The sequence below is a fragment of the Coregonus lavaretus genome, assembly GCF_964263955.1.
Source record: "Coregonus lavaretus genome assembly, chromosome: 29".
NCBI lineage: Eukaryota > Metazoa > Chordata > Actinopteri > Salmoniformes > Salmonidae > Coregonus > Coregonus lavaretus.
This window is the reverse complement of record NC_140016.1, coordinates 3,636,885-3,708,973: the sequence shown is the minus strand read 5'-3', so window position 1 is coordinate 3,708,973 and position 72,089 is coordinate 3,636,885. Positions and strand designations below refer to the sequence as shown.

General features: G+C 45.5%; 3 protein-coding genes across 5 annotated transcripts; 1 reads left to right on the top strand and 2 right to left on the bottom strand.

The window, feature by feature from the left end:
* The first annotated feature begins 28,185 nt into the window (after positions 1-28,185).
* Positions 28,186-33,269, top strand: LOC311104895 (complexin-2-like). Of its 3 annotated transcripts, none has more exons than XM_084146863.1 (3): positions 28,186-28,224; positions 28,682-28,869; positions 33,034-33,269. In XM_084146863.1, exons 2-3 carry the CDS (start codon positions 28,696-28,698, stop codon positions 33,229-33,231), a joined length of 372 nt encoding a protein of 123 aa, XP_084002989.1. In that variant the 5' UTR covers positions 28,186-28,224; positions 28,682-28,695; the 3' UTR covers positions 33,232-33,269. The 3 variants fall into 3 exon arrangements, with proteins under 3 accessions (XP_084002989.1, XP_084002988.1, XP_084002987.1); XM_084146862.1 differs by lacking the exon at positions 28,186-28,224 and adding an exon at positions 28,364-28,420; XM_084146861.1 differs by lacking the exon at positions 28,186-28,224 and adding an exon at positions 28,434-28,533.
* Positions 33,270-46,483: 13,214 nt separating this feature from the next.
* LOC311105168 (THO complex subunit 3-like) lies at positions 46,484-49,573 on the bottom strand. The gene is made up of 6 exons (XM_084147223.1): positions 49,363-49,573; positions 48,835-48,991; positions 48,419-48,623; positions 47,952-48,113; positions 47,641-47,741; positions 46,484-47,236 (listed from the first exon to the last, which is right to left on the bottom strand). Exons 1-6 carry the CDS (start codon positions 49,540-49,542, stop codon positions 47,073-47,075), a joined length of 969 nt encoding a protein of 322 aa, XP_084003349.1. The 5' UTR covers positions 49,543-49,573; the 3' UTR covers positions 46,484-47,072.
* Positions 49,574-52,740: 3,167 nt separating this feature from the next.
* Positions 52,741-70,998, bottom strand: LOC311104933 (shootin-1-like). The gene is made up of 15 exons (XM_084146918.1): positions 70,904-70,998; positions 70,461-70,623; positions 69,313-69,410; positions 66,093-66,174; positions 65,357-65,451; positions 58,982-59,128; positions 56,143-56,296; positions 55,796-55,955; positions 55,614-55,687; positions 55,334-55,446; positions 55,176-55,190; positions 54,602-54,667; positions 54,317-54,452; positions 53,336-53,651; positions 52,741-52,936 (listed from the first exon to the last, which is right to left on the bottom strand). The coding sequence occupies exons 1-15, from the start codon at positions 70,988-70,990 to the stop codon at positions 52,762-52,764; spliced, it is 1,881 nt and encodes a 626-aa protein (XP_084003044.1). The 5' UTR covers positions 70,991-70,998; the 3' UTR covers positions 52,741-52,761.
* Between the last annotated feature and the right edge of the window lie 1,091 nt (positions 70,999-72,089).

Sequence of the window (72,089 nt, the reverse complement as noted above, 5' to 3'; positions counted from 1 at the left end):
GTTTTAGATTCCGTCTCTCACAGTTGAAGTGTACCTATGATAAAAATTACAGACCTCTACATGCTTTGTAAGTAGGAAAACCTGCAAAATCGGCAGTGTATCAAATACTTGTTCTCCCCACTGTATATAGGTTCTATCATGCTTTGGATAAAAGTGTCTGCTAAATGGCATATTATTATTATTATTATTATTATTATGGTATGCTGATGGTCCCTAAGAACTTCATGTATATAGGTTCTAATCTATAGCTGAAATGGTATGCTGATGGTCCCTGAGTACTTCATGTATATAGGTTCTAATTTATAGCTGGAATGGTATGTTATTTCCCTAAGAACTGCATGTATATAGGTTCTAATCTATAGCTGAAATGGTATGTTATTTCCCTAAGAACTGCATGTATATAGGTTCTAATCTATAGCTGAAATGGTATGCTGATGGTCCCTAAGAACTTAATGTATATAGGTTCTAATCTATAGCTGAAATGGTATGCTGATGGTTCCTAAGAACTTCATGTATATAGGTTCTAATCTATAGCTGAAATGGTATGCTGATGGTTCCTAAGAACTTCATGTATATATGTTCTAATCTATAGCTGAAATGGTATGCTGATGGTCCCTAAGAACTGCATGTATATAGGTTCTAATCTATAGCTGAAATGGTATGTTATTTCCCTAAGAACTGCATGTACAGTGGGGAAAAAAAGTATTTAGTCAGCCACCAATTGTGCAAGTTCTCCCACTTAAAAAGATGAGAGAGGCCTGTAATTTTCATCATAGGTACACGTCAACTATGACAGACATTGAGAATTTTTTTTCCAGAAAATCACATTGTAGGATTTTTAATGAATTTATTTGCAAATTATGGTGGAAAATAAGTATTTGGTCACCTACAAACAAGCAAGATTTCTGGCTCTCACAGACCTGTAACTTCTTCTTTAAGAGGCTCCTCTGTCCTCCACTCGTTACTTGTATTAATGGCACCTGTTTGAACTTGTTATCAGTATAAAAGACACCTGTCCACAACCTCAAACAGTCACACTCCAAACTCCACTATGGCCAAGACCAAAGAGCTGTCAAAGGACACCAGAAACAAAATTGTAGACCTGCACCAGGCTGGGAAGACTGAATCTGCAATAGGTAAGCAGCTTGGTTTGAAGAAATCAACTGTGGGGGCAATTATTAGGAAATGGAAGACATACAAGACCACTGATAATCTCCCTCGATCTGGGGCTCCACGCAAGATCTCACCCCGTGGGGTCAGAATGATCACAAGAACGGTGAGCAAAAATCCCAGAACCACACGGGGGGACCTAGTGAATGACCTGCAGAGAGCTGGGACCAAAGTAACAAAGCCTACCATCAGTAACACACTACGCCGCCAGGGACTCAAATCCTGCAGTGCAGACGTGTCCCCCTGCTTAAGCCAGTACATGTCCAGGCCCGTCTGAAGTTTGCTAGAGTGCATTTGGATGATCCAGAAGAGGATTGGGAGAATGTCATATGGTCAGATGAAACCAAAATAGAACTTTTTGGTAAAAACTCAACTCGTCGTGTTTGGAGGACAAAGAATGCTGAGTTGCATCCAAAGAACACCATACCTACTGTGAAGCATGGGGGTGGAAACATCATGCTTTGGGGCTGTTTTTCTGCAAAGGGACCAGGACGACTGATCCATATAAAGGAAATAATGAATGGGGCCATGTATCGTGAGATTTTGAGTGAAAACCTCCTTCCATCAGCAAGGGCATTGAAGATGAAACGTGGCTGGGTCTTTCAGCATGACAATGATCCCAAACACACCGCCCGGGCAACGAAGGAGTGGCTTCGTAAGAAGCATTTCAAGGTCCTGGAGTGGCCTAGCCAGTCTCCAGATCTCAACCCCATAGAAAATCTTTGGAGGGAGTTGAAAGTCCGTGTTGCCCAGCGACAGCCCAAAAACATCACTGCTCTAGAGGAGATCTGCATGGAGGAATGGGCCAAAATACCAGCAACAGTGTGTGAAAACCTTGTGAAGACTTACAGAAAACGTTTGACATGTGTCATTGCCAACAAAGGGTATATAACAAAGTATTGAGAAACTTTTGTTATTGACCAAGTACTTATTGTCCACCATAATTTGCAAATAAATTAATTAAAAATCCTACAATGTGATTTTCTGGATTTTCTTTCCTAATTTTGTCTGTCATAGTTGACGTGTACCTATGATGAAAATTACAGGCCTCTCTCATCTTTTTAAGTGGGAGAACTTGCACAATTGGTGGCTGACTAAATACTTTTTTCCCCCACTGTATATAGGTTCTAATCTATAGCTGAAATTGTATGCTGATGGTCCCTAAGAACTTCATGTATATAGGTTCTAATCTATAGCTGAAATGGTATGTTATTTCCCTAAGAACTGCATGTATATAGGTTCTAATCTATATCTGAAATGGTATGCTGATGGTCCCTAAGAACTTAATGTATAGAGGTTATAATCTACAGCTGAAATGGTATGCTGATGGTCCCTAAGAACTTAATGTATAGAGGTTCTAATCTACAGCTGAAATGGTATGCTGATGGTCCCTGAGTACTTCATGCTGGCTCAATGGATGTTAACTCTGGACTTATATTTTCTTACCAGACTGGTCTAGCTGTAAAATGCCTCTGTAGCTCAGCTGGTAGAGCACGGCGCTTGTAACGCTAAGGTAGTGGGTTCGATCCCCGGGACCACCCATACACAAAAAAAATAAAATAAAAATGTATGCACGCATGACTGTAAGTCGCTTTGGATAAAAGCGTCTGCTAAATGGCATATTATTATTATTATTATTATAAATACAGTGAGGGAAAAAAGTATTTGATCCCCTGCTGATTTTGTACGTTTGCCCACTGACAAAGACATGATCAGTCTATAATTTTAATGGTAGGTTTATTTGAACAGTGAGAGACAGAATAACAACAACAAAATCCAGAAAAACGCACGTAAAAAATGTTATAAATTGATTTGCATTTTAATGAGGGAAATAAGTATTTGACCCCTCTGCAAAACATGACTTAGTACTTGGTGGCAAAACCCTTGTTGGCAATCACAGAGGTCAGACGTTTCTTGTAGTTGGCCACCAGGTTTGCACACATCTCAGGAGGGATTTTGTCCCACTCCTCTTTGCAGATCTTCTCCAAGTCATTAAGGTTTCGAAGCTGACGTTTGGCAACTCGAACCTTCAGCTCCCTCCACAGATTTTCTATGGGATTAAGGTCTGGAGACTGGCTAGGCCACTCCAGGACCTTAATGTGCTTCTTCTTGAGCCACTCCTTTGTTGCCTTGGCCGTGTGTTTTGGGTCATTGTCATGCTGGAATACCCATCCACGACCCATTTTCAATGCCCTGGCTGAGGGAAGGAGGTTCTCACCCAAGATTTGACGGTACATGGCCCCGTCCATCGTCCCTTTGATGCGGTGAAGTTGTCCTGTCCCCTTAGCAGAAAAACACCCCCAAAGCATAATGTTTCCACCTCCATGTTTGACAGTGGGGATGGTGTTCTTGGGGTCATAGGCAGCATTCCTCCTCCTCCCTTTAAGAGTGTGCTCCTAATCTCAGCTCGTTACCTGTATAAAAGACAGCTGGGAGCCAGAAATCTTTCAGATTGAGACGGGGGTCAAATACTTATTTCCCTCATTGAAAGGCAAATCAATTCATAACATTTTTGCCATGCGTTTTTCTGGATTTTTTTGTTGTTATTTTGTCTCTCACTGTTCAAATAAACCTACCATTAAAATTATAGACTGATCATTTCTTTGTCAGAGGGCAAACGTACAAAATCAGCAGGGGATCAAATACTTTTTTCCCCTCACTGTACATGTGAAAATAAAAATGCACGCACGGAGGCGCGCGCACACACACACACACACACACACACACAGTAACACACACAGCAGTGACATCATATACACTCACAGACAAGCTGAGATATACAATTATGATGATGGGTGGTTCAATGGTTGTATCCACAAGCAGCTAGCAGCGCCTCACTAATATTTGCCCTTTCAGTGTTTACAGTAGCCTAACAGTACAGAACAACGCCGTTGTTGCTACACCAGGTGTTGCAGATGAGGACGCTGAATCGTTTTGACGGAGGCTAATTAGACCCCACGGTATAGAGGAGGGGGGGGGGGGGGGGGGGGGGGGGTTCCCAGGACCTCCCAGTGAGACTCAACCAATCGCCACTATTCTGCTTCTCTTCTTTGGTTCCTCTCAGCAATAAGACAAGACACCAGGTGGGTTTGTTCAATGAGCTGAAAGGTTCACGTTCTTCACAAAACTGCAGATATAATTGTAATGAATAGAGCAGCTGACATGATGATTGCCCAATTCTACAGGGCAGAAAATCATGTCTGTCTGTTCTACGAAATGCATTTATATCTGATTATTCTGTGATGTTGCTCCCTCCCCACAGACCCCAGGAACCTGGTTTCTTTGGCCACCGATAGGCCACTTACCGGCCAGTAGCACTTGGATTTCTCTCTTTTATTTCACTAGAGGAGGAGAGAACCCCTCGTGGGCTCATTGAACCACTCCCGACAAACAAATTAGCGCCACAGTACAATACCAGACAGATGATTGAGGGATGTTTTTTGAGACCGTTCTAAAAAATAATTTCTGCTCTTATGCAGAGTAACACTCTACTCTAGTCAACAATCATTGTAGAAGCACTGATGTAAAGCAGCTGTTTGACATTTAAAAGCACAAACTCTTAAGAAGGAAATGCAAAGACTCTGCCAAGGCAGACGTGCCTGCTAAGAGTCTGCCCCAGTCAATACGTGTCTTACTAGTGAACCTTTTGTTAAAGGGATCTGGGATTAAACCCCTGATTGAATCCTGTGTTTCTATCACAATGTGTGTTGCTGATAAGCACTTCCCTGACTGACTATGGGCCTCGCTATGATGGGACTCGCTAGGATGGGCCTCACTAGGATGGGTCTCGCTAGGATGGGTCTCGCTAGGATGGGCCTCACTCTGATGGGTCTCGCTAGGATGGGCCTCGCTAGGATGGGCCTCACTCTGATGGGCCTCACTAGGATGGGCCTCGCTAGGATGGGCCTCGCTAGGATGGGCCTCGCTAGGATGGGTCTCGCTAGGATGGGCCTCGCTAGGATGGGTCTCGCTAGGATGGGCCTCGCTAGGATGGGCCTCGCTATGATGGGACTCGCTAGGATGGGTCTCGCTAGGATGGGTCTCGCTAGGATGGGTCTCGCTAGGATGGGCCTCGCTAGGATGGGCCTCACTCTGATGGGCCTCACTCTGATGGGTCTCGCTAGGATGGGCCTCACTCTGATGGGACTCGCTAGGATGGGCCTCGCTATGATAGGCCTCACTCTGATGGGACTCGCTAGGATGGGCCTCGCTACGATAGGCCTCACTCTGATGGGACTCGCTAGGATGGGCCTCGCTACCATAGGCCTCACTCTGATGGGTCTCACTCTGATGGGACTCGCTAGGATGGGACTCGCTACCATAGGCCTCACTCTGATGGGTCTCACTCTGATGGGACTCGCTAGGATGGGCCTCACTCTGATGGGCCTCGCTAGGATGGGCCTCACTCTGATGGGACTCGCTAGGATTGGCCTCGCTAGGATGGGACTCGCTAGGATGGGCCTCACTCTGATGGGACTCGCTAGGATGGGCCTCGCTACGATAGGCCTCACTCTGAGGGACTCGCTAGGATGGGCCTCACTAGGATGGGCCTCACTAGGATGGGCCTCGCTAGGATGGGCCTCGCTAGGATGGGCCTCGCTAGGATGGGCCTCGCTAGGATGGGCCTCGCTAGGATAGGCCTCACTCTGATGGGCCTCACTCTGATGGGTCTCGCTAGGATGGGCCTCGCTAGGATGGGCCTCGCTAGGATGGGTCTCGCTAGGATGGGCCTCACTCTGATGGCTCTCGCTAGGATGGGCCTCGCTAGGATGGGTCTCACTAGGATGGGCCTCGCTAGGATGGGCCTCGCTAGGATGGGCCTCACTCTGATGGGTCTCGCTAGGATGGGCCTCGCTAGGATGGGTCTCGCTAGGATGGGCCTCGCTAGGATGGGACTCGCTAGGATGGGTCTCGCTAGGATGGGTCTCGCTAGGATGGGCCTCACTCTGATGGGACTCGCTAGGATGGGCCTCGCTATGATGGGACTCGCTAGGATGGGCCTCGCTATAATGGGTCTCGCTATGATGAGCCTCGCTACGATGGGCCTTGCAGGAGAATTAACGACTGCTGAGTCATATCCTCATCTGGCTGTTTGGACAACCAGGAGGGAGTTCTCTGACGGGGTGACTAGCAGGTGCAGATTCGCACCCTCATCTTCCCTTTGGCCCCATACCCCTTCCATGTTAGCAGATCTGAGGGATATGAATAGACACTGAATACGTTCTGACAGGGTGACTGGTAATAGAGATGTCCATCTCCTGCTCCACTGTTCTGGCCCTGAAGCCAGGGCACCCACACTCTCAATGCCTCTAGCTGATGTAAGAAGTGGTTGTCCTGGTAACGACCCTTTAGACCTGTTGCTGTAAAGCTAAACAGAGTGCTGTAGGAGGGAAGACAGCTAGGAAGACAGTTTGGAGCTCTGTGCCGAACACAGTTCCTGGCACAGGTGCTGTATCCATTGTTTCTCCCTAAATATTGTCATTAGAGTCATCACCCTTTAAAGGAGCGTCACTGAAGACAGGATGTGATACAATAACATGGATAAAAATAACATCAGCCCCTGTTTGCAAAGTGTAGCATAGAATCAAACTCTGTAACACTTAACCACCAACCTCCTTGTGTCATTGTAGTGTTATGGATATTCTTGAAGGGAATAATCTAACCAGCCTGCTCTCTCTCTCTAGCAGTTGGTCCTGGGGACAAGGTTAGTTGTCAAGAGACAGGGAACATGTTACAGGAGTGGGTCGCAGTTCCGGAGCGACCCACTAGGTGTCATCCTCCGACAACCATAGGCACCTCCTCACTCACAGTCGTGACTAATTATCTGCCTATTGGTGTCACCTGTGGCTATCTGATTTCACCTGTGTATTTATGCCCTCACTTCCCTGTGTTCCCTTGCTCCGTTTTCTCTGCTTGTTCCTTGATGTCAGGCAGTACGTATCAGTGTCGGATCACGTGACGGAGTTACAGGTACTCGAGAAGTGTTCTCCCTGTGTCATTGTGTTTTTCCAGTCAGAGTTGGTATTTCGTATTGTTTGCTGTCAGCCTGTTTTTTGGAGAGCTATGTGCTCCTCATTTGTTATCATGTATAGTCTGTTGTTTTGTATCCTGGCTTTTGGACCACCAGTAAAGATCCTTGTTTCACCATCCTTGCCTCCTGCCTACTGTCTATCCTGCACCGCACCTGGGTCACACCTCACACCAACCCTTACAGGAAAGTTTTGTCATACCTATGTTATTATACACCACAACCTAGCCTGGTGCCAGATCTGTTGGACTGTCTTGCCACTTGGCTTGACAATGACAATAGGAGCTGGCAAGACAGCACAAACAGATCTGGGACCAGGCTACAAGCAACCCACACAATTACTATATACCCTGTTTCCTTCCTCTCCGTTTCCTCACTCTCCTGTTTCCTCTCTAACCTGTTTTCTCCTCATCCTGTTTCCTTGCGCTTCTGTTTCCTCTCTTTCCTGTTTCCTTCCTCTCCGTTTCCTCACTCACCTGTTTCCTCTCTACCCTGTTTTCTCCTAATCCTGTTTCCTCGCTCTCCTGTTTCCTCTCCAACCTGTTTCCTTCCTCTCTGTTTCCTTCCTACCCTATTTTCTCTTAATCCTGTTTAATCTCTACCCATGTTTCCTTCCTCTCTGTTTCCTCCCTACTCTGTTTCCTCCCTACTCTGTTTCCTCCCTACTCTGTTTCCTCCCTACTCTGTTTCCTCCCTACTATTTCCTCTCTACCCAATGTCCTCGTTACCCTGTTTCCTCCCTATCCTGTTTCCTTACCTTGCTCCCCACCCTGTTTCCTCCTCACTATGTTTCCTCTCTATTTCCTGTTTCCTTCACTGTTTCCACAATAGCCTGTTTCCTCTCTTTACTGTTCCCCCCAACCCTGTTTCCTCTCTACCCTGTTTCCTCTCTACCCTGTTTCACCTCTACCCTGTTTCCTCTCTACCCTGTTTCACCTCTACCCTGTTTCCTCTCTATTTCCTGTTTCCTTCACTGTTTCCTCAATAGCCTGTTTCCTCTCTTTACTGTTCCCCCCAACCCTGTTTCCTCTCTACCCTGTTTCCTCTCTACCCTGTTTCCTCTCTACCCTGTTTCACCTCTACCCTGTTTCCTCTCTACCCTGTTTCACCTCTACCCTGTTTTACCTCTACCCTGTTTTACCTCTACCCTGTTTCCTCTCTACCCTGTTTCCTCTCTACCCTGTTTCACCTCTACCCTGTTTCACCTCTACCCTGTTTCACCTCTACCCTGTTTCACCTCTACCCCTGTTTCACCTTCTCTGTTTCCCCTCAACCCTATTTCCTCTGTACCCAGTGTCCCATCTCAGATTACACAGGGCCTCTACAGTATGTCACACATCAAGAACCTCATGGATTGTTGTTCATCCACGCATGTAATGAAAGTCATCATCTAGAGGCCAGGCTAATTATTAGCCCAGCAGGCTGCTTCAGTCACAACGTAAAATAACTCCAGGCCACAGGTTGTGTTCAGGACAGAGACAATTCACTTTCTGTCAGTTCAATGTTAATCGTTTATTTATTTGACAGGGACATTGACAATGTATTACAGATTGTAGCTACCACTAATTATCATTTGTATGAACCTACCAAAACCAACAAACTATGAATTCATTCATATGGTTGCTCACAAGCCTCACACCATGCACACGTCTGATGGAGTTTGAGTTGTGCTTAGCCTTTGTCACTGAAACGTCTGTGGGCCTGGCTCTATGCACGACTGACAGGATATATTTGGACCAGCAATAATTCAACCATCATCCTGCTATGATTTTTTGTTTGAAGCCGATTTAGTCTAATTTGCTGTTTTGTAAGCTCTTGTCATAGACTGGAAAAAGGTCAGACGATTAATTTCACATACTGTACTTTTCTGCAGAAAATAAATAAATATGTATTTGTATCTTATTTATGGATATGCCTTCATATTCTTCAACATGGAGGTGTGCCATACTGTCACATCATACACCCTATTGTGGCTAGGACAGGACAGGACAGGACAGGACAGGACCGGACAGGACAGGACAGGACAAGACAGGACCAGACAGGATAGGGCAGGACAGGACAGGGTAGGACAGGACAGGACAGGACATGACAGGACAGGACAGGACAGGACAGGACAGGACATGGAAGGACATGGAAGGACATGGCAGGACAGGACATGACAGGACATGACAGGACACGACATGGCAGGACATGACAGGACAGGGCAGGACAGGACAGGACAGGACATGGAAGGACATGGCAGGACATGACAGGACACGGCAGGACATGACAGGACAGGACAGGACATGGCAGGACAGGGCAGGACATGGAAGGACATGGCAGGACAAGGCAGGACACAGCAGGACAGGGCAGGACACGACAGGACAGGACAGGGCAGGATACGGCAGGACAAGACAAGACAGGGCAGGACAGGGCTGGACACGTCAGGGCAGGACAGAGCAGGACAGGGTAGGACAGGGTAAGGCAGGACACGACAGGACAGGACAGGGCAGGACACGGCAGGACAAGACAAGACAGGGCAGGACAGGGCTGGACACGTCAGGGCAGGACAGAGCAGGACAGGGTAGGACAGGGTAAGGCAGGACAGGACAGGACAGGACAGGGTAGGGTAGAACATGGATATCTCCACGTCCCATTGAGAGGGCAGAGCCCTGTGTTTGAATCAATTGTAGATGATGTCAGATCGACTTTGTAAACCAGGGAGGGCTATATTGAGTTAACTTAATTACCACCTTCCCCTTCCATTTCCCCTTCCACACACACACACACACACACACACACACACACACACACACACACACACACACACACACACACACATACATTCACAGTAAGGCAAGGTCCCCAGACCTCTTAACCCAGATGTTGCCAGAGACACAGATTCACTGGTGCCACTAATTCACTGATGCTGTCACGCCCTGACATTGAGATCTCTAGTTGGGTTGGTCAGGGTGTGAAATCTAATTTATATATTTCTATGTTGGCCGGGTGTGGTTCCCAATCAGAGGCAGCTGTCGGTCGCTGTCTCTGATTGGGGATCATACTTAGGCAGCCATGTTGCCTACCTTTGTTGTGGGATCTTGTTTCTGTTTGGCTTGTTTGATGTTTAGCCTCTTGAACTTCACGTTCTGTAGGATTTTGTTATTTTGTCGGTGTTTATTAAAATAAACGACTATGTACGCATACCACGCTGCTCCTTTACACAACGAACGTGACAGATGCCACTAATTCACTGATGCCACTAATTGTAAGGTGCATTACAAGCAAGATTAATTACAACCAAGATGAATTACAACCAAGATGAATTACAACCAAGATGAATTACAACCAAGGTGCATTACAACCAAGATGAATTACAACCAAGATGAATTACAACCAAGGTGCATTACAACCAAGGTGAATTACAACCAAGGTGCATTACAACCAAGGTGAATTAAAACCAAGGTGCATTACAACCAAGATGAATTACAACCAAGGTGCATTACAACCAAGGTGAATTACAACCAAGGTGCATTACAACCAAGATGAATTACAACCAAGATGAATTACAACCAAGATGAATTACAACCAAGATGAATTACAACCAAGGTGAATTACAACCAAGGTGCATTACAACCAAGATGAATTACAACCTAGATGAATTACAACCAAGATGAATTACAACCAAGGTGAATTACAACCAAGGTGCATTACAACCAAGGTGCATTACACTGTCAATGATGTCAATAGGATATAGTCCAGTACTGTCAATGATGTCAATAGGATGTAGTCCAGTACTGTCAATGATGTCAATAGGATATAGTCCAGTACTGTCAATGATGTCAATAGGATATAGTCCAGTACTGTCAATGATGTCAATAGGATATAGTCCAGTACTGTCAATGATGTCAATAGGATGTAGTCCAGTACTGTCAATGATGTCAATAGGATATAGTCCAGTACTGTCAATGATGTCAATAGGATATAGTCCAGTACTGTCAATGATGTCAATAGGATATAGTCCAGTACTGTCAATAATGTCAATAGGATATAGTCCAGTACTGTCAATGATGTCAATAGGATATAGTCCAGTACTGTCAATGATGTCAATAGGATGTAGTCCAGTACTGTCAATGATGGGAATGTCTAATAAAAGGCATGAGCTGATGCACACCCAAAAATGTGTGTAGAGGTGCTGACTAACGGTGGAGTGAACTGTATCATGTGTAGAGGTGCTGACTAACGGTGGAGTGAACTGTATCGTGTGTTGAGGTGCTGACTAACGGTGGAGTGAACTGTATCGTGTGTAGAGGTGCTGACTAACGGTGGAGTGAACTGTATCGTGTGTAGAGGTGCTGACTAACAGTGGAGTGAACTGTATCGTGTGTAGAGGTGCTGACTAACGGTGGAGTGAACTGTATCGTGTGTAGAGGTGATGACTAACGGTGGAGTGAACTGTATCGTGTGTAGAGGTGCTGACTAACGTTGGAGTGAACTGTATCGTGTGTAGAGGTGCTGACTAACGGTGGAGTGAACTGTATCGTGTGTAGAGGTGCTGACTAACGGTGGAGTGAACTGTATCGTGTGTAGAGGTGCTGACTAACGGTGGAGTGAACTGTATCGTGTGTAGAGGTGATGACTAACGGTGGAGTGAACTGTATCGTGTGTTGAGGTGCTGACTAACGGTGGAGTGAACTGTATCGTGTGTAGAGGTGCTGACTAACGGTGGAGTGAACTGTATCGTGTGTAGAGGTGCTGACTAACGGTGGAGTGAACTGTATCGTGTGTAGAGGTGCTGACTAACGGTGGAGTGAACTGTATCGTGTGTAGAGGTGCTGACTAACGGTGGAGTGAACTGTATCGTGTGTAGAGGTGATGACTAACGGTGGAGTGAACTGTATCGTGTGTAGAGGTGCTGACTAACGTTGGAGTGAACTGTATCGTGTGTAGAGGTGCTGACTAACGGTGGAGTGAACTGTATCGTGTGTAGAGGTGCTGACTAACGGTGGAGTGAACTGTATCGTGTGTAGAGGTGCTGACTAACGGTGGAGTGAACTGTATCGTGTGTAGAGGTGCTGACTAACGGTGGAGTGAACTGTATCGTGTGTAGAGGTGCTGATTAACGGTGGAGTGAACTGTATCGTGTGTAGAGGTGCTGACTAATGGTGGAGTGAACTGTATCGTGTGTAGAGGTGCTGACTAACGGTGGAGTGAACTGTATCGTGTGTAGAGGTGATGACTAACGGTGGAGTGAACTGTATCGTGTGTAGAGGTGCTGACTAACGGTGGAGTGAACTGTATCGTGTGTAGAGGTGCTGACTAACGGTGGAGTGAACTGTATCGTGTGTAGAGGTGCTGACTAACGGTGGAGTGAACTGTATCGTGTGTAGAGGTGCTGACTAACGGTGGAGTGAACTGTATCGTGTGTAGAGGTGCTGACTAACGGTGGAGTGAACTGTATCGTGTGTAGAGGTGCTGACTAACGGTGGAGTGAACTGTATCGTGTGTAGAGGTGCTGACTAACGGTGGAGTGAACTGTATCGTGTGTAGAGGTGCTGACTAACGGTGGAGTGAACTGTATCATGTGTGTAGAGGTGCTGACTAACGGTGGAGTGAACTGTATCGTGTGTAGAGGTGCTGACTAATGGTGGAGTGAACTGTATCGTGTGTAGAGGTGCTGACTAACGGTGGAGTGAACTGTATCGTGTGTAGAGGTGCTGACTAACGGTGGAGTGAACTGTATCGTGTGTAGAGGTGATGACTAACGGTGGAGTGAACTGTATCATGTGTGTATAGGTGCTGACTAACGGTGGAGTGAACTGTATCGTGTGTAGAGGTGCTGACTAACGGTGGAGTGAACTGTATCGTGTGTAGAGGTGCTGACTAAGAATTCGATATAAAGTTGTTTTTAATGAAAATTCAAATGTGTCAGTTTAACACTTTCACAAGGTTGCAGTAATGACAGTTTCAGCTACTTAAGACATTGGCTAGGTTTTGCCTTTAGATTTCGAGAAAATGTACAACTCAGGATGAATTTTTCTATTATGTCATTGACTTGCCAAAGCCCAAACCCCCCCAGTCTGGTCTGCCGAGTGTGCTATACGGAAGCGTTCCCGGAAGTCTTGCGATGTTGGGCCTCTGGGTTTAGAAACGCTGTGGTGGCACAGGTCAGACAGAATGTTTTTCCCCTCTGTTTCAGACCCAAATATTAAAATGTTAGTTTTTATTTATTATTTTATTTTATTTTTCACAGTAGATGTTTCGTTTTTCTCCATAATGTCGTTGTTGGTTACAGATGGTACTATGACTTCACAGGAAACAGTAATATATCTGTCTCAACAGATCTTCGGGTGCACTCGGCCATTAATTACACAACTCTGTGCAATCTGCTTTCAGTTAGTGTCATCTTTCATCCGTCGTCTCGATGCCCCTGAGCAAGAAGAGAGGATCTTTCAATTCGTCCCGTCCCCTCCCTGTAGCTAGCCATGGGGTTCGTCCCGAAAGGCACCCTATTCCCTATAGAGTGCACAATTTTTTACCAGAACCCTATAAGCCCTGGTCAAAAGTAGTGCACTACGAAATAGGGTGCCATTTCAGACTCCGGCGGAGTCTTTCATTCCTACCTTCAGCTACTTTAGACTATAGATGGAGATGGACAGTGTTGTTGTTGTTGAGGATGTTCTTTATCTGGCTGCGTCCCAAATGGGACTCTATTGGCCCTGGTCAATAGTAGTGCACTATAAGGGGAATAGGGTGCTATTTGGGATGCAGCTTCTGTGTTCTGGTGGAGAGATACTGTATAGTTTACTGGTCTTAACTGATTCAGTACAGTAGGACAACATGGATACATTTGCTCTTGACTGCTCACAGTCCCAACCCTATAGAGCAGGGATCAGATCAAATCAAATTAATTTATAAAGCCATTTTTACATCAGTAGACTTCACAAAGTGCTTATACAGAAACTCAGCCTAAAACACCAAACAGCAAGCAATGCAGATGTAGAAACATGGTGGCTAGGAATAACTCCCTAGAAAGGCATGAACCTAGGAAGAAACCTAGAGAGGAACCAGGCTCTGAGGGGTGGCCAGTCCTTTTCTGGATGTGCCGGGTGGAGATTATAAGAGTACATGGCCATTAAGGCCAGATCGTTCTTCAAGATGTTTAAATGTTCATAGATGACCAGCAGGGTCAAATAATAATCACAGTGGTTGTAGAGGGTGAAACAGGTCCGCACCTCAGGAGTAAATGTCACTTGGCTTTTCATTGCCAAGAATTCAGAGGTTGAGACAGCAGGTGCGGTACAGAGGGAGCGAGAGAGAGAGGGAGAGAGAGAGAAAGAGGGAGAGAGAGAGAAAGAGAAAGAGAAAGAGAGAGAGAGAGAGAGAGAAAGAGAGAGAGAGAGAGAGAGAGAGAGAGAGAGAGAGAGAGAGGAGAGAGAGAGAGAGAGAGAGAGAGAGAGAGAGAGAGAGAGAGAGAGAGAGAGAGAGAGAGAGAGAGAGAGGAGAGGGAGAGGGAGAGAGAGAGGGTCGAAAACGGCAGGTCCAGGACAAGGTAGCACGTCCGGTGAACAGGTCAGGGTTCCATAGCCGCAGACAGAACAGTTGAAACTGCAGCAACAGCCTGACCAGGTGGACTGGGAACAGCCAGGAGTCATCAGGCCAGGTAATCCTGAGGCATGGTCCTAGGGCTCAGGTTATCCAGCAGGAGAGAGAGAGAGAGATGGGAGAATTTGAGGGAGCATACTTAAATTCACACAGGACACCAGATAAGACAGGAGAATAACACCAGATATAACAGACTGACCCTAGCCCCCCGGCACATAGACTATTGCAGCATAGATACTGGAGGCTGAGTCAGGGGGAGGGGTCGGGGCCGACGATACCCCCAGACAGGGCCAACCAGGCAGGATATAACCCCACCCACTTTGCCAAAGCACAGCCCCCACACCACCAGAGGGATATCAACAGACCACCAACCTACTACCCTGAGACAAGGCTGAGTATAGCCCACGAAAGATCTCCTCAACCGCACAAGCCCGAGGGGGCGCAAAACTGGACAGGACTTTCACGTCAGTGACTCAACCCACTCAAGTTGAGTATAGCGAAAAAAGCCTGGCACGACGTGACGCACCCCTCCTAGGGACGGCATGGACGAGCACTAGTGAGCCAGTGACTCAGCTCTCGTCGAAGAGTCAGAGGAAGAGAATCCCAGTGGAGAGAGGGGAGCCGGCCTGGCATAGACAGCAAGGGCTGTTCGTCACTCCAGTGCCTTGCCGTTCACCTTCGCACCCCTCGGCTAGACTACACTCAATCATAGGACCTACTGAAGAGATGAGTCTTCAGTAAGGACTTAAAGGTTGAGACTGAGTCTGCGTCTCTCACATAGATAGGCAGACCATTCCATAAAAGTGGAGCTCTATAGGAGATTTTCTGGAAGCTTACTTCAGGGCTTGGGTATTTTCTATATACCAGGGAGCAAATTTCTTGTGACAAATGTTTTTTGTTTTTAGAGGTGCGACTGCATCTAGGGTATTACGCAAGGTTACATTTAGATCCTCGGTTAGGTGGTTAACAGATTTTTGTACCCCGACGTCCTTGGGTAGGTGGAGGGAGTCTGGAAGGGCATCTAGGAGTCTTTGGGTTGTCCGAGAATTTATAGCGTGGCTTTTGATAATCCTTGGTTGGGGTCTGAGCAGATTATTTGTTGCGATTGCAAACATAATAAGATGGTGGTCCGATAGTCCAGGATTATGAGGAAAAACATTTAGATCCACAAGATTTATTCCACGGGACAAAACTACATCCAGGGTATGACTGTGGCAATGCGTAGGTCTGGAAATATTGGACAAAACCCACCGAGTCGATGATGGCTCTGAAAGCCTTTTGGAGTGGGTTGTGGACTTTTCCATGTGAATATTGAAGTCACCAAAATATTTGAATATTATCTGCCATGACTTCGAGGTCCGATAGGAATTCAGGGAACTCAGTGAGGAACACTGTATACGGCCCAGGAGGCCTGTAAACAGTAGCTTTAAAAAGTGCATGAGTATGCTGCATTGATTCCAAATCTTAAATGTCTTGTTGAAGCCAATTACATTTCATGTTTGGAAAATTGAAATTCTATCCGAATTGAAAGTGCCCAATGCACAATTTTATTTTAATGAAATGGAAAAAATATTTGGTGTTCTCAGAATGCAATTCCTATCAGCTCCCTCTATAGTTAATAGAACCACATATAGTGAGATGCCCGATTGATATTGTAATAACCACAGAATTACATAGAACACATAATTATAGGATCTCTATGGTAATAATGCTTAATTAATTTAGAACCCAGCGCCTACTACTTTACTTGAAATAATAATTTATTAAATCAAATATGTTATTAACATGCTATACATTTTCAACATTCTTAGTAGCCCCAAAGGAGACATGTTTCTGTAAAATCCATAATATCCCAGGCTGATTATATTTCCAAAGAAAAATTTATATTTCCTGCTAAAATGACTAAAATTAAAATAAAAAAATGTAACCTTCTCCCTCCAGTTAGAGGCTGAGGGCATAATCTATCACCATAGACCCATATGAATAAATGATGGAAAAGTGGCAGCAGAAGGAATGGTGACCTCAGAGCAGGACTTCATTCGAGGTTCACAGCAAAGCCTAGATTCAATCAGATCACCCACATAGCTGATGTTTTGGCGCTGTCGGAGGTGGAACTGCGTTGGAGCTGTCAAATCGGTGAGCAGCTGCTCTTGTGAACACTGTCACGAAGCCACACCCATCTCACTAGCACAGAGGAACTAGAGGCCAAGAGTAAATTAGTCCCTAGAAATGGCACCGATTGGCCAATTGGTGGCGCTGTTATAAGCAGTCTCACTTAAACCTTAATATCCGCCGCCCCGTTTCACCTAGAGCAGTGGTATTCAAACTTTTCATTGGGGACCCCATTTTTCCCCCCAGAATTTCTCACGACCCCATCTAATGACACAATCTTAAAATAAGTCAATTTAGATTTTTTTCATCAACAAATAACCTTAAATTCATACCATTTTAATATTTTATCAAAATGAAAAGAAACCAATGAACACATTTACTCAATAACATTTTATGTTTTGTAATTATCTCAAAAACGTTTATATATTGTCCCATACAATAATATGTACTCTTACTTTTTTGTTCCTAAACAAAAATGTTCTTAATACAGGAGAGTACCTTAGTATTGATCCTGGGTCCTCTGGGGAATGGGATTGTCTTTCAAAGGGGGACCAGAGGGACATCTAGGAGCAGCAGCTGTGATGGTGTCCTGTAGCATGAAGTATACTCTGTTCTAATAGAGCTCAGTGATGAAGTATTGACGTATACGTAGACTCACACGCACACGCACACACACACACACACACACACACACACACACACACACACACACACACACACACACACATACACACACACACACACACACACACACACACACACACACACACACACACACACACACACACACACACACACACACACACACACACACACACACACACACACACACACACACACACACACACACACACACGAGTGGCGCAGTGGTCTAAGGCACTGCATCGCAGTGCTAGATGTGCCACTAGAGATCCTGGTTTGAATCCAGGCTCTGTCGTAGCCGGCCACGACCGGGAGACCCATGGGGCGGCGCACAATTGGCCCAGCGTCGTCCAGGGTAGGGGAGGGAATGGCCGGCAGGGATGTAGAGCATGGCGTTCGCAACGCCAGGGTTGTGGGTTCGATTCCCACGGGGGGCCAGTATGAAAAATAAAAAGATAATGTAAGTCGCTCTGGGTAAGAGCGTCTGCTAAATGACTAAAATGTAAATGTAAAATGTACTGCCTCAACCATACCTAGCCACTGTCCATATCCTTTGTTAACGTCTTCCGGTAAACTGTTCTGTCTTTCATTGTTCCTTTCTGTCTCTCTCTCCAGGTTGGATCAAGAGGTAAACCCACAGACCGAGGAAGGGAAACAGAGATCTGGTAAAGAAGGGGCGGGTACATGCACAGTTGTGTTTGTCTGTAGAAGACCAGAGTATCAGAAGGAACCATGAATTTTGTGATGAAGCAAGCCTTAGGTGGTAAGTACTGTATACGCTGCTATATGAACATGTCAATATTATGGACTGGATGCACATCTGTTCACAATGCGATCTGATGTGTGTACTCAAGGGGAGCACGTACCTCTTGACATCTTGATCATTGCATCAAAGTACAAATGTATTGCTATAGAAAATACAAACTGAATTTGGAGTTGGAAGAACTGCTAAACTATAAACAAGTCAAACAAGTTGCCTGGTAAACTTATTGAAGACAATATACTGTAATGTAAAGCTATGATCAGCATCAAGGAATTAAACGCTCACAATTTATGACAAGTTTCTGGTTCTAGGTCTCAGAGGGAAGCTATAGTCAGCTCAACCTATAGCCTCAGATACAGCTACATCATTTATATCTATATGCTGTGTGGATTAACTTGTCACCGCGGATGAACTCTGTCTAAAGGTCATTGCATTGTTAAATCAACATCCTGATTTGGATTAATCGGTGGAATGACTATGGGTAATAAAATTAAATGTATTCCTCTCCTGCCAATCCCAATCCCCCTCTCCTCTGACGGGCTTGGAGCAAATTGCATTTCTGGAAAGAGGCTGTGGCCATGGGATGACCTTTCATTTGGTTGGTCTGGCCTTGGTACAGAATGCAATTTAATTGGGCTGGGAATGGGGAATTGATGGGGGCCTGAGTCTGCAGCTGTGGCTGGGGCTAGGGGAAAGCTAGGGGCAAGCAGGGGGGGCTTAGGTTGTGAGATGGAGGGGCTGGGTTAGGATGGGGCGCTGAGGGGCTGAGGGTAAACTGGGGCATAAACTAGGTTAAGATGGGGCGCTGAGGGGCTGAGGGTAAACTGGGGCTTAAACTAGGTTAGGATGGGGATGGGGCTAGGGCTAGGGCTGGGGGGCTGGGGCTGGAGGGGCGGGGGACTGGGAGGGTGGGGGGTCGGGGGACTGGGAGGGTGGGGGGTCAGGGGACTGGGGGGCTGGGGCTGGGTGGGTCGGGGGACTGGGGCTGGGGGGTCGGGGGACTGGGGGGCTGGGGGGTCGGGGGACTGGGGGGCTGGGGCTGGGTGGGTCGGGGGACTGGGGCTGGGGCTGGGGGGTCGGGGGACTGGGGGGCTGGGGGGTCGGGGGACTGGGGGGCTGGGGCTGGGTGGGTCGGGGGGCTGGGGGGCTGGGGCTGGGGGGTCAGGGGACTGGGGGGCTGGGGGGTCAGGGGACTGGGGGGTCAGGGGGTTTTTGACAAAGTCTTGTTCAGTACCTATATTTTTACATTTTAGTCATTTAGCAGACGCTCTTATCCAGAGCGACTTACAGTTAGTGAGTGCATACATTATTTTATTTTTTCATACTGGCCCCCCATGGGAATCAAACCCACAACCCTGGGCCGGTGGACATGCTCTACCAACTGAGCTACATCCCTGCCGGCCATTCCCTCCCCTACCCTGGACCAATTGTGCGCCGCCCCATGGGTCTCCCGGTCGCGGCCTGCTACAACAGAGCCTGGATTCGAACCAGGATCTCTAGTGGCACAGCTAGCACTGCGATGCGGCGTCTTAGACCACTGCGCCACTCGGGAGGTATATAGTACTCTAAATACCATATTTAATGTTGTTAAGTTCAAAAAGAATACAATCTAAAAATTGCTGACACCATTCAAACCAATGAGAGTTCGGAACTTTAAAGCCAATTGTCTCAGAATCATCATTTTTAGTCCCAAGCTCTCTAAATGTAAAATAGTACATTCTGGCCATTAAGATAATGTCCTATTTTTCCACTTCTCTATAACGTTTAGCTTTGACCCATTTCACTGGAAATAAACTGGATGTGATGTGTTGCTTGCTTCCACCATCTCACACAGATCTCCGTATGGATCCTAGCCTCCGGCCTGTGATTGCTTTGTGTCGCTGCATAGTTAATTAGATATTGGCTCATCAGGCTCTCTGACTGACCACATTAGATTAGGAGGGAGTGCTAATTGCGTGCCCGTTTCAATCAGTCTCCAAACAGACAGACAGCCGAGGAGTAACTTCAGCAGGTCAAATCATGGAGGGAAGACTAAAGCCCTGTTTATACCTGGTTCTAACATGCTTCCTTTGTCCTGATCTCATCTACATTCTGATTGTGGCCACATTTTCAGACAGGTGTAGATGATTCAAAGATGCATTGTGATCTGATTGTGATCAGATCTTCCTTGACCACCTCCGGAGGTGAAAACATTTAAATCATCATTATCCCACCATTGCAATATGTGTCTTCAAATAAATAAATGACATATTATTTTGAAAAGAATAGCTGTCAAATAATTTGCATACAGGGAGGGACCAGGAAATGGGGTCACAATGAGGACACAGTGGACAGACAAGAGACACTATGTAATACCATGTGCAGACATGTTTATGAAAATGTGGGCGGAGTCAGAGTGGGGACAGGATCAGGACAAAGGACGCGTGTTAGCTCTGGTCTGGCTCTGGTCTGGCTCTGGTCTGGCTCTGGTCTGGCTCTGGTCAGGCTCTGGTCTGGCTCTGGTCAGGCTCTGGTCTGGCTCTGGTCTGGCTCTGGTCTGGCTCTGGTCAGGCTCTGGTCAGGCTCTGGTCAGGCTCTGGTCTGGCTCTGGTCTGGCTCTGGTCAGGCTCTGGTCAGGCTCTGGTCAGGCTCTGGTCTGGCTCTGGTCAGGCTCTGGTCTGGCTCTGGTCAGGCTCTGGTCTGGCTCTGGTCAGGCTCTGGTCAGGCTCTGGTCTGGCTCTGGTCTGGCTCTGGTCTGGCTCTGGTCAGGCTCTGGTCTGGCTCTGGTCAGGCTCTGGTCTGGCTCTGGTCAGGCTCTGGTCTGGCTCTGGTCTGGTCCTGGTCTGGCTCTGGTCTGGCTCTGGCTCTGGTCTGGCTCTGCTCAGTAGGGAATAGGGTGCCTTTTGAGACCCACAATAGTTCATAGTCAGCTCACTCAGATGATATATCTATATATAATATATATCTATTATATTATATTATAGTGGGGGAAAAAAGTATTTAGTCAGCCACCAATTGTGCAAGTTCTCCCACTTAAAAAGATGAGAGGCCTGTAATTTTCATCATAGGTACACGTCAACTATGACAGACAAATTGAGAATTTTTTTCTCCAGAAAATCACATTGTAGGATTTTTTATGAATTTATTTGCAAATTGAAAATAAGTATTTGGTCACCTACAAACAAGCAAGATTTCTGTCTCTCACAGACCTGTAATTTCTTCTTTAAGAGGCTCCTCTGTCCTCCACTCGTTACCTGTATTAATGGCACCTGTTTGAACTTGTTATCAGTATAAAAGACACCTGTCCACAACCTCAAACAGTCACACTCCAAACTCCACTATGGCCAAGACCAAAGAGCTGTCAAAGGACACCAGAAACAAAATTGTAGACCTGCACCAGGCTGGGAAGACTGAATCTGCAATAGGTAAGCAGCTTGGTTTGAAGAAATCAACTGTGGGAGCAATTATTAGGAAATGGAAGACATACAAGACCCCTGATAATCTCCTTCGATCTGGGGCTCCACGCAAGATCTCACCCCGTGGGGTCAAAATGATCACAAGAACGGTGAGCAAAAATCCCAGAACCACACAGGGGGACCTAGTGAATGACCTGCAGAGAGCTGGGACCAAAGTAACAAAGCCTACCATCAGTAACACACTATGCCGCCAGGGACTCAAATCCTGCAGTGCCAGATGTGTCCCCCTGCTTAAGCCAGTACATGTCCAGGCCCGTCTGAAGTTTGCTAGAGTGCATTTGGATGATCCAGAAGAGGATTGGGAGAATGTCATATGGTCAGATGAAACCAAAATATAACTTTTTGGTAAAAACTCAACTCGTCGTGTTTGGAGGACAAAGAATGCTGAGTTGCATCCAAAGAACACCATACCTACTGTGAAGCATGGGGGTGGAAACATCATGCTTTGGAGCTGTTTTTCTGCAAAGGGACCAGGACGACTGATCCGTGTAAAGGAAAGAATGAATAGGGCCATGTATCGTGAGATTTTGAGTGAAAACCTCCTTCCATCAGCAAGGGCATTGAAGATGAAACGTGGCTGGGTCTTTCAGCATGACAATGATCCCAAACACACCGCCCGGGCAATGAAGGAGTGGCTTTGTAAGAAGCATTTCAAGGTCCTGGAGTGGCCTAGCCAGTCTCCAGATCTCAACCCCATAGAAAATCTTTGGAGGGAGTTGAAAGTCCGTGTTGCCCAGCGACAGCCCCAAAACATCACTGCTCTAGAGGAGATCTGCATGGAGGAATGGGCCAAAATACCAGCAACAGTGTGTGAAAACCTTGTGAAGACTTACAGAAAACGTTTGACCTGTGTCATTGCCAACAAAGGGTATATAACAAAGTATTGAGAAACTTTTGTTATTGACCAAATACTTATTTTCCACCATAATTTGCAAATAAATTCATTAAAAATTCTACAATGTGATTTTCTAGATTTTTTTCTTCTCATTTTGTCTGTCATAGTTGACGTGTACCTATGATGAAAATTACAGGCCTCTCTCATCTTTTTAAGTGGGAGAACTTGCACAATTGGTGGCTGACTAAATACTTTTTTCCCCCACTGTAGATAAATATATATATATATATATATCTTATATCTTCACCATGAGACTGACCACTCATGTCATCTGTTATGCTAACAGTCCAGATATCTACTGTAATAGTAGTAGAATACCTGCAGGTATTTTACTTCTCCTGGAGCACAGAAAACCCCCAGATAGGTAGCGTAGAAAGCTGCTCTGTACATGCATGACCAACTGTAGCCCACAGCAGAAATGGCACCCTATTTCCTACATAGTGCACTTCTTTTGACCAGGGCTCATGAGTCTCTGGTCAAAAGAAGTGCACTATGTAGGAATAAGGGTGCCATTTGGGAAACAGCCTAGCTACAGTACATCTTCATGAGCTCTTCTTGATGCTGGTCGTCATTTTAAAAGTTCATCCCAAAGTGTCCAACATTTAGGTTTACTTTTGACACACGAGGGCATGATTTACCAATGAGGGTAATCTATTATTCAAATGCGTTCCATTCTTCAAACTCCCCCCCCCCATCCCTAACAAATTATTCAGCAGCATCATCCTTCCGACTAGCAGCCTGTGGAAGCCAATGGGCCATGTCCCCTGATTTCTCTCCGCATTCTTTGTCCTCCAAACATGACGAGTTGAGTTTTTACCAAAAAGTTATATTTTGGTTTCATCTGACCATATGACATTCTCCCAATCCTCTTCTGGATCATCCAAATGCACTTCAGACGGGCCTGGACATGTACTGGCTTAAGCAGGGGGACACGTCTCGCACTGCAGGATTTGAGTCCCTGGCGGCGTAGTGTGTTACTGATGGTTGGCTTTGTTACTTTGGTCCCAGCTCTCTGCAGGTCATTCACTAGGTCCCCCTGTGTGGTTCTGGGATTTTTGCTCACCGTTCTTGTGATCATTTTGACCCCACGGGGTGAGATCTTGCGTGGAGCCCCAGATCGAGGGAGATTATCAGTGGTCTTGTATGTCTTCCATTTCCTAATAATTGCTCCCACAGTTGATTTCTTCAAACCAAGCTGCTTACCTATTGCAGATTCAGTCTTCCCAGCCTGGTGCAGGTCTACAATTTTGTTTTTGGTGTCCTTTGACAGCTATTTGGTCTTGGCCATTGTGAAGTTTGGAGTGTGACTGTTTGAGGTTGTGGACAGGTGTCTTTTATACTGATAACAAGTTCAAACAGGTGCCATTAATACAGGTAACGAGTGGAGGACAGAGGAGCCTCTTAAAGAAGAAGTTACAGGTCTGTGAGAGCCAGAAATCTTGCTTGTTTGTAGGTGACCAAATACTTATTTTCCACCATAATTTGCAAATAAATTCATTAAAAATCCTACAATGGGATTTTCTGGATTTTTTTTTCTCAATTTGTCTGGCCTCTCTCATCTTTTTAAGTGGGAGAACTTGCACAATTGGTGGCTGACTAAATACTTTTTTTCCCCACTGTATGTATTCACCCCCTTTGCTATGAAGCCCCTAAATAAGATCTGGTGCAACCAATTACCTTCAGAAGTCTCATAATTAGTTAAATAAAGTCCACCTGTGTGCAATCTAAGTGTCACAAGATCTGTCACATGATCTCAGTATATATACACCTGTTCTGAAAGGCCCCAGAGTCTGCAACACCACTAAGCAAGGGGCACCACCAAGCAAGCGGCACAATGAAGACCAAGGAGCTCTCCAAACAGGTCAGGGACAAAGTTGTGGAGAAGTAGAGATCAGGGTTGGGTTATATAAAAATATCCGAAACTTTGAACATCCCACGGAGCACCATTAAATCCATTATTAACAAATTGAAAGAATATGGCACCACAACAAACCTGCCAAGAGAGGGCCGCCCACCAAAACTCACGGACCAGGCAAGGAGGGCATTAATCGGTGAGGTAACAAAGAGACCAAAGATAACCCTGAAGGAGCTGCAAAGCTCCACAGCGGAGATTGGAGTATCTGTCCATAGGACCACTTTAAGCCATACACTCCACAGAGCTGCGCTTTACGGAAGAGTGGCCAGAAAAAAGCCTATGCTTAAAGACAAAAATAAGCAAACACGTTTGGTGTTTACCAAAAGGCATGTGGGAGACTCCCCAAACATATAGAAGAAGGTACTCTGGTCAGATGAGACTAAAATTGAGCTTTATGGCCATCAAGAAAAACGCTATGTCTGGCGCAAACCCAACACCTCTCATCACCCCGAGAACACCATCCCCACAGTGAAGCATGGTGGTGACAGCATCATGCTGTGGGGATGTTTTTCATCGGCAGGGACTGGGAAACTGGTCAGAATTGAAGGAATGATGGATGGCGCTAAATACAGGGAAATTCTTGAGGGAAACCTGTTTCAGTCTTCCAGAGATTTGAGACTGAGACAGAGGTTCACCTTCCAGCAGGACAATGACCCTAAGCATACTGCTAAAGCAACACTCGAGTGGTTTAAGGGGAAACATTTAAATGTCTTGGAATGGCCTAGTCAAAGCCCAGACCTCAATCCAATTGAGAATCTGTGGTATGACTTAAAGATTGCTGTACACCAGCGGAACCCATCCAACTTGAAGGAGCTGGAGCAGTTTTGCCTTGAAGAATGGGCAAAAATCCCAGTGGCTAGATGTGCCAAGCTTATAGAGACATACCCCAAGAGACTTGCAGCTGTAATTGCTGCAAAAGGTGGCTCTACAAAGTATTGGGGGGGGGGGTGAATAGTTATGCACACTCAAGTTTTCCGTTTTTTTGTCTTATTTGTTGTATGTGACTGTCTGTCTTAACAGTCTAATTAATGAGAACATGTTTACATTTGACATACCCCTGTAGCGCCACAGCTACACCTTTATCTAAAGGCCCCAATGCAGCTGTTTTAATCTCAATATCAAATCATTTCTGGGTAACAATGAGGTAACTTACTGTGATTGTTTTCAATTTAAATGGTTAAAAATAAACAGAAATAGCTTCTTAGCAAAGAGCAATTTCTTAAGCAAGAATTTGGCTAGGATTGTCTGGGAGTGGTCTGAGTGGGGAGAGGAAAACTGAAAACTAGCTGTTATTAGCAGAGAAGTTTGGAACTCTCTTTCTTATTGGTCTATTAACTAATTTACCGACTGGTGATGTCACCAGGCAGGCCAGAACTCCATCCAACCAAAACAGGCTGAAATTTCAGGAGTTTTTTTCACTAAAAGGGAATTATCATCATTTTCCCAATTTCACAGTATCATTCCAACCTTATAGTGTGGAAATACATATAAAACATAGGAAAATCACATTTTTGACTGCACTGGGCCTTTACGAATGATGAAACATCTTTATTTATACTGTATAAAATACATATTGCATTCATAGCCACAATTCATGGGAATCTCACTACGACCACCCTCTCTTTTTACTTTAAAGACATAAATGGACCTTAACTGAATTAGCACATGCCTAATTGATTAATATCTCATTCTTGACGTTTGAAAGCACCATTTTGCGTGCTAAGAAGGGAATTCACCACTCTTCTTTAAATCAGGATCAATACCTTTATTTGGAAAGATGATCATACAGTATATGTGACCTCAGTAGTATCAAAGACAATAATAATAATTCCATTAGGGTGCAACGTTCCCTAATGAAATTAACATTTAAAAAACAAGACAAGCAAACCCTGTAGCCTTTAAAGTTGTTGTTTACATTTGTTATCATGGGTTAGTAGTGGCATAGTCAGTGGGGGGTAGAGGGTTGAAAGCAGTGGGGGGCTAACAGTGGGCAGAGTGACCTTTAACCCTGCTCTCCAGGGGCTCCAGAGTGACCTTTAACCCTGCTCTCCAGGGGCTCCAGAGTGACCTTTAACCCTGCTCTCCAGGGGCTCCAGAGTGACCTTTAACCCTGCTCTCCAGGGGCTCCAGAGTGACCTTTAACCCTGCTCTCCAGAGGCTCCAGAGTGACCTTTAACCCTGCTCTCCAGAGTGACCTTTAACCCTGCTCTCCAGAGTGACCTTTAACCCTGCTCTCCAGAGGCTCCAGAGTGACCTTTAACCCTGCTCTCCAGGGGCTCCAGAGTGACCTTTAACCCTGCTCTCCAGGGGCTCCAGAGTGACCTTTAACCCTGCTCTCCAGAGGCTCCAGAGTGACCTTTAACCCTGCTCTCCAGGGGGTCCTTCAACCCTGCTCTCCAGGCTCCAGATTGACCTTTAACCCTGCTCTCGAGGGGGACCTTTAACCCTTCTCTCCAGGGGCTACAGAGGGATCTATTTGCTCCTAAAAGCACTGATGGCCAGTAACTTGGCCTTTCTGTGTCAGAGCAGTAACTTGGCCTGTGGCCAGCCTCTTCCTGTGTCGGAGCAGTAACTTGGCCTGTGGCCAGCCTCTTCCTGTGTCAGAGCAGTAACTTGGCCTGTGGCCAGCCTCTTCCTGTGTCGGAGCAGTAACTTGGCCTGTGGCCAGCCTCTTCCTGTGTCAGAGCAGTAACTTGGCCTGTGGCCAGCCTCTTCCTGTGTCGGAGCAGTAACTTGGCCTGTGGCCAGCCTCTTCCTGTGTCGGAGCAGTAACTTGGCCTGTGGCCAGCCTCTTCCTGTGTCAGAGCAGTAACTTGGCCTGTGGCCAGCCTCTTCCTGTGTCGGAGCAGTAACTTGGCCTGTGGCCAGCCTCTTCCTGTGTCGGAGCAGTAACTTGGCCTGTGGCCAGCCTCTTCCTGTGTCGGAGCAGTAACTTGGCCTGTGGCCAGCCTCTTCCTGTGTCAGAGCAGCAGCTTGGCCTGTAGCCAGCCTCTTCCTGTGTCAGAGCAGTAACTTGGCCTGTGGCCAGCCTCTTCCTGTGTCGGAGCAGTAACTTGGCCTGTGGCCAGCCTCTTCCTGTGTCAGAGCAGTAACTTGGCCTGTGGCCAGCCTCTTCCTGTGTCAGAGCAGTAACTTGGCCTGTGGCCAGCCTCTTCCTGTGTCAGAGCCTGTGGCCAGCCTCTTCCTGTGTCGGAGCAGTAACTTGGCCTGTGGCCAGCCTCTTCCTGTGTCGGAGCAGTAACTTGGCCTGTGGCCAGCCTCTTCCTGTGTCTGAGCAGTAACTTGGCCTGTGGCCAGCCTCTTCCTGTGTCGGAGCAGTAACTTGGCCTGTGGCCAGCCTCTTCCTGTGTCGGAGCAGTAACTTGGCCTGTGGCCAGCCTCTTCCTGTGTCGGAGCAGTAACTTGGCCTGTGGCCAGCCTCTTCCTATGTCGGAGCAGTAACTTGGCCTGTGGCCAGCCTCTTCCTGTGTCGGAGCAGTAACTTGGCCTGTGGCCAGCCTCTTCCTGTGTCGGAGCAGTAACTTGGCCTGTGGCCAGCCTCTTCCTGTGTCGGAGCAGTAACTTGGCCTGTGGCCAGCCTCTTCCTGTGTCGGAGCAGTAACTTGGCCAGCGTGTGTCAGAGCAGCACATCAATAACAGGATAAAGTTTGAACTCTGCTGGTATGTAGATCATTCATAGTCACTCGGGTTGTGCTGTGTTCACTATTGATCTGACTCTGGTAACAACAACAATATCAATACACTGGGAGAAATGGTTGTGTTATAGTCACTAGAGAGCTGCCACCTGCTACGAGTCAAGGTCATTTCAGTCATTAATGATTACAAGATGACACAGAACATTAAACTGGACTGGCTGGTGAACACACTACTTTTCCAACTGAAGTCTATGCACCATGCTTTATCCTAGCAAGTTTATATTATTGGAATTGGGAATGTCTCTATATTTCATCCTTGTACTCTACTGATACAGTATGTCAGTTAGACCAGTGAGTCAGGTGGCAGGTTACGGCTGTAGGGTTAGGGTTGGTAGCAGATGGACAAGTAGAAGTGTATTGTATTGTATGGTATTTTAACCGAATGACTTCAGGCTCTGTGTGTGTGTGACTGTTTCCTCCAGGGGCCACTAAAGACATGGGGAAAATGTTAGGAGGAGAGGAGGTGAAGGATCCAGAGGCCGCGAAGAAGAAGGAGGAGGAAGAGGAGGAGAGACAGGAGGCTCTGAGACAACAGGAGGAGGAGAGGAAGGATAAGCACCGGAAAATGGAGTCAGAAAGAGAAGTAGTACGACAGTCCATCAGGATCAAGGTGAGCACTGCAGCAGTCCACAAACTACTCGGATACTATTTCACATTCATTGCCCCAAACATAAAACTTTGTATTCAGGACAAAAAGCGAATTACTCTTCCACATTTTTTGCAGTATTACTTTAGTGCCTTGTTGCAAACAGGATGCATGTTTTAGAATATTTTTATTCTGTACAAGCTTCCTTCTTTTCACTCTGTCAATTAGGTTAGTATTGGGGAGTAACTACTATGTTGTTGATCCATCCTCAGTGTTCTCCTATCACAGCCATTAAACTCTGTAACTGTTTTAAATTGGCCTCATGGTGAAATCCCTGAGCGGTTTCATTCCTCTCCGGCAACTGAGTTAGGAAGGACGCCTATATCTTTGTAGTGACTTTAAGTGTAATTAATAACTTCACCATGCTCAAAGGGATATTCAATGTCTGCTTTTTTTTTATGTTTTACCCATTTACCAACAGGTGCTCTTCTTTGCGAGGCATTGTAAAACCTACCTGGTCTTTGTGGTTGAATCTGTGTTTAACATTCACTGCTCAACTGAGGGACCTTACAGATAATTGTATGTGTGGGGTACAGAGATGAGGTAGTCATTCAAAAATCATGGTAAACACTATTATTGCACACAGAGTCTATGCAACTTAATGTGGCTTGTTAAGCAAATGTTGACTCCTGAACTTATTTAGGCTTGCCATAACAAAAGGGTTGAATACTTATTGACTCAAGACATTTCAGCTTTTAATTTTAAATGAATTAGTAAAAAAAAAAACTAAAAACGTAATTCCACTTTGACGTTATGGGTGTTGTGTGTAGGCCAGTGACAAAACATCTAAATTTGATCCATTTTAAATTCAGACTGTAACACAACAAAATGTGTAAAAAGTCAAGGGGTGTGAATACTTTCTGAAGGCACTGTAGGTGCAAGAATCAATACTTGTGGAACACTATTTGATCTCAAGAGGGGATTGGGGGTGTTACTCCTTTGAAAGTGACATCCTCATATACAGTTGAAGTCGGAAGTATACATACACCTTAGCCAAATACATTTAAACTCAGTTTTTCACAATTCCTGACATTTAATCCTAGTAAAAATTCCCTGTTTTAGGTCAGTATCTTATGATAAGCTGTAGACCACACTATTTACCAAGAGAGTTTTCATCTATATTTTTCATAGCTGTCTATTTACCACCACAAACCAATGCTGGCATTAAGATTGCACTGAATGAGTTGTACAAGGCCATTAATCAACAGGAAAACGCTCATCCAGATGCAGCGCTCCTAGTGGCCGGGGACTTTAATGCAGGGAAACTTAAATCCGTTCTACCTCATTTCTACCAGCATGTTAAATGTGCAACCAGAGGGAAAAAAACTCTAGACCACCTTTACTCCACACACAGAGACGCATACAAAGCTCTCCCTCGCCCTCCATTTGGCAAATCTGACCATAACTCTATCCTCCTGATTCCTGCTTATAAGCAAAAACTGAAGCAGGAAGCACCAGTGATTCGGTTAATAAAAAAGTGGTCAGATGACGCAGATGCTAAGCTACAGGACTGTTTTGCTAGCACAGACTGGAACATGTTCCGGGATTCTTCAGACAGCATTGAGGAGTACACCACATCAGTCACTGGCTTCATCAATAAGTGCATCGATGATGTCGTCCCCACAGTGACCGTACGTACATACCCCAACCAGAAGCCATGGATTACAGGAAACATCCGCACTGAGCTAAAGGGTAGAGCTGCCGCTTTCAAGGAACGGGACTCTAACCCGGACGCTTATAAGAAATCCCGCTATGACCTCCGACGAACCATCAAACAGGCAAAGAGTCAATACAGGTCTAAGATTGAATCATACTACACTGGCTCTGACGCTCGTCAGATGTGGCAGGGCTTGCAAACTATTACAGACTACAAAGGGAAGCACAGCCGCGAGCTGCCCAGTGACACAAGCCTACCAGACGAGCTAAACCACTTCTATGCTCGCTTCGAGGCAAGCAACCCTGAAGCATGCATGAGAGCACCAGCTGTTCCAGATGACTATGTGATCACGCTCTCCGTAGCCGATGTGAGTAAGACTTTTAAGCAGGTCAACATTCACAAGGCCGCAGGGCCAGACGGATTACCAGGACGTGTACTCCGAGCATGTGCTGACCAACTGGCAAGTGTCTTCACTGACATTTTCAACATGTCCCTGACTGAGTCTGTAATACCAACATGTTTCAAGCAGACCACCATAGTCCCCGTGCCCAAGAACTCTAAGATAACCTGCCTAAATGACTACCGACCCGTAGCACTGACGTCTGTAGCCATGAAGTGCTTTGAAAGACTGGTCATGGCTCACATCAACAGCATAATCCCAGAAACCCTAGACCCACTCCAATTTGCATACCGCCCCAACAGATCCACAGATGATGCAATCTCTATCGCACTCCACACTGCCCTTTCCCACCTGGACAAGAGGAACACCTACGTGAGAATGCTATTCATTGACTACAGCTCAGCATTCAACACCATAGTGCCCTCTAAGCTAAGGATCCTGGGACTAAACACCTCCCTCTGCAACTGGATCCTGGACTTCCTGACGGGCCGCCCCCAGGTGGTAAGGGTAGGTAACAACACATCTGCCACACTGATCCTCAACACGGGGGCCCCTCAGGGGTGCGTGCTCAGTCCCCTCCTGTACTCTCTGTTCACCCATGACTGCATGGCCAGGCACGACTCCAACACCATCATTAAGTTTGCCGACGACACAACAGTGGTAGGCCTGATCACCGACAACGATGAGACAGCCTATAGGGAGGAGGTCAGAGATCTGGCCGTGTGGTGCCAGGACAACAACCTCTCCCTCAACGTGACCAAGACAAAGGAGATGATTGTGGACTACAGGAAAAAAAAGAGGACTGAGCACGCCCCCATTCTCATCGACGGGGCTGTAGTGGAACAGGTTGAGAGCTTCAAGTTCCTTGGTGTCCACATCACCAACGAACTATCATGGTCCAAACACACCAAGACAGTCGTGAAGAGGGCACGACAAAGCCTATTCCCCCTCAGGAGACTAAAAAGATTTGGCATGGGTCCTCAGATCCTCAAAAAATTCTACAGCTGCACCATCGAGAGCATCCTGACTGGTTGCATCACCGCCTGGTATGGCAACTGCTTGGCCTCTGACCGCAAGGCACTACAGAGGGTAGTGCGTACGGCCCAGTACATCACTGGGGCAAAGCTTCCTGCCATCCAGGACCTCTATACCAGGCGGTGTCAGAGGAAGGCCCTCAAAATTGTCAAAGACTCCAGCCACCCTAGTCATAGACTGTTCTCTCTGCTACCGCACGGCAAGCGGTACCGGAGTGCCAAGTCTAGGTCCAAAAGACTTCTCAACAGCTTCTACCCCCAAGCCATAAGACTCCTGAACAGCTAATCATGGCTACCCGGACTATTTGCACTGCCCCCCCACCCCATCCTTTTTACGCTGCTGCTACTCTGTTAATTATTTATGCATAGTCACTTTAACTCTACCCACATGTACATATTACCTCAACTAAATCAACTAGCCGGTGCCCCCGCACATTGACTCTGCAACGGTACCCCCCTGTATATATAGCCTCCCTACTGTCACTTTATTTTACTTCTGCTCTTTTTTTCTCAACACTTTTTTTGTTGTTGTTTTATTCTTACTTTTTTTGTTTAAAATAAATGCACTGTTGGTTAAGGGCTGTAAGTAAGCATTTCACTGTAATGTCTGCACCTGTTGTATTCGGCGCATGTGACCAATAAAATTTGATTTGATTTGATCACCACTTTATTTTAAGAATATGAAATGTCAGAATAATAGTAGAGAGAATTATTTATTTCAGCTTTTATTTATTTCATCACATTCCCAGTGGGTCAGAAGTTTACGCACACTCAATTAGTATTTGGTAGCATTGCCTTTCAATTGTTTAACTTGGGTCAAACATATCGGGTAGCCTTCCACAAGCTTCCCACAATAAATTGGGTGAATTTTGGCCCATTCCTCCTGACAGAGCTGGTGTAACTGAGTCAGGTTTGTAGGCCTGTGTGTGGAGTGTGTGGAGTGGTTGAAAAACAAGTTTTAATGACTCCAACCTAAGTGTATGTAAACTTCCGACTTCAACTGTATATATTGTTAACTATGCCCTTCGTCCACGCAGTATGGCCTGAAGAAGAAGGAGGAGAAGGAGGCAGAGGAGAAGGCAGCCATGGAGCAGGCCTGCGAGGGGTCTCTGACGCGCGCCAAGAAGGCCATCCCAGCCGGGTGCGGAGACGAGGAGGATGAGGATGAGGAGAGCATTCTGGACACCGTCCTCAAGTTCCTCCCTGGACCTCTGCAGGACATGTTCAAGAAGTAATGACCACATCACCAACAAACAACACATGGTTTGGTCTAGCCAGGGGAGGGGAGGGGGAGGGGAGATCTGGGGGAAGGGGGAGGGGAGGGGAGGGGGAGGGGAGATCTGGGACTGGAGGATGGGGGTAGGAGGGGGGGAGGGGGAGGGGGAGGGGGAGGGGAGATCTGGGGGTAGGAGGGGAGGGGGAGGGGGAGGGGAGATCTGGGACTGGAGGATGGGGGTAGGAGGGGTGGAGGGGGAGGGGAGGGGAGGGGGAGGGGGAGGGGGAGGGGAGATCTGGGACTGGAGGATGGGGGTAGGAGGGGTGGAGGGGTTCTTGCCAAACGACTATTCACTGCCTTTACAGAAATATTAGTTGTTTTCTTACTCTGACTAGACACAATGTGGTTATATATCTACTCACAGCTTTTGGTCGGTCTCTCAACCGCAGACTAAGTTAATGTTTTTTTTATTTCTCCACTTATCTAACATTCCAACATTGGTAGATAGATCCACCACACCAGGTAGATGCATTTGGATTGGTCAGTCATTTGTATCAACTGGGGTATGGTGTTTCTGTCCAGCCATGCAGAGAGAGCGGGATTCAATCCTCCACACTAATGGACACTTCAATGTGCATTCCTGCTCACGTGTTTGAAAAGCACTGCCAACACGTATCTGGAGATGGAGCGCTTTTCTTTTTTCTATTTTTATAGTAAGTAAGCTACTGTAACTGTGTAGGAGGCAATGCTGAAGTGGATATTCTATTCTAGGTAAATTTTGAGAACACCAGTTCAGTTCGTTTAGAGTGACTGTGCCTTCGTAGGACTTCCTCCACTAGGGGGAGCTGTTAATGAGGGTCTCATTGAAGTCGTTTGATGATATAATTAAATTTTATATAATATGTTGTTTGTCTTAAAAGGATGCAAACCTGCCACATTATGACGTATGTATTTAATGTTAGTCTGGCTGTACGAATAGATCTGATCCCATGCCTTCTTATGCTATGAAACACTAAGGCAAGTGGAATATTTGATTTCCCTTTAAATACCTGACCAATATAAAACATCTCTCATTTTCCAAGGTTAAATATAAGAGATTATCATCCTGACAGACAGACTGCATTTTGTGAGAGAAACCGTCTTTACTTACTGTTGCATTATAAACGAAGGTCACCCCATCAACATTATACACTCTACGAAAATGCTTTAGTCAACATCATATTTTAACAGTAGGTGGTTAGTGCAGTCTAAAGACAATCAAACACGAGCACTGCGTTACAGTGAAGGAAGCTGATACTGCGTATGTCGTCATTAATTGCTCCTGTAAATCGCTCTGGATAAGAGCGTCTGCTAAATGAGTAAAATGTAAATGTAAATGTAATTTCACTACTCACCTCCCACACCACGTGTCTCTTTTACACAAGGTACATGTTTAACTCATTATTTGGAGGCTATTATGAAATAGTGCAATGTTAAATGTAATTTAAATGTTTTATTTATTTATTAGTTAATAAGTTGACCTAAAAAAAAATATAATCCTTCATAAATTCCATGTTATCCTGAGAGACAATCGCATTGGTATTGTTTGAATCATTAACATCAAGTCCAAAGATACTGAAAAAAACATGATTATTTCTTTTGTCACCACTAACTAAGGAAATTGTCCAGAACAAAGGAAGTGGTCCAGATTTGGTTTTGTTGATTGCAGTAGGAATATGCTGGCAACATATAATTGTTATGAAGACATTGATGTCATTCTGGGTAACACTTTCCTAAGACTTAACCCTGTGAAGTTTTATTGTCAGAAATTCTCATATTTTTCATATAACGGACATGGCTACATGACATTGAAGGTTGATATATTCGAAAAACAAAAATAAACATTTAAATAATCACAGGTTACGAGTAAATTATTGTAAACTTTTTTTTTTTTTAGGTCTGATAGGGTTTTTCACTAGGTAAAGCCATATTGTTTAGACTGCAATAATAATCACTCAAAAACTATAAATATGATAATTCAATGTTGGAAAAAAAATCTTGTCACGTTTGTTTTCTGTAAAGAAAAAAAGTACAGTTCCGTTACGCTATCTACCTATTTGTCTAAACCCCTTCTCACCCAACCGTATCCTAATGTGTATAAAAAATACAAGTGTATACGCAAACAAAAGATGAGAAAAAAAAACGATGAAGCCATTGTAATGATGTCTATGTACTACGACATGTACTGTATGTGCATTTGTATGTTTAAACTATACTGTGTGTCTTTCTATCTATCTGTGACGTTATACCATGTCGTTGATTCATATAGTCCCCTGTTTATAAGTGTCTTTGAATCGTATGTGCACAAACGCTAACTAGGCTCGAATAGTTGTGCCATATGTCTAAAGAAAATACTTCACACATTCCGTTCACATCGCTATAGGAACATAGGGGAAAGAACTACACCAAATACTACAACACAAAATATGTCCTGTTTATATAGTAGTCTCCCGGCAACAGAATCTGTTTACTAGATCCAGAAGTTTGGGTTGTTGTAGATTCTCAGCTCTATGATGGCCTGTGTCAATCACATACAGAATAAGAGTTTGTTGATGACAAATAGACTGAATTATTAGGGTTCTGGCAATGCTGTCAGATGTAGTGCTACATGTCTTATTAGAACACGTGTCTGTTATCTATCTCCATGTCTTATTAGAACACGTGTCTGTTATCTATCTCCATCATGTAACTCCATCATGTACTTTCATTCAGTTCCTAAAAAAGGTCCAAAGATAAAGAATACTTTTCGAACGCAGTCCATAAATGAATACCTTTAGCTGTAAAACGTATTCCTATAACACCTGGCTCTATAACATCCTACTCCTATAACATCCTACTCCTATAACATCCTACTCCTATAACACCTGGCTCTATAACATCCTACTCCTATAACATCCTACTCCTATAACACCTGGTCATATAACATCCTACTCCTATAACACCGGGCCCTATAACATCCTACCCCTATAACATCCTACCCCTATAACATCCTACTCCTATAACACCTGGCCCTATAACATCCTACCCCATTAACATCCTACTCCTATAACATCCTACTCATATAACATCCTACTCCTATAACATCCTACTTCTATAACATCCTATTCCTATAACATCCTACCCCTATAACATCCTACTCTTATAACATCCTACTCCTATAACATCCTACCCCTATAACATCCTACTCCTATAACACCTGGCCCTACAACATCCTACCCCTACAACATCCTACTCCTATAACATCCTACTCCTATAACATCCTACTTCTATAACACCTGGCCCTATAACATCCTACCCCATTAACATCCTACTCCTATAACATCCTACTCCTATAACACCTGGCCCTATAACATCCTACCCTATAACATCCTACTCCTATAACACCTGGCCCTATAACATCCTACTCCTATTACATCCTACTCCTATAACACCTGGCCCTATAACATCCTATTCCTATAACATCCTACTCCTATAACACCTGGCCCTATAACATCCTACTCCTATAACACCTGGCCCTATAACATCTTATTCCTATAACATCCTACTCCTATAACATCCTACTTCTATAACATCCTATTCCTATAACATCCTACCCCTATAACATCCTACTCCTATAACATCCTACTCCTATAACATCCTACCCCTATAACATCCTACTCCTATAACACCTGGCCCTACAACATCCTACCCCTACAACATCCTACTCCTATAACATCCTACTCCTATAACATCCTACTTCTATAACACCTGGCCCTATAACATCCTACCCCATTAACATCCTACTCCTATAACATCCTACTCCTATAACACCTGGCCCTATAACATCCTACTCCTATAACACCTGGCCCTATAACATCCTACTCCTATAACACCTGGCCCTATAACATTCCTATAACATCCTACTCCTATAACACCTGGCCCTATAACATCCTACTCCTATAACACCTGGCCCTATAACATCCTATTCCTATAACATCCTACTCCTATAACACCTGGCCCTATAACATCCTACTCCTATAACATCCTACTCCTATAACACCTGGCCCTATAACATCCTATCCCTATAACATCCTACTCCTATAACACCTGGCCCTATAACATCCTATTCCTATAACATCCTACTCCTATAACACCTGGCCCTATAACATCCTACTCCTATAACATCCTACTCCTATAACACCTGGCCCTATAACATCCTACTCCTATAACATCCTACTCCTATAACACCTGGCCCTATAACATCCTATTCCTATAACATCCTACTCCTATAACACCTGGCCCTATAACATCCTACTCCTATAACATCCTACTCCTATAACACCTGGCCCTATAACATCCTACTCCTATAACATCCTACTCCTATAGCACCTGGCCCTATAACATCCTACTCCTATAACATCCTACCCCTATAACACCCTACTCCTATAACATCCCCAGATACTATTCATTTTGTTTGCTCTCATGTGATGATGCGATTAATTTCATGACAAAAACAACATTTACAGATGGTGGCTTCAACCCTACCTTTATTGAGACCTTTATAAACCATCAGAATAATATAATTAATATTCAACAACACTTATGTTAACCCCAAACTGGGGAAACAACACGTATGCATTGAGTTACGAACAGGCTGTTTCTAATCGTGGGGGCCTACAGGTTTCTCCTGTATCCTGAACTGCATAACACACGTCACAGTGATATGACTGTAAGTCGCTTTGGATAAAAGCGTCTGCTAAATGGCATATTATTATTATTATTATTATAATGTGCCTCTGCCAAGTAAAGTCCAGACAGGATATGTTGCCATACAGATTTGTTCTCCTTATTACAGACCATTTGAACAATATGTTTCCATTTTGGTCAAAGAAGCTGTTGAGGTTCTGTCTTCATTGCAATACCTGTAGTTCAGATACGTATATGTTTCCTCCACATCTCCTGCTGGGGACAGACTATATGCAGTAACCATGAAATCAAACATCTGTGTATACTGATAATAGCATGTATTGCAATCAGCATACAGATCTAATGTAAATATTATGCCCCAGTTGTAAACATACTCTTGTAATTACAGCAATGTATGGAACATGTATGAGTGGTTCCAATTTGGCTTTACAATTATAATGCATATTTCTCTATGCCTTGTTGTAGCATATTAGTGAATATGATGGTTGGGTGATTGTCCCTGGCTGGGATAGGGGGCATACATCTGGGAGACTCACACGTTCCTCCTGTAATTGTTTAGAGTAGGGTTCATCAAACAGGAAACACAGCCATATTTCTTCTGTCTATTATCCTCTCTCTCTCTCTCTCTCTCTCTCTCTCTCTCTCTCTCGCTCTCTCTCTCTCTCTCTCTCTCCTTTCTCTCTCTCACTCTCTCTCTCTCCCCTTTCTCTCTCTCTCCCCTTTCTCTCTCTCTCCCCTTTCTCTCTCTCTCTCTCCCCTTTCTCTCTCTCTCCCCTTTCTCTCTCTCTCCCTCTCTCTCTCTCTTCCTCTCTCTCTCTCTTCCTCTCTCCCTCTCTTCCTCTCTCTCTCTCTCTCTCTCTCTTCCTCTCTCTGACATTCTCAAGGCAACACAACATGATGTGAACTGCCTTTTTGCAAAGGGCTATTATCATTTAATTTTCACATAGATTAGTACATCTGTCACAAACAATGCTTGTTCTGGTAATGTTTACTAGGTATTTCATTATTTTGGTTGCATGAAATGGTGTGGAAATAATATTTATGAATGTCCTTTTGACCTATACTATTAGCAAGGCCAGGAACACAATGCTCATTAAGATATCCGATGGAGTGATTTAATAATGTAGATATGTGTCCTCTGGTAATACACAAGAACATTCCTATTTTTGACTGATTTGAAATTGAATTGAGCCCAGCCCTGGTGAAATGTTCGATTACTTTAATTTAACTTGAAAAGGTGGAAAAGCTGCAAAATTATAACTTTACTCCTGTATATTACTTTGGATTATGGTTCAGGATTCCTCCTTCAGAACTGGTTTTAGGGTAACAAAGGTCTGATATTGAAAGACTGGATTATTTAGTCAGTTTCTGTTGTCATGGAGAGAAAGATAAACGATTCTGTTGTCATGAAAAACTCTTGAATTTCAAATAAATGGGATGCCTACATTCCAAAACATTCCAAACCTTAACTGTCACGGGTGCACTGTTTTCAAAGACAGAATGAGGAACAAACGATGAACATGGGTATGGTGATATTTCTAAAAGTAAGTAACACTAAAATAAAATGTGTAATTAGTGTAAGAGAGATACATGTTTACTTTATTTTTTTAAAAGATGTTCATGCAATGATATGAGGAGATTTCTAGTGTGGTCAGGGTTTAAGATCAGATCACACATCCTGTTTCAGAATAAACCTGTCAAATAGTTCACTCCTTTCAACTTGATCGTCTGTCAAACTGTAGACATTATTGAGATTGATGTGTGACTTTATTTGAACGACTGGACTGCTGATATATCTCTGTGATGTTGCTTAACACCTTTCAGCTATGTTTTAATCTTGTAACTAGCCACGCTGTTGTCCTGACGAATAGGGGTGTGAAACAAAGCACAGAAAGAATTCCACCATGAAGTGGGCATGCAGTCCAGTCTCGAGAAAATGGCTACTGCCTGCTAGTGCTATGGAACCCTATTCCTGGTCAAAAGTAGTGCACTACACTCTTAGTAAAAAGGGTTCCAAAAGGGATCTTTGGCTGTCCAAAGGTAGAACCCTTTAGGGTTCCAAGTAGAACCCTCTGTGAAAAGGGTTCTACATGGAACCCAAAATAGTTTTATCTGGAACTAAAATGGGTTATTCAAAGGATTATCCTATGGGGACAGCCAAAGAACCCTTTTAGGTTCTAGATAGCACCTTTTTTTCTTTATTCTAAGGGTGTATATAGGGAATAGGGTGTAATTTCAGCCATATATTCACTTGTAATACGATCTGCTGACTGAGAATGTACCACTAACACTAGCATGAAAGGGTAAACTAACGCTAAACCTTAAATACATTCCAATGTTTTGATATTTGCACTAAAATATCTTTGAACGTTCCCTATGAAGTGAAAATGTTCTGGGATCAATCATTGTGTCAACCTTTCTTTTAGAACATTCTCAATGTGGCTCACTGCTGTTGTCCTGTTTCAATGCGACTGGCATTGATGTTATGAAAAAGGGAAATAAAATCATGTTCATTATGTCAGTTTGAGGATTATTTAAAATAATACATTCAGGGTGTGGAAGTGTGAGAATGTAAAATATGAGTTATTATAATGTCCTTATCTGCATGTCATATACTTTATGTGGAACCATATCGCTGTAGACTCATCAATGGAACTGAAGCATCATACTTTTTGGAATTCAAATGCATAACAAATAAAGGTGTTTCTAAAAAGACTTCTTGGATGATTGTGAAGATTATTTTCATTATGAGTGAACAGTATTTGTGATGTACTGTATATGTGTATTACTTATTTGTATCTAGCTGTATAGTGTATATTCTACCTATTTACTTGCTGACTATCCCCCCCTGCTTATGTCTCCTGAGTGGCGCAGTGGTCTAACTGTGCCACTAGAGATCCTGGTTCGAATCCAGGCTCTGTCGCAGCCGGCCGCGACCGGGAGACTCATGGGCGGCGCACAATTGGCCCAGCGTTGTCCAGGGTAGGGGAGGGAATGGCCGGCAGGGATGTAGCTCAGTTGATAGAGCATGGCGTTTGCAACGCCAGGGTTGTGGGTTCGATTCCCACGGGGGGCCAGTATAAAAAAAAAGGTATTCACTAACTGTAAGTCGCTCTGGATAAGAGCGTCTGCTAAATGACTAAAATGTAAATGTAAATGCTTAGAGTCTGATGTACGAGGAAGCTGAAGAGCGATTTAAAGGACATATTCAGAGAGATTTGTACAGTATTCATGTTAAGTACTTCACATTCCATTCACATATATATATCTACACACTATGAGGTTGGAATAATACTGTGAAAATTATGATAATGCCCTTTTAGTGTAAGAGCTGTTTGAAAAGGCCGCCTGAAATTTCAACCTGTTTTGGTGGGATGGAGTTCTGGCCTGCCTGGTGACATCACCAGGCGGCAAATTAGTTAAGTAAGAGAGTTCCAAACTTCTCTTGACAATAACAGCTAGTTTTCAGTTTTCCTCTCCTCACTCAAAATTCTTGCTTGAGAAATTGCTCTTTGCTAAGAAGCTATTTTTGTTTATCTTTTACAATTTTAATTGAAAACAATCACAGTAAGGTACTTAATTGTTAGCCAGAAATGATTTTATATTCAGATAAGGTGCTACAATAATGAAATGCTAATATGGAGATTAATTTAGCCACAAGCCAGTTCATTTTCACTTAATTTCTAGAGTGACAATAGTTACTCATGAAAATATAATATTCACACTTTCTACATAAAATTAAAATACAAAATCCCTGCAATTAACGTGATGGTACAGAAGATATGATTTTTAACATCTAGCTAATCCAGCATTAGAAACCTACAGTGCATTCGGAAAGTATTCAGATCCCTTCCCTTTTGCAAACATTTCTAAAAACCTGTTTTCGCTTTGTCATTATGGGGTATTGTGTGTAGATTGATGAGAAAAAAATAAAATAATAATCAATTTTAGAATAAGACTAACGTAACAAAATGTGGAAAAAGTCAAGGGGTCTGAATACTTTCCGAATGCACTGTATATACATGGATTAGTGTCTGTATTGTGTTCAGAAACCAATTTCATTCATTGTTTTACAGCTTTGAATGATGGACAGCTTAAAGTGGCTTAACAAATTCCTTTCTCATAGTAAAAGCATACATACAAGGCATTAGCATAGTAATTTGTTTGGGGCTTCATATTTCATCCAACTAACTAAGAAATCCTTAGGCCTACATTTCTTGCAGGAAAACAGCGATAGCGGTATAGAGTATAGAGAGGCTGTGTCATGGCGTGTTTGCTGTAAATACCTTCTCCAGATCATCTTACCTTGTAATGTTACTGTGCATCTCCTACTCATAGATGTACAGTCAGGTCCATCATTATTGGCACCTTGATAAAGATGAGCAAAAAAACACTGTATAAACTAAATAATACAAATACTGATTTATATTGCATGCTCAAAAAATTTGGGAAATTATACACTGCTCAAAAAAATAAAAGGGAACACTTAAACAACACAATGTAACTCCAAGTCAATCACACTTCTGTGAAATCAAACTGTCCCCGTAGGAAGCAACACTGATTGACAATACATTTCACATGCTGTTGTGCAAATGGAATAGACTTTTGAATGCTGGCGGTGCTTTCACTCTAGTGGTAGCATGAGACGGAGTCTACAATCCACACAAGTGGCTCAGGTAGTGCAGCTCATCCAGGATGGCACATCAATGCGAGCTGTGGCAAGAAGGTTTGCTGTGTCTGTCAGCGTAGTGTCCAGAGCATGGAGGCGCTACCAGGAGACAGGCCAGTACATCAGGAGACGTGGAGGAGGCCGTAGGAGGGCAACAACCCAGCAGCAGGACCGCTACCTCCGCCTTTGTGCAAGGAGGAGATGGAGGAGCACTGCCAGAGCCCTGCAAAATGACCTCCAGCAGGCCACAAATGTGCATGTGTCTGCTCAAACGGTCAGAAACAGACTCCATGAGGGTGGTATGAGGGCCCGACGTCCACAGGTGGGGGTTGTGCTTACAGCCCAACACCGTGCAGGACGTTTGGCATTTGCCAGAGAACACCAAGATTGGCAAATTCACCACTGGCGCCCTGTGCTCTTCACAAATGAAAGCAGGTTCACACTGAGCACATGAGACAGACGTGACAGTCTGGAGACGCCGTGGAGAACGTTCTGCTGCCTGCAACATCATCCAGCATGACCGGTTTGGCGGTGGGTCAGTCATGGTGTGGGGTGGCATTTCTTTAGGGGGCCGCACAGCCCTCCATGTGCTCGCCAGAGGTAGCCTGACTGCCATTAGGTACCGAGATGAGATCCTCAGACCCCTTGTGAGACCATATGCTGGTGCGGTTGGCCCTGGGTTCCTCCTAATGCAAGACAATGCTAGACCTCATGTGGCTGGAGTGTGTCAGCAGTTCCTGCAAGAGGAAGGCATTGATGCTATGGACTGGCCCGCCCGTTCCCCAGACCTGAATCCAATTGAGCACATCTGGGACATCATGTCTCGCTCCATCCACCAACGCCACATTGCACCACAGACTGTCCAGGAGTTGGCGGATGCTTTAGTCCAGGTCTGGGAGGAGATCCCTCAGGAGACCATCCGCCACCTCATCAGGAGCATGCCCAGGCATTGTAGGGAGGTCATACAGGCACGTGGAGGCCACACATACTACTGAGCCTCATTTTGACTTGTTTTAAGGACATTACATCAAAGTTGGATCAGCCTGTAGTGTGGTTTTCCACTTTAATTTTGAGGGTGACTCCAAATCCAGACCTCCATGGGTTGATAAATTTGATTTTCATTGATAATTTTTGTGTGATTTTGTTGTCAGCAACTATGTAAAGAAAAAAGTATTTAATAAGATTATTTCATTCATTCAGATCTAGGATGTGTTGTTTAAGTGTTCCCTTTATTTTTTTGAGCAGTGTATTATTTTATATTCATTTAATTGCTCAGAGAACTAGAATTTGTTTAACAAGTATTTTAAAAAATACTCAAAAAGATAAGGGTCGAAATGTTTGGCATCCCTGTTTTCAGTATTCCAGCACCCAACCCTTGAGGATAACGACACTGTGCCTTTTTCGAAAATGTTTTAAGAGATTGGAGAACACATTGAGATGGATCTTAGACCATTCCTCCATACAGAATCTTTCCAGATCCTTGATATCCTTCGTCTGCGCTTATGGACTGCCCTCTTCAATTCAAACCGCAGGTTTACAATGGGGTTCAAGTCCAGAGACTGAGATGGCCATTACAAAATGTTGATTTTGTTGTTAATTAACCATTTATTTGTGGATTTTGATGTGTGCATGGGGTTGTCGTCTTTCTGGAAGATCCACTTGCAGTCAAGTCTAGGCCTCCTGGTAGAGGTAACTAAAATATCCTGATACATGGTAGAGTTCATGATGCCGTTGACCTCAACAAGGGCCCCAGGACCAGTGGAAGAAAAATAGCCCCATTACATCAATGATCCACCACCACATGTAACAGTAAGTATGGGGTTCTTTTCTGCATATGATTCCTCATTTCGACACCCCACCACTGGTGTGCATGGCCAAAGAGCTCTCTTTTCATGTCATCGGACCGGTTCCAATCCAAGTGCCGATACCGTTTAGCGAACTCCAGGCGTTTGCATTCGTTGGATGACATGAAAATAGAGCTCTTTGGTCACGCACACAAATAATTTTGACCCTTATCTTTTTTTTTTTTTTTTTTTTTTAAACAAAACAAGTATTACTTGTTAAACAAAATCTCTTTCTCCTTCTCTGTATTAGTATAAAATGTCTTTTTTTTTTTGCATGCAAAATAGTTCAGCATTGTATTATTTATTTTAATAGTCCTTTTTTGCTCATTTTTATCAAGACTGCCAATAACGTTGGACCTGACTGTATACAGTACTTTAATTGGCAGGCATCATATTCACCCAGTTAAGATAATATGGTCTTGTGGTGGTTGGTGTGTGGGAGCTGTGTTAGAGGGTAGGCAGGTCTACCATCTCACACCCACCATCTCTGTGTACATTACATCAATGCATTTAGTTACACATCTTAATGTCATAGCCTGCAATTAATCACAATTTCCTGGCTGAGATACAGTTCCTTCTTAGAAAAATAGCCCACTATCTCCGTAGCCGATGTGAGTAAGACCTTTAAACAGGTCAACATTCACAAGGCCGCAGGGCCAGACGGATTACCAGGATGTGTACTCCGAACATGCGCTGACCAACTGGAAAGTGTCTTCACTGACATTTTCAACCCCTCCCTGTCTGAGTCTGTAATACCAACATGTTTCAAGCAGACCACCATAGTCCCTGTGCCCAAGAACACTAAGGTACCCTGCCTAAATGACTACCGACCCGTAGCACTCACGTCTGTATCCATGAAGTGCTTTGACGGGCCGCCCCCAGGTGGTAAGGGTAGGTAACAACACATCCACCACGCTGATCCTCAACACGGGGGCCCCTCAGGGGTGCGTGCTCAGTCCGCTCCTGTACTCCCTGTTCACTCATGATTGCATGGCCAGGCACGACTCCAACGCCATCATTAAGTTTGCCGATGACACAACAGTGGTAGGCCTGATCACAGACAACGACGAGACAGCATATAGGGAGGAGGTCAGAGACCTGGCCGTGTGGTGCCAGGACAACAACCTCTCCCTCAACGTGATCAAGACAAAGGAGATGATTGTGGACTACAGGAAAAAGAAGAGGACTGAGCACGCCCCCATTCTCATCGACGGGGCTGTAGTGGAGCAGGTTGAGAGCTTCAAGTTCCTTGGTGTCCACATCACCAACAAACTAACATGGTCCAAGCACACCAAGACAGTCGTGAACCTCAAAAGGTTCTACAGCTGCACCATCGAGAGCATCCTGACTGGTTGCATCATTGCCTGGTATGGCAACTGCTCAGCCACCGACCGCAAGGCACTACAGAGGGTAGTGCGTACGGCCCAGTACATCACTGGGGCCAAGCTTCCTGCCATCCAGGACCTCTATACCAGGCATTGTCAGAGGAAGGCCCTAAAAATTGTCAAAGACTCCACCCACCCAAGTCATAGACTGTTCTCTCTGCTACCGCACGGCAAGCGGTACCGGAGCGCCAAGTCTAGGTCCAAGAGGCTTCTAAACAGCTTCTACCCCCAAGCCATAAGACTCCTGAACATCTAATAAAATGGCTACCCAGACTATATGCATTGCCCCCCCCCCCCCCTTTACACTGCTGCTACTATGTTTATTATCTATGCATAATCACTTTAATAACTCTACCTACATGTACATATTACCTCAATTACCTCGACTAACCGGTGCCCCCGCACATTGATTCATTACCGGTACCCCCTGTATATAGCCTCGCTATTGTTATTTTTACTGCTGCTCTTTCATTATTTGTTACTTTTATTTCATATTGTATGTTTTTGGTATTCTTTCTTAAAACTGCATTGTTGGTTAAGGGCTTGTAAGTAAGCATTTCACTGTAAGGTCTACCTGTTGTATTCGGCACATGTGACAAATACGATTTGATTTGAAAAATCTAGACAGCAGACATACAATGCACAGTATCAGTTTTATACCTTGATTTGTTCAACCAAGACAAGTCAACAAGACTTCTTTTAATATACAAAAATCAATTTACAGTTTAAACAAAATATGGTACAGCACTGTGTGTGTAATGCAAACTGTATGGAGAAACAGGAATGTAGAAAACTGTACAGAAACAAACAACTATTTCCTAATTGGGATGCAGGGCCAACTGGTGGTTGCCAAAAGAACACCGTTGAGTGTTTTTCCCTAACTACGGAGAGTAAATTACGTTTTATCTCAATCGTTAAGGCCAACTCTAGATTCTCTTCCCTTCGCAGAGTCGCTGTAAGCATCCGCTCATTATACATCTAAGATGGCACTCTTTCTAGAAAAAAAACTGTAGAAGAAAGTTGAGCATTCGACTGAAGAGAAATATCAGTTTACATGATGTAGCTATTTATACAGACATCCCTTCTTGTCAGTATTTAATGGACCAACAGTCAAGCATGTTTTTATTAAACATATAGAGAATAAGTCTTACTGCACAGAGACAGTAGGGCCCATCATCCTAATTAACTCGGTTTGAAGAGTGACTCAAAAGACACTGACAAGCGTGTTTGATCCCACTCAGGAATCATTAGGTAATCCAAACAGTTTGACAGTGCCCGACTCTCTATTGCTGTCATACTTCCCTTCCTTGTCATCACATGCGTACGCCAGCAGCGGTCTCTTCGGATGCCAGGCCACTGTGAACGTAGGCGACTCACACTGGACCTCCCACAGCTTCTCTCCTGCAAAAAGACAAAAGAAAGAATAGAGGATACTGAGGAATGGTCCTCTGTAGCTCAGCTGGTAGAGCACGGCGCTTGTAACGCCAGGGTAGTGGGTTCGATCCCCGGGACCACCCATACGTAAAAATGTATGGACACATGACTGTAAGTCGCTTTGGATAAAAGCGTCTGCTAAATGGCATATTATATTATTATGAATGATGAACTCAAATTAAAGAGGACTTTATCCTTGCCAAGGACTATCTGGCATAGTGTGGGCTTGTTGTGTGGGCTGTATGTTCCACAGGGAGCAGAGGGGATTATTCTTGCACATTCAATTCTTTCAACTGACTGTATTTTGTGTTCTTGCTAATTGTGTTTCTTTATGTGCCACAAAAAAAATGCATTGACTTTCTTCAACTAACCTGTTTCAACCTCCGCTATATCTATGAAGTGGTCTTCGGAAGCTGAAGCCAGCATCTTCCCATCATGGCTGAAACTCAACGTCCTCACTGGCCAGTCCAACCTGGGACACATTGACAAGACAATCAGACTCAACGTATGTATACATTGCAAAAGCGTGCATGTCAAGTGATACAAAATACTGATCATGTTTTGGATGTTTACACGGGTTACTTGGGTTAGCTGATGATGATGGTGAGGGATTTGCAATTGCACCATTTGTTGTAGATCGACATCTGTCCACATTGACTGTTTTCAATGTAGACTCACTCACCTGGAGAAACAGCGAACACAGACCAGTTCTTCAACGGTCCACAGACTGACGAGGGCGTCTGCACTTCCTGTGGCAAAGTACTTCCCCGTCGGGTCAAACTTGATGCAGATGCAGTTGGAGGGATGGGCGTTGATCGACTGGATGGGCTTCAGCTCAGGGTAACTGAAAACAACATGTCCAAAGTCAGGGAGCCGTAACTTTAGGACAATCTATCGATTACTTCCAAGTCATTTCCATGTTTGTGTGCAGCAGCAATCGGCATCAGCTACATCACAGGGACATAAAGCTACACATTCTAGTTTGGACAGGACTATGAATGCTAGAGTAACAGGGTGGGTGGGAAATGGCATCCTATTCCCTAAATAGTGCACTGGTTTTCAACCAGCACCGTATGGGTCCTAGCCAAAAGTAGTGCACTATATAGGGAATCACCTAGGGTGCCATTTTGGAAGGTACCAAGGTCTTACCTCAAGATGTTGATGCACCCGTTTCCATTGGTGAGAAAGAACATGTCGTTGTCATTATTCCATGAGATCTCGTTGACTTCAAACTTAAACTGCTCCTCGGCTCGCGACCGGTGCGATTTGACGTCGATGAAGGTAACCACATCGTCCTTGTTCCCAACGGCTATCGTTTGGCCGTCCGGACTCCAGCAGATATTGATGTTTTCCCCTGCAAACAAACATAACAGATAGATCAAGCACTGTTGTCGGCACATATCAGAATGAATGCAACAGAACATTACAGATGGCCAAAAATGACCACGTACTGTAAAGTCTTTCACTTCAGGCAAAACTAAAGCACAAGACTAAAGTATTGTTTTTTGGCTGAAGACACAGCAGATGTATCACTGTCCAAAACAACAACTGGAACTGGAGGGTACCTTTAGTGTTGACTGTAGCGGTGCACTTTGTTGTCCTGACGTCCCAGATGCGTATGGTCTTGTCCCCTGATGCAGTGACAAACACGTCTGGGTTGGTAGGATGCCAACACAACTGATCAACGCTGTCTCCATGGCCTCTGTAGTTGTTCTCCTTCACCTGTGAGGGGTTGATATAGGCAAAAACTGCTAGCAAAATCAACAAGATAGCTAGCTGTGTGCTAAGGGGGTGGTAGCGGCCACAAAAAAGTAACTGTAGTTTAACTAGCTAGCTGTCTAGGCTAGCTGGATCAGCACACAACATAACACCTAGCTAGTTATCAGGCTCTTTCCTTCGCGATCTGATCATACAGTTAGCAAATTAATAGATATCTGCTAGATATAAAAGTGAGTGTATAATTTGGGTGTGCCTGAATGTTACAAGATAAGACTTGAGAGGCGTGTTTTTTAGCCTTGCACTAGCATGCGTGGTTCATTAATTCAATGTTAGCTGGCGTCGATAGCATGCTAATTAACTAGCTAGCAACTTACCAAACGGTCTTTTTCCAAGACAAATACGCTTGCTGTTTTATCAAAAGACCCAGATGCCAACCTCCTGCCATCGCAACTCCATGCTACTGAATGAACTTTAGCGCTATGCGCAGGGAATTCCCTACTTTTGTTGTTATTTCTAAAACTCTCTTGCATCTCTTGATAATATTTGGACGCCATTTTGGAAGATAATACCACGTTTAGTCACTACAGGGGGTGTTTCTTCTTCTGCTTCGGAGTTTAACGGCGGTTGGCATCCAATTTGTTGCATTACCGCCCCCAACTGGACCATAATATAAATCCATTAAACTCCACAGTCATTAAAAACCCACTACTTTGACCCTTTCTCCTCCTGCACTATGCCAACGGCCTGGGAGGACCGGACACTACCACTCAACACACCCTGTAAATCTTCTGAAGTCAAATCTCGTATACCCAAATACTTCTCTGCAGCTGCCACCACAACATCTATTTTCTGTGATTTACGTTCCATTTCTGCCGTACAGTTGTTAACTATTGCTATGAACGCTAAGAAGCAAACTTTACTGAAGCATATATCACTCGTTGGCCTATGCTTTTGTGCTGGCACAGATCTACTACTCACAGGGATACTCCCAGGATCATTTACCCATTCACCTCTACTTTCTTCACTACCTCAGCAGACGACACCTTCTGCACTACTCTGACACTAGCCACCTCAACCTGCCTCTCTCGCACCGGACACATCCGACCACCAGCAACATAGGCACCCCTACATTTGACACACACAACTTTATCCACCAAAACTACACAGTCCTCTATCCCATGCCATCCTGCACACTTCCACATCTTGGGATGTCCCTCCTACAAACTGCTATGACATGACCATAAACGTTGCACCTGAAACACTGCAGTGGATTCGGCACAACAGCTCTAACAGGATAACTGATATATCCTAACATGACTTTGTCTGGTAGAGACTCTGACCCAAAACTCAAAAGGACTGACAGTGACTCCTCTGTTTCACCACGCTCACCACCGGGTCTGAGTCGCACCAAACGACGGGCATCACAAACACCAGGAATCTTCAACTTCAATTGCTCTGCCTCCACACTTAACACTACCCCAGAAATCACTCCTTTCAATGGTGCCCTGTTCCTAAGAGCAAAGCAAGAAACAGATATTGACCCAAGTTGCGTGACACGGAGCACCAGCTCCCTCTGGTCAGAAGAAACACAAACAAATATCAGAAGTACACTACAGGTTACCTTCACTGATTCAACTGCACCCAACTCCTTTCCTACCCACCCTGAAACCACAAATGTCACTCTTCTTCCTATTTTTCTCTCCATTCCTCTTCAGAAATCCGCCTTTCTGTGTCCCTGTTCCAATATTCCTGTTCTCCCGACTTTGCTTGCGGCCCGGCGGCATCCAGACGTAACTCCATCTCATAATTGTCCTGCTCACCTCGGAAAAACGACTCCCAAACTCAACTCTGTTCTACTCCCGTCGCAGAGGAAAACCTTCTTGCTCTCTGTTGGTACACACTCCAATACCGTCTTGCGCACTAGTTCACTGTGCATTGTCCCAAAGCACCAAAGTGGCTGGTTGACAACAACACCAAAAATGTGTCAGCCCGGTTACACATTGCTAGCAGATACAGGGTGTTTGATCTAGCTAGCTACAGTAATGTATTATGTTTTTTGTATTATCATGGGTAAGTCGTGGATTATAAAGGAATAAGGCATCATTGTCTAAATAGTTAAATGGTTTCGAATAAAAAAAATTATAAAAAAATGTTTGAACAAAATACAAAATGGGTATTAAAGTGAACCAATCCATGTAAACGCTTTCTAACTGTATTGATTCAACACACTTATCAACTACACACCTTACATTTAGGTATTAAAGGCTCAGCCAAAGACAGTACAGTATGACACTGTGGCTCAGTTTCTATGCCAATAATGCTATCTCAGGTTATGCTTGAAATGGAGTTCAGTCCAGCTAATAATGATCTAATATTAGTAATATATTACACATATAAAGACAGGGAAATAGATACAAGTACAAGTCTTGTTGTTTGAATTGGGTAATTTTATTTCATACAAGTGAAAAATGAACATCCATGTAAATGTTAAAAAAAAAAAACATAACACTCCATTTTCAAATCCCAAACACACACAATATCAAGATTCACACAAACTCAGTCCAGTTATTTCCTTTTTGATCAGCTGCTTGCCTGATGAATAAAGATGGATTTGAGAAAATGGTGATAGGTTTAAGACTTGGTAAATCATTGCATCTGGAAAACAAGATTTCCTTCCATTTTAAAGGCTTCATAGAAATGCCTTACCATAGAGTCAAATGCTCTCAATGTTGTTTCTATGTTTTTAAGAAGCATTTACAATGTCATGACGGGTGTGAGAGTAAATGTCCTATGAGCCTTCAAATGTATTTATTTCTTAGATTAAGTTGCTGTATCAGTTAAGTTTGTATACTCTGTAATCGAGTTGTTTTAAGTTGTACTAGATATCTGAAAGCATTACCTACTAACATAATAGAGGTGGGGAATGCACATAGGACGAAATCAGGTTACAGCAGTAATGAAACAATGGGAGTATCCCAGCAAATATGAACAAAGCACCTTATACAGCTTGGGAATGTAGGTGGATGACATTTACACATGTTGTGCCATTGCACGAAGATGATAATATATCATGTTTTTCCCTTTAAATACAATTTAGGATAGTCAAGAGGCAAGTGTGTCTAATACGAGGTAGACTGAGTACACAAGCACCTAATTCCTCAAGGATGGTAGGCTATTTTGATTGAAACATGTGCATGGCTTTCATTTGCGTCCCTACGCTGTAGTTGCATTGATTACACATTAAAGATAGTTCACAAACTGAAACAGAGCTCCAGTTTGAAATAGCAAAAGTGCCTTCATAATGTGCAATGTCTGTATTCTATTTGCTAATGATGACCCAGATGGCAAACATAGTTCTTTATCGATGTTTAGGTGGTGCTTCTGCTGCATAAAGTAAACAGTAACTTTACTGAAAGTCTTACGGTAGTAGGATAGTGTCTCCTTTAGATTCAGGAAGAGTAAGGAAGAAGCAGAACTAGCATCAAATGAGTTTGTGCTATACTGTAGATTAGAAGTATCATTAAGTTCCTGTTCACTATAACAGGGTCAGGGAGAGAGAGAAACGAATAAAAAAGGTTGGATTCTAAATCAGTGCATTCCATCAGATGATGACGCGAAGCCACATCAGATCGAGATCGTTTGTGCATCAAATAAAATAACCTAAAGCTTTTTTTAATTAAGTGTCTCTAACGGCAGATAACTGAGATTCTGTGCAAATTGTGCAGCTTTCCTCAGCCTTAATCCTGGTTGCCAGGGACCTCTGTAGCCGACCTTCAACACTCTGCATCCGTGCTCCCGTTCCCGTTGAGTGGGTTGGGCACTGCGGAAACGCTTGGAGAGAGTGAGGCATGCGTGTCCGACTCCACACTCAGCCTAGGGTTAGGGTGGCTGACTCCGTTGGACTGTGGTGCCCATCTCTCAGGCTTCTGCTTCTCAGGCTCCTCCCCACTGTTGGAACACACAAAGGTGAGTCCTCCTTCAAAAGTCCTTGACATTTTCATACATGTGTTCTGCACCAACAAAGTATTTTAAAGAATCCTTTTGTTTGAAAATAAGCAATTACCCCCTTTTATTCTTACAGTAAAAAATACCAAAAATATGTTTTATTGTTACACACCAGATAGGTGCAGTGAAATGTGTTGTTTTACAGGGTCAGCCATAGTAGTACGGCGCCCCTGCAGCAAATTAGGGTTAAGTGGCATGCTCAAGGGCACATCGACAGGTTTTTCACCTTGTCGGCTCGGGTATTCAAACCAGAGATATTTCGTAGTTGTGCCTATCATATGTGGGCCAATTTAGCTGAAATAATTGACATGAGGATGGTCACCATAATAGATGGTACATTACCTGACAATGCATCTATTGGTGACCGGCACCTCGGAGTAGGCCTCTTTCTCAGACAAAGAAGTACGGTGCCTCCTGTCCTGCCAGGACCCTGCTTGGGGCTCTTGGACAGAGTCTGACCTGTGCCTGGCTGCTACAGCTGGGCCGGGACCCCTTCCGCTGGGGGAGGCTGGCTCTCTGGGGCTCTGCCCAGGCCCTGGCCCTACAGGCCCCTCTGGCTCTTTGCCTGAGCTGTCGGAGCTGTGGGAGCTCTGGCTGTACCTCCCGTTCAGGCTGTCAGAGGAGGACACCTTGCTTATTTGTCCGTCCCTGCTCTCATCTGAGGGAGCGAGACAAAGGGGGTTAGTAGGGACATGATGTAAGAGAACAGCATGTCCACTCTCTCTCTGTGGGTTATTATCTCCAGTAGATTACTATATGATCTAGGAGCATTAACAATCAGATGTTTGACTGGCATTTCACAAAGTAAACAGTGATGCAAGTTTTTACCAACCACACTGTAGGCCTAACATCTAACCATAGGGTCAGTACACTGTAGGTCTAACATCTAACAATAGGGTCAGTACACTGTAGGCCTAACATCTAACCATAGGGTCACTACACTGTAGGCCTAACATCTAACCATAGGGTCAGTACACTCGGTTGTCCCTGGACATATTCAAAGGCAAAGATAACACATTGTTGGTATTCTAAGAACTGGTTACAAAGACTGCACTGCATAATTGTTATTGAATTCACAACATCGTGAATGTGGCTCACCACTAATAAATAGTGACAGATCATGCATGCCCTGGCCTATGGTTGAATGGTTAGAGTACTGCATGCATGTGATCATGGCAGGATGTATTGAGCCCTCTGGTGGGGATATGGAGAATAGTCAAGGCTGGAATGTGCATCTCTTTTTCAGCAAACCACTCAAATCGTCTGTGTATATACCCATTTTAGGAGAATTAAAGAAACAAACAAAACGAATGGTGTTGTTACCTCCGTCTCCAGAGTCGCAGGCCTGTTTACGTCTCCTCCTAAGGATGACCTCCAGCTCACTGCTGACAGGGCTCTTCCCTGAGGGGGACGGGACCGACTCCTGAGACCCCCGACTGGGACTCATCTTCACCGTCTCCTGGGGGTCCAGAAACACAGACAACATGCTTTACCGTTGGTAACAGATAGAATTATATAGAATATAGGTTTAATCATTTCTTAAAAGCATATATGAGCGTTTAATTATTTCTTATAATAAGGCCAATAAACTAAAAAGAAATAACATACCAGAATGCCTTTCAGTTCTTCCATGGCACTCTCCTGTGGCAGCTTTTCTTCAATTACTAGAGGTTTCTAGGGGTTAAGAGAATGTATTACTACATCAACTAAGTTAATAAACAGGACATAACACGCATTTTCTTATGTGCTCACACACACACACATCGGGCCTGGCTGGCAGCTGGTGTTAGCGTTTATCACATAGCTGGTCTATATTAAAGAGCTGGAGGCCATTTTATTGATTTTCTCCTCAAAGCCCCTCGGAGCCTGCAAGTTGTCATGGTGATTTTGTCAATCAATATAATCTAAATGAAATGAAAGCAGCATGCATGTGGTCTCTGTCAGTCTACATTGTGAGGTAATCCATGGACAATGTTACACAAAGAGAAAGAGCCCATGCCAAAAGCCAAACTGAAGACTGGTTTTAGTAAGAGATTAATAACAGAACTACTATAATCCATTTCACTCTAGTACCATATGATGTGGATTATCCTTGCGATGTGGGGGTTAGCATGTCGTTTTTTTGTGATTTTAGGATCCAGAGAGACTGTCACACAATCGATGTAAAAGTAAATATACTCACTTTTACGGCAACTCTCTTTGGGGAGACGGTCAGTCGATTAGAGAAGATGGGTGGAGAAAAAGGGGAGTAATCAGTCGGAGGACATTAAGTAGAGTCTTTATTTCCACAATTTTTCCAAAACAATTATTAAACAAAACATGAACTGTTGACCTTCTCACCTTAGTGTCTCCTCCCTTGACAGGCCTCAGAACCACTCCATGTTTAATCCTCTCCATCATCTCATTCACTGCCTTCACTTTGACGTCATCTGTACCTCCTTCTGCACCTCCATCTACAGGACAAGGAGAGAGACAGAAGGGTTACATGGATAATATTGTAAAGATGTGTGATTTTAAAATAAGAAATTCCTCAATTATGAATGAGTATTTAAATCATATCCTCGATGTTCTATATTATTCTGGCAGGTGCAGATTTGATTCTCAGTGGTTTCAAACCTACCAGGAGCTTGCTCCAACTTCGGGGATGTCCCCTTTGAACCCTTGGATGATTTCCTCATGATTGCAATCAGTGAGCTATTGAATGAAGAGAGTATAAATTAAACTCAGTATGATTAGACAGATTGGTGGTTGGAGCTCTGCATGCAAGCCTGTACACAACATAATAATTGCCTACAGTCTTACCTGAGGGGGTTGCATCGCGATGGGGGAGGGGGTGGAGGAGGGGGAGGGGGTGGGGGTGGGGGTGGAGGGGGCTGGGGAACAGGGGCGGGGGGTGGGGCGGTCCCTGGTTCAGGGCCTGGTGAGGGCACAGTGTTCTTCTGGACCTGCAGCAGCTCTTGCACTAAAGATATAAAAGACAGGTGTGTTACATGAAGCCTGGGTCACCAGTCATTTTAACATGAGAAGATGGACAACTATCTATTCTACTGGTACCTGCTGGAGACGTATTCTTTCAAAGAGCAATAGGAATAAAAGCTGTGGTTACCCACGGTGTGATGTGACTGACAGCCTGTAGGTGTTCTCCTCACCTATTTTCTCCAGGTCACAGTTCTTCTTCTCTACGTCCTGCAGACGTCCCTCTGTCTCTCTCTTCTCTTCCTCTATCAGTTCCAGCTGGCTCTGCAGCTCTGCTGTCTGCTGTTTCAACGTGTCCTCCTGTAGCTCAGCCTCCAGAGCCTTCACCTACATGGAGATGGATGGAGACACCCAGTGTGTTTGAGATCCAGATTTACTATAGTTCAGTTGGACTGCGCAGAATCACTGATTTATAAAATCACCTTGCACCCCGAAGGTTTACTCATTATGTGATCAAGACGAGCAATTCTGCTCTTTGCCTTGCTGAAACTACACTGATCAAAAATATAAACGCAACATGTAAAGTGTTGGTCCCATGTTTCATGTGCTGAAATAAAAAATCCCAGAAATTTGCCATATGCACAAAAAGCTTATTTCTCTCAAATATTGTGCACAAATTAGTTTACATCCCTTTTAGTGAGCATTTCTCCTTTGCCAAGATAATCCATCCACCTGACAGGTGTGGCATATCAAGAAGCTGATTAAACAGCATGATCATTACACAGGTGCACCTTGTGCTGGGGACAATAAAAGGCCACTCTAAAATGTGCAGTTTTGTCACACAACACAATGCCACAGATGTCTGAAGTTTTGAGGGAACGTGCAATTGGCATGCTGACTGCAGGAATGTCCACCAGAGTTGTTGCCAGAGAATTGAGTGTTCATTTCTCTACCATAAGCTGCCTCCAACGTCGTTTTAGAGAATTTGGCAGTACGTCCAACCGGCCTCACAACCGCACACCACGTGTAACCATGCCAGACCGGGGGGGTTGAGGATTGTTTCTGTCTGTAAAATAAAGCCCTTTGTGGGGGGAAAAAACAAATTCTGAATGGCTTGGCCTGGCTCCCCAGTGGGTGGGGCTGGCTGCCAAGTGGGTGGGCCCAGGCCCTCCAAGGCCCACCCATGGCTGCACCCCTGCCCAATAATGTGAAATCCAATTTCAATTGACTGATTTCCTTATATGAACAGTAACTCAGTAAATCTTTGAATTTGTTGCATGTTGTGGTTAAATGTTTGTTCAGTATATATGTTTTGGTCTCTAAATTCCAAGCACCACAGGGCAAGACCATATAGGAGTGTGTTAATGTTCACTCTACAACGTTGTGAAGTGCTGTGTAAGAGAAGGCCCTTGTGATTAAACATATTGATTTGACTGAAGCCCTCCTGTTGTATCCTCCTTGTTCTTCTGAAACAACACACCCTCTCCTCTCCCTTGCCAAGGATGGGCATTTTGGAGCAAAGCTCTGCGGCACACTAAAACAGACAGCCTCAGCAGGCTGGCAGAGAGCAGGGAGTAGAAATAGTGGGATCAGATTGTCTCCCTGGTCCTAAGAATGATCAGCTTGTCTACATGGTACTCAGAAAGATCAGTTACAGAAGCTAGATCTGTCTGTCTGTCTGTCTGTAATGTAGCCTGCTGTCTGTCTGTCTGTCTTTTCTGTAGGAAAATATAATATACTGTCAGAGGGGAAGATGGTAACTTATGATCACTTGATTCAGGACAAACCAAACCACTGCCAGTTTAATTAGGGAGGAATCCTGTGGGCAGGACAGCTTTAAACAAACGCCCATCACAGCCCCTTGTCATGTGTTGTGGGTTCTGGGGGTGGAGATCTGAGAGGTGATGACTTTGCAGGTTTGGCCACAGCTGGAGCCCAGTAGCTGCTGCGTGGTAAACCAGTGAGGGTAGTCAGACCACAGATATATATACTGTATCTATCTAGCAGTCACACTGGGACTGTGAGGCCTACCTTCTGGTGATGCTACCTATAACCATAGTAGTCTTGTGAGGTAGTCAGACCTACCCACCCACCCACCTACCTACCTACCTACCTACCTACCCACCCACCCACCCACCTATCTACCCACCCACCCACCTACCTACCTACCTACCCACCCACCCACCCACCTACCTACCTACCTACCTACCTATCTACCCACCCACCTACCTACCTACCTACCTACCTACCTACCTACCTACCTACCTACCCACCCACCCACCCACCTATCTACCCACCCACCCACCTACCTACCTACCTACCTACCTACCTACCTACCTATCTACCCACCCACCCACCCACCTACCTACCTACCTACCTACCTACCTACCTACCTACCTACCTACCTACCTACCTACCTACCTACCCACCCACCCACCCACCTATCTACCCACCCACCCACCCACCTACCTACCCACCCACCCACCTACCTACCTACCTACCTACCTACCTACCTACCTACCTATCTACCCACCCACCCACCCACCTACCTACCTACCTACCTACCTACCTACCTACCTACCTACCTACCTACCTACCTACCCACCCACCCACCCACCTATCTACCCACCCACCCACCCACCTACCTACCTACCCACCCACCTACCTACCTACCTACCTACCTACCTACCTACCTACCTACCTACCTACCTACCTACCTACCTACCTACCTACCTACCTACCTACCTACCTACCTACCCACCTACCTACCCACCTACCTATCTACCCACCCACCCACCTACCTACCTACCTACCTATATACCCACCTACCTACCTACCTACCTATCTACCCACCCACCCACCTACCTACCTATCTACCCACCCACCCACCCACCCACCTACCTACCTACCTACCTACCTACCTACCTACCTACCTACCTACCTACCTACCTACCTACCTACCTACCTACCTACCTACCTACCTACCTACCACCCACCCACCTACAGCAGTCTCTCCTGCTCCACAGGCTTGGTAACATTAGATATATACTGTATATCTATCTATCTACCTACCTTCTGGTGATGCAGCAGTCTCTCATGCTCCAGAGTCTTGGTAACATTAGCCACGTCCTCCAGAGCCTTGATGAGCTGAAGGCTGGGGTCAGCGTTCTGCAGCAGGATCATACTCTGTCTGTTAGCCTCTTTCTGCTTCACCAACATCTGTCGGAGGGGAGAGAAGGAATGAAGGAGGGAAGGAAGGATGAGAGAATGAATGAAGGAGGGAAGGAAGGAAAGAGAAAAGGAGGGAAGCAGAGGAGGGACTGAGGGAACGATCAGGTGTTTTAAAACACAAGACCCAGGTTCTCCAGATATGGAAGCATTAGACTGTAGCATGAAGCAGGATATGGAAGCATTAGACTGTAGCATGAAGCAGTAAGTAAGCAGGCATTGTTTTTATCTAAATGGTCTACAATAACCACAGCCTGCATTCTCCAGAGAACCCCGACTCCCTCTCCAGCCTCAGGCCAAGCAGCGTAACAGATAACAGTACACCCAACTACTGTGGCTGTGGTTCCCCCAAGCATATGTGTGTCCTTCAAAGCAGTGCTGAGTCTGTGCTTCTGCTGCTCAGTCCCCAGACCAGGACTAGTGCTGCTGCTCAGTCCCCAGACCAGGACTAGTGCTGCTGCTCAGTCCCCAGACCAGGACTAGTGCTGCTGCTCAGTCCCCAGACCAGGACTAGTGCTGCTGCTCAGTCCCTAGACCAGGACTAGTGCTGCTGTCAGTCCCCAGACCAGGTCTAGTGCTGCTGCTCAGTCCCCAGACCAGGACTAGTGCTGATGCTCAGTCCCCAGACCAGGACTAGTGCTGCTGTCAGTCCCCAGACTAGGACTAGTATTGCTGCTGCTGCCAGTCCCCAGACTAGGACCAGATCTGGAGGGTTTCTGCTATTGGAGGTCAGTAAACATGCATTCAGGAAAATCTATACGCACCATTCCTCAACACAAAATTATTATTAATAATTAATTAGAAGTGAGAATATAGGTAATTGTTTATTTAAGACTAATTTGAACATTAGTAATAAATAACAATGAAGGTAATAAAATACCATTGTCACGGTTTCGGCCGAGGCTGCTCCTCCTCCTGGTTCGGGCAGGCTTCGGCGGTCGTCGTCCCCGGAGTACTAGCTGCCACCGATCTATGTTTCATGTTCGTTTGGTTTTGTCTTGATGTTGTACACCTGTGTCTAGTTAGTCCTCGTTAGTGTTCTATTTAGTTCTCGTTGTGTGTGTCTGTGTTTGTGTGTGATTGCCCATTCTGTTTTCGTGTTGGAGCTTTGTTCCTCCCTCCAGTGTTTTGGAGAGGTTTGTTTGCACATGTTTGTGCGCCGTTTATTTGACGCCTGTGTGCGCCGTGATTTTCGCCTTCGGGCTATTATGTGCTTTTCTCTTGTGGATATTGCACTAAAGTCTTTTGGACTGTACCTCTGCCTCCTGCGCTTGATTCATTCACCACACCCACCTTCAGCACCCCTGACAGAATCACACACCATCTTATGGAATCAGCAGGAGCACCCGTACCCACTCAGATCATGGAGGAGCGCCTTCGTGGTCAGGAGGATCGTATCAACCAAATCGGGCACGCCCTGGACCGAGTGATGAACACCCTCCATAGATGGGAGACCAGCGGGGTACCCACACCCCCACCTACCGCACCATCACCATCGGTCAGCCCGCACGTCCAACTACCGGAACCCAGTGGGATTCGGCTCTCGCTCCCGAGGGCATACGACGGCACCGCTGCCGGGTGTCAGGGGTTCCTGTTACAAGTGGAACTCTACCTTGCCACCGTACACCCGGCGCCCTCGGGACACGAGAGCATTTCCGCCCTCATCTCCTGTCTCACCGGTAAGGCGTTGGAGTGGGCTAACGCTGAGTGGAGGAAGATGGACGCCAACACCATCTCCTACGCCGAGTTCTCCCGCCGCTTCAAGGCCGTGTTTGACCATCCACCTGAGGGCAAAGCGGCGGGGGAGCGGCTAGTCCACTTAAGACAGGGGAGGAGGAGCGCACAGGCGTTTGCTTTGGAGTACCGGACTCTAGCGGCGGATGCAGGGTGGAATGAACGGGCTCTCATCGACCATTTTCGGTGTAGCCTCCGGGAGGACGTTCAACGGGAGTTGGCCTGCAGGGATACCCATCTGACTTTCGACCAGTTGGTCGATATGTCCATCCGTTTAGACACCCTGCTGGCCACCCGTGGACGTCCCGAGGGGGGTCCGTCCATTCCGCCCTCCGGCACCTCCGAGCCGAGCCCTATGGAGCTCGGGGGTGCCGGCGCTAGAGAACGGAGGAGGAAGAGCCCGAGGGGGCCTGTCTCCTGCACCAAGTGCGGTCGTGGAGGGCACACTGCGGCCAGGTGCTGGGGAGGGTTCTCCGGGGGAGAAGACAACAGGCCACGCACTGGGGGGGCCTCCCAGGTGAGTAGACGCCCCACTTACCCAGAGCTTTCTGTTGCGCACTTTTGTATACCTGTTGGTTTTCCACAGGTCGCACCTCATTCCCAGCATAAGGCGCTAGTAGATTCAGGCGCAGCTGGGAATTTTGTTGATCGAAAGTTTTGTTTAGAGTTAGGGATCCCTCTCCTACCTGTTGACAAACCTTTTCCCGTTCATGCCTTAGATAGCCGCCCGTTGGGGTCTGGGTTGATCAGGGAGGTCACAGCGCCACTTAGGATGTGTGCGCAGGGGGGTCATGAAGAGACTATACAGCTGTATCTGATCGACTCTCCTGCGTACCCAGTGGTGCTGGGAATTCCCTGGTTAAGCACCCATAACCCTGCTATTTCGTGGCAACAGAGGGCTCTCGATGGGTGGTCTGCTCAGTGTAAGGGGCGATGTCTGGGTGTTTCCGTGGGGGCGACTTCGGTGGAAAGTCCAAACCAAGTGCCCGCACTGCACATTCCGCCTGAATATGGGGATTTAGCTCTCGTGTTTAGCAAGACTAGGGCGACGCAGTTGCCTCCCCATAGACAGGGGGATTGTGCGATTGATCTCCAGGCAGGAGCAGCGCTCCCACGGAGCCATGTGTATCCTTTGTCTCAAGAGGAGAGAAAAGCTATGGAGACGTACATAGCCGAATCTTTGAGACAGGGATACATTCGGCCTTCCACTTCCCCCGCCTCTTCGAGTTTCTTTTTTGTGAAAAAGAAAGATGGAGGGTTGCGCCCGTGCATTGATTACCGTGGTCTCAATCAGATTACTGTGAAATACAGTTATCCACTCCCTCTGATTGCGACCATGACGGAGTCATTGCATGGAGCGCGGTTTTTCACAAAATTGGATCTCAGGAGCGCGTATAACTTGGTGCGCATTAGGGAGGGCGATGAATGGAAAACAGCGTTTAGTACCACGTCAGGTCATTTCGAGTATCTTGTCATGCCATATGGGTTGATGAATGCTCCATCAGTCTTCCAATCCTTCGTAGACGACATTTTCCGGGATATGCAGGGACAAGGGGTGGTCGTGTACATTGATGATATTCTGGTGTACTCGTCTACCCGAGCCGAGCATGTAACCCTGGTGCGACGTGTATTGAGGAGGCTGTTGGAGCACGACCTATATGTCAAGGCAGAGAAATGTCTGTTTTTCCAGGAGTCTGTCTCCTTTTTGGGGTATCGGTTGTCCGCGTCAAGGGTGAGAATGGAGGTGGATCGTGTGTCCGCTGTGCGTAATTGGCAAACTCCAACCACTGTAAAAGAGGTGCAGCAGTTCTTGGGCTTTGCGAATTACTACCGGAGGTTTATCCGGGGTTTTGGACAGGTGGCAGCTCCCATCACGTCCCTTCTGAAAGGGGGTCCGGTGCGCCTGCAGTGGTCAGCTGATGCGGACAGGGCCTTTAGGAGACTGAAGGACCTGTTTACGTCGGCTCCGGTGCTGGCGCATCCGGATCCCACAATTCCCTTTCAGGTTGAGGTGGACGCGTCTGAGGCTGGTATAGGGGCCGTTCTCTCTCAACGGTCCGGCTCGCCACCTAAACTCCGCCCCTGTGCTTTTTACTCCAAAAAGCTCAGCCCGGCGGAGCGTAACTATGACGTTGGGGACAGGGAGCTGTTAGCTGTAGTTCAAGCCCTTAAGGTGTGGAGGCATTGGCTTGAGGGGGCTCAACACCCTTTCCTCATTTTGACTGACCATCGGAACCTGGAGTACATCCGGGCAGCGAGGAGACTGAACCCTCGCCAGGCTCGATGGAGTATGTTTCTCACCAGGTTCGTATTTAAAATCACGTACATCCCTGGGTCCCAGAATGGTAAGGCAGATGCACTGTCCCGGCGGTATGACACGGAGGAGAGGTCCGTTGAGCCTACTCCCATACTACCGGAGTCTTGCCTTGTGGCACCGGTGGTGTGGGAGGTCGATGCCGAGATCGAGCGAGCGTTGCGTACCGACCCCAGCCCTCCACAATGTCCTGAGGGTCGGAGGTACGTTCCGCTCGAGATTCGGGATCGACTCATTTACTGGGCTCACACGTCACCCTCCTCTGGACATCCGGATATTGGCCGGACAGTGCATTGCCTTAGCACTAAATACTGGTGGCCTACTTTGGCTAGGGATGTGAGGGTTTACGTCTCCTCCTGCTCGGTGTGCGCCCAGTGTAAGGCGCCCCGACATCTGCCCAGGGGTAAGTTACAGCCCCTACCCGTTCCACAACGACCATGGTCCCACCTCTCGGTGGATTTTGTAACAGACCTTCCCCTCTCTCAGGGGAATACCACCATCCTGGTCGTTGTGGACCGGTTCTCTAAGGCCTGTCGTCTTCTCCCTATGTCGGGTCTTCCTACTGCCCTACAGACTGCTGAGGCCCTATTTACCCACGTCTTCCGGCATTACGGGGTCCCCGAGGATATAGTGTCTGATCGAGGCCCCCAGTTTACCTCCCGGGTGTGGAGAGCATTTATGGAGCGTTTGGGGGTCTCGGTTAGCCTTACCTCGGGGTACCACCCGGAGAGTAACGGGCAGGTAGAACGTGTCAACCAGGATGTGGGTAGGTTTCTGAGGTCGTATTGCCAGGACCGGCCTGAGGAGTGGGCGCGTTACATTCCCTGGGCCGAGATGGCCCAGAACTCTCTCCGCCACTCCTCTACCAACCTAACCCCTTTCCAATGTGTATTAGGTTACCAGCCGGTTCTGGCACCGTGGCAGCAGAGCCAGATCGAGGCCCCTGCGGTGGATGATTGGATGAGGCGCTCGGAAGAGACGTGGAACGCTGCCCACGTCCACCTGCAGCGGGCCGTCCTTCGTCACAAGGCGAGCGCCGATCTCCACCGCAGTGAGGGGCCGGTGTACGCACCCGGAGATCGAGTCTGGCTCTCTACCAGAAACCTACCCCTCCGCCTGCCCTGCCGGAAGCTGGGTCGGCGGTTTGTGGGGCCCTTTAAAGTCCTGAGAAGATTGAACGAGGTGTGTTATAAGTTACATCTACCTGTTGAATATAAGAATATTAACCCCTCGTTCCATGTGTCTCTTCTCAGGCCGGTGGTAGCTGGTCCACTCCAGGACAATGAGATAGGAGAGACTCCTCCGCCCCCATTGGACATCGAGGGGGCTCCGGCGTACACCGTTCGGTCCATCTTGGACTCCAGACGCCGGATGGGGGGTCTCCAGTATCTCGTGGAGTGGGAGGGGTACGGCCCGGAGGAGCGGTGCTGGGTGCCGCGGAGGGACATCCTAGACCCATCTCTCCTGTCAGAGTTCCACCGGGACCATCCCGCGCGCCCTGCTCCGCGTCGTCCCCGAGGCCGGGGTCGGCGCACGGCTGGAGCCGCGCGTCAAGGGGGGGGTACTGTCACGGTTTCGGCCGAGGCTGCTCCTCCTCCTGGTTCGGGCAGGCTTCGGCGGTCGTCGTCCCCGGAGTACTAGCTGCCACCGATCTATGTTTCATGTTCGTTTGGTTTTGTCTTGATGTTGTACACCTGTGTCTAGTTAGTCCTCGTTAGTGTTCTATTTAGTTCTCGTTGTGTGTGTCTGTGTTTGTGTGTGATTGCCCATTCTGTTTTCGTGTTGGAGCTTTGTTCCTCCCTCCAGTGTTTTGGAGAGGTTTGTTTGTGCGCCGTTTATTTGACGCCTGTGTGCGCCGTGATTTTCGCCTTCGGGCTATTATGTGCTTTTCTCTTGTGGATATTGCACTAAAGTCTTTTGGACTGTACCTCTGCCTCCTGCGCTTGATTCATTCACCACACCCACCTTCAGCACCCCTGACAACCATATTCTCAGAGAACATTTGGAGATGTTAGCTATCACACTTAGAGAATGACAACAAACATTTGTACAAGTGATTAATTAACATGGTGCTTTAAGACTTCATACAGTACACTGCCATTATCCCAGTCATCATGTCTGATATGAGTCTTCCCCTGCCTGCCTGTCTGTCTGCCTGTCTGTCTGTCTACCTCGTGGGCATACGTCTCAGCCTTCACCCTCAGGCTCTGCTCCAAATCCAGCTGCTCCTTCATCTCCTCATACTCTGTAGTAGCCATCACAGACACTGAAGAGAGAGAGAGAGAGAGAGAGATGGAGAGAGAGAGAGATGGAGAGAGAGAGAGATAGAGAGAGAGATGGTCAGGGAGGATGGTCTAATTGAAAGCCCAAACCTGTTTCCAGACCACTGTAATACAGTAACAGCAGTGGAGAAAGAGGAGGGGCATCTGTGGTGCAGCCCCCTCTCTACCATGATGATGTCTCTGAAGGGAATATTGTGGAGCAGTAGCATGCCCTCGACAGATGATTAAGGAGGGTGAGCAGGGTGTGTGTGTCTCTCTGTGTGTGTGTGTGTTCATGTGGGTTGGGAGGGAGGGTCTTTCCGGGAAGACAGCCAGCTGCCAGATGCACAGCCAGCCACACACACCCACATGTATTACCTCATAGACAGATGACATGAGATTAGTATAGCCCTGGTGGCAGCACCTCACAGACGCATCTCTCTATATACAGTACTACTGGTATAAATGTAACTGTCCCGATGACTCCTGTACCATTTTCCCCTGGTCTATACATTCTGCAGTACATATGATGAACAGTAGCCAACCAGAAACATTTGAACACAGTGGGTAGTGGGTAGACTGTCATGTAACTCACCTCTATTGATATGAACACAGTGGGTAGTGGGTAGACTGTCATGTAACTCACCTCTATTGAACCTCTTGATGATCTTGGTTTGCTGCTCGATGGTTTTGCGAAGCTCCTTCATTTCAGCCTGCTCCTTCTCAGCCTACAAAAAACATTTAGAACAGAGGTGAAAGGCTGGTAAAACATAAACAGCCAAGGTTTTATGGTGCTTCAACGTGACTGAGAATATAATTACACTGAACAAAAAATAGAAACGCAACATGTAAAGTGTTGGTCCCATGTTTCATGTGCTGAAATAATACATCCCAGAAATTGTCCATACGCACATAAAGCTTATTTCTCTCAGATTTTGTGCACAAATTTGTTTACATCCCTGTTAGTGAGCATTTCTCCATTGCCAAGATAACCCATCCACCTGACAGGTGTGGCATATCAAGAAGCTGATTAAACAGCATGATCATTACACAGGTGCTCCTTGTGCTGGGGACAATAAAAGGCCACTCTAAAATGTGCAGTTTTGTCACAACACAATGCCACAGATGTCTCAAGTTGAGGGAGCGTGCAATTAGCATCCTGACTGCAGGAATGTCCACCAGAGCTGTTGCCAGATATTTCAATGTTAATTTCTCTGCCATAAGCTGCCTCCAACGTCGTTTTAGAGAATTTGGCAGTACATCCAACCGGCCTCATAACCACAGACCTTGTGTAATCATGCCAGCCCAGGACCTCCACATCCGGCTTCGTCACCTGCGGAATGGTCTGAGACGAGCCACCCCGACAGCTGATGAAACTGTGAGTTTGCACAACCGAAGGATTTCTGCACAAACTGTCAGAATAAGCTATGGACAACGAACAGAATTGCATTTTATCGATGGCAATTTGAATGCACAGAGATACCGTGATGAGATCCTGAGGCCCATTGTCGTGCCATTCATCCGCCACCATCACCTCATGTTTCAGCATGATAATGCACAGCCCCATGTCGCAAGGATCTGTACACAATTTCTGGAAGCTGAAAATGTCCCAGGTCTTCAATGGCCTGCATACTCACCAGACATGTCACCCATTGGGCATGTTTGGGATGCTCTGGATCGACGTGTACGACAGCGTGTTCCAGTTCCTGCCAATATCCAGCAACGTCGCACAGCGACGTGGGACAACATTCCACAGGCCACAATCAACAGCCCGGTCAACTCTATGCGAAGGAGATGTGTCGCGCTGCATGAGGCAAAATGGTGGTCACACCAGATACTGACTGGTTTTATGATGCACTCCCCTACCTTTTTTTAAAGGTATCTGTGACCAACAGATGCATATCTGTATTCCCAGTCATGTGAAATCCATAGATTAAGGCCTAATGAATATACATGGATCTGCATGGAGGAATAGGCCAAAATACCAGCAACAGTGTGTGAAAACCTTGTGAAGACTTACAGAAAACGTTTGACCTGTGTCATTGCCAACAAAGGGTACAGTGGGGGAAAAAAGTATTTAGTCAGCCACCAATTGTGCAAGTTCTCCCACTTAAAAAGATGAGAGAGGCCTGTAATTTTCATCGTACACGTCAACCATGACAGACAAAATGAGGGAAAAAAATCCAGAAAATCACATTGTAGGATTTTTAATGAATTTATTTGCAAATTATGGTGGAAAATAAGTATTTGGTCAATAACAAAAGTTTCTCAATACTTTGTTATATACCCTTTGTTGGCAATGACACAGGTCAAACGTTTTCTGTAAGTCTTCACAAGGTTTTCACACATTGTTGCTGGTATTTTGGCCCATTCCTCCATGCAGATCTCCTCTAGAGCAGTGATGTTTTGGGGCTGTCGCTGGGCAACACGGACTTTCAACTCCCTCCAAAGATTTTCTATGGGATTGAGATCTGGAGACTGGCTAGGCCACTCCAGGACCTTGAAATGCTTCTTACAAAGCCACTCCTTCGTTGCCCGGGCGGTGTGTTTGGGATCATTGTCATGCTGAAAGACCCAGCCACGTTTCATCTTCAATGCCCTTGCTGATGGAAGGAGGTTTTCACTCAAAATCTCACGATACATGGCCCCATTCATTCTTTCCTTTACACGGATCAGTCGTCCTGGTCCCTTTGCAGAAAAACAGCCCCAAAGCATGATGTTTCCACCCCCATGCTTCACAGTAGGTATGGTGTTCTTTGGATGCAACTCAGCATTCTTTGTCCTCCAAACACGACGAGTTGAGTTTTTACCAAAAAGTTATATTTTGGTTTCATCTGACCATATGACATTCTCCCAATCCTCTTCTGGATCATCCAAAGGCACTCTAGCAAACTTCAGACGGGCCTGGACATGCACTGGCTTAAGCAGGGGGACACGTCTGGCACTGCAGGATTTGAGTCCCTGGCTGCGTAATGTGTTACTGATGGTAGGCTTTGTTACTTTGGTCCCAGCTCTCTGCAGGTCATTCACTAGGTCCCCCCGTGTGGTTCTGGGATTTTTGCTCACCGTCATCATTTTGACCCCACGGGGTGAGATCTTGCGTGGAGCCCCAGATCGAGGGAGATTATCAGTGGTCTTGTATGTCTTCCATTTCCTAATAATTGCTCCCACAGTTGATTTCTTCAAACCAAGCTGCTTACCTATTGCAGATTCAGTCTTCCCAGCCTGGTGCAGGTCTACAATTTTGTTTCTGGTGTCCTTTGACAGCTCTTTGGTCTTGGCCATAGTGGCGTTTGGAGTGTGACTGTTTGAGGTTGTGGACAGGTGTATTTTATACTGATAACAAGTTCAAACAGGTGCCATTAATACAGGTAACGAGTGGAGGACAGAGGAGCCTCTTAAAGAAGAAGTTACAGGTCTGTGAGAGCCAGAAATCTTGCTTGTTTGTAGGTGACCAAATACTTATTTTCCACCATAATTTGCAAATAAATTCATTAAAAATCCTACAATGTGATTTTCTGGATTTTTTCTCTCTCATTTTGTCTGTCATAGTTGACGTGTACCTATGATGAAAATTACAGGCCTCTCTCATCTTTTTAAGTGGGAGAACTTGCACAATTGGTGGCTGGCTTAAATACTTTTTTTCCCCCACTGTATTTCAGTTGACTGATTTCTTTATATGAACAGTAAGTCGTTTATATTTTTGATCAGTGTACATATCAAAACTATGAAAAAACTAGACAGATATTCTGCATTCATGCTCACATAATATAACACAAGTCCTCTCGCCAGCCCTCAGAATCCCACCCAAAACAGACAGTCCTCCTGTGAGTTATTGATTACCAGGCCTGGTAGTTGGTACTCACCAGGGCTGTTAGCTCTTCAACCTGTCTCTGCTGCTCCTGAAGCTGACAGGCAAGCCTCTTCTTCTCCTCCAGCAGACTGCTCACTGTCTCCTGGAGCTCTGGAGCGGAATAAAGAGGTTTCCTGCGTGACACTACGTGATGACATCTCTTCACTACTTCTAATATTCTGACATATAGCTCTATTACTCTAACATTTGGACACTTTAACATGTTTTATCTTGCTACTAGAAATACCACTAGAAAAAAACAACAGAAAGGTGAATCTTAATATGCTGTACAGGAACAACATCATTTCATTGCAGTCAGTCCATAACCCTGTCAAGACAAAGGATTTGATATAGCGTTGACCTGCTGTTGGTACTGGCTGTACGGGTCAGGGCTGGTGTCCTGTGTGTCTGTCTGTGTACGGGTCTGGTAGCTACCTGGTACTGTCTGTGTACGGGTCTGATAGCTACCTGGTACTGTCTGTGTACGGGTCTGGTAGCTACCTGGTACTGTCTGTGTACGGGTCTGGTAGCTACCTGGTACTGTCTGTGTACGGGTCTGGTAGCTACCTGGTACTGTCTGTGTACGGGTCTGATAGCTACCTGGTACTGTCTGTGTACGGGTCTGATAGCTACCTGGTACTGTCTGTGTATGGGTCTGGTAGCTACGTGGTACTGTCTGTGTACGGGTCTGGTAGCTACCTGGTACTGTCTGTGTACGGGTCTGGTAGCTACCTGGTACTGTCTGTGTACGGGTCTGGTAGCTACCTGGTACTGTCTGTGTACGGGTCTGGTAGCTCCCTGGTACTGTCTGTGTATGGGTCTGGTAGCTACCTGGTACTGTCTGTGTATGGGTCTGGTAGCTACCTGGTACTGTCTGTGTACGGGTCTGGTAGCTACCTGGTACTGTCTGTGTATGGGTCTGGTAGCTACCTGGTACTGTCTGTGTACGGGTCTGATAGCTACCTGGTACTGTCTGTGTACGGGTCTGATAGCTACCTGGTACTGTCTGTGTACGGGTCTGATAGCTACCTGGTACTGTCTGTGTATGGGTCTGGTAGCTACCTGGTACTGTCTGTGTACGGGTCTGGTAGCTACCTGGTACTGTCTGTGTATGGGTCTGGTAGCTACCTGGTACTGTCTGTGTATGCGTCTGGTAGCTACCTTTAACCTGCTGTTGGTACTGGCTGTACGGGTCAGGGCTGGTGTCCTGTATGTCTGTCTCCTCTTCCAGAGGAATGCAGTCTGTAATGCTAGGCAGCATCTCATCCAGACAGGGTCGAGACGACAGGCTCAGATACTTCAGCTTCCTGTTCTCACTGTTCAACTGGGGGACAAACAACACACACTGGATTATATGTGATAAAGACAGATGGTATAAAGCTGAGAACAGAGGCCAATAGCACACAGCAACATACACTGATTTAGCATGTTGTATGTTTGTAATATTGTAAGATATGTATGTACTGTAACCTACACATCAGAGGCTTATGGAAATAAACATTATGCACACAAGCATGTAAAAATGACCAACATTGATTTGAATCACCTCCACCTGGCAGGGCCCAGGGTGTTAACTACTAAGTCAAGCAGTGTCAGGCTCTTACCTTGGTGGCAAGGGCCTCAGCATTCTCTCTGCAGGATTTCTCTATCTCCAGCTGAGTTTGCAGAACGCTCACCTCCTCGATCACCATTTGGGAAACTGGAATACAAAAAACAGGTAGTTTTATTGTTTTATGGTATGATTTGACTCATATTTTAAAGAATGAATGACTGACTGACTGAATAAATGACTGACTGAATGAATGAATGAATGAATGAATGAATGAATAAATGAATGAATGACTGAATGACTAAATGAATGAATGACTGACTGAATAAATGAATGAATGAATGACTGACTGACTGAACGAATGACTGACTGAATAAATGAATGAATGACTGACTGAATGACTGAATGACTGACTGAATAAATGAATGAATGACTGACTGAATAAATGAATGAATAACTGAATTAATTAATGACTGAATTAATTAATTAATGACAGAATAAACAAATGAATGAATGACTGAATGAATGACTGACTGAATAAATGGATGAATGACTGAATGAATGAATGACTGAAAGAATGACTGACTAAATAAATGACTGACTGAATGAATGACTGAATAAATGAATGAATGAATGAATGACTGAATGACTGAATGACTGACTGAATAAATGAATGAATGACTGAATAAATGAATGAATGACTGAATGAATGACTGAATGAATGACTGAATAAATGAATGAATGACTGAATGAATGACTGAATGAATGACTGAATAAATGAATGAATGACTGAATGACTGAATAAATGAATGAATGACTGAATTATTGAGCTATTCAGTTTCACTCTATTTCTCCTTCTCCCTATTGAGATATTCAGTTTCCCTCTGGCGACAGACAGAACAGTAGCAGGGTCCATGTGACATGCTGATGGAGCCAGATCATGTTGCATTGGAGACCAGAAAGGCTCCGGCTCTTTTTTCATTGGAATTCATTAGTATTTCCTCTAGCTACTATATACTCCAAATCAGATTAACTAAGGCCCATGTGGTTCCATTGAAAATGTAAGCTTATCCTGAATTTGTGCCAGTATTTCTGTTGCAAAACATAGGCTACAGTACTTTAAATGATCTTAGAATTTTTCGCTAACAAATTAGATTGGGTGCTGCTGTTGTCAGGAAAAGAGGTGCAATCATTCTCCCATATGCACATACTCATTCCCTATTGGCACACCCAGAACACCC

Excerpts from the sequence above, each read along its gene's own strand:
- LOC311104895 (XM_084146863.1), top strand. The coding sequence starts at position 28,696 with ATGGGGAAAATGTTAGGAGGAGAGGAGGTGAAGGATCCAGAGGCCGCG. Across the intron at positions 28,870-33,033 it reads GACAGTCCATCAGGATCAAG|TATGGCCTGAAGAAGAAGGA; the intron begins GTGAGCACTGCA and ends TCGTCCACGCAG.
- LOC311105168 (XM_084147223.1), bottom strand. The coding sequence starts at position 49,542 with ATGGCGTCCAAATATTATCAAGAGATGCAAGAGAGTTTTAGAAATAAC. Across the intron at positions 48,992-49,362 it reads TCTTGGAAAAAGACCGTTTG|GTGAAGGAGAACAACTACAG; the intron begins GTAAGTTGCTAG and ends AACCCCTCACAG. Across the intron at positions 47,742-47,951 it reads TGTGTTCGCTGTTTCTCCAG|GTTGGACTGGCCAGTGAGGA; the intron begins GTGAGTGAGTCT and ends AATGTGTCCCAG.
- LOC311104933 (XM_084146918.1), bottom strand. The coding sequence starts at position 70,990 with ATGGTGATCGAGGAGGTGAGCGTTCTGCAAACTCAGCTGGAGATAGAG. Across the intron at positions 65,452-66,092 it reads CATCAAGAGGTTCAATAGAG|TGTCTGTGATGGCTACTACA; the intron begins GTGAGTTACATG and ends CTCTCTCTTCAG. Across the intron at positions 59,129-65,356 it reads CTGAGACGTATGCCCACGAG|ATGTTGGTGAAGCAGAAAGA; the intron begins GTAGACAGACAG and ends CCCCTCCGACAG.